Here is a 72,089-nt window from a genome sequence, read left to right on the forward strand (position 1 = left end):
TCCTTCCTCCAAATCAATTCCCATACCTCTATCTACTAACAGTTTAAACCCAAACAAACACCTCTAACCACTTCTTCCAACGAGTTCGCATTTGATTTGCAATATCTTTCCAGCCGGCAATTGACACCAATTGCCCTCGACATCCATTCATTTCCCACTCCCTTTCTTGGAAGAATGCCACATATGATCGGGATTCCTCCCTTGCTCCTAACTAGTTCAATGGCTGTCCTGAATCTAATTTACACAAAACTTAATTGACACAATTATGTTGTGTCCACTAACATCGTCCACCATTATGTTGTTTCCACTACGGTGAAAATGTCAGTGTACTCCTTAATCATGACTCCACATCCTGGCTTTCCGTCCTTTGTTACCGAGCCATCACAACAAACATCGAAAGTTTTAATTTGGGTATTTTTCTACTTATCAATCATACATTACTTTCATCTATCCGGACTACGTATATACTTTCTTCCTTTTACAAGGGGAGCAATGTTCATATCACACGCTAATGAAATACATACTTAAGAATATTAGAACAAAGGAAACTGCAGAAGGTCTTTTGGCCCATACGAGGCAACTGCTATTTATATCCACCCAGTCCTACTCAGATACATGTCCAACCCACGTTTGAAACAATCCAGGGACCCCACTTCCACCACGTTAAGCGGTAATTGGTTCCACAAATCAACAACCCTGTTACCGAACCAGTATTTACCCCAAGTCTTTCCTAAATCTAAACTTATCCAATTTATACCCATTGTTTCGTGATCTGTCTTGTGTTGATACTTTTAATACCTTATTAATATCCTTTGTTATATCTATTCATCCACTTGTAAACCTCTATCATGTCACGTCTAGCTTCGCCTTTACAGTGAATGCAATATCAGCTTCCTTAATCTTTCTTCATATAAAAAATTTCTAATCTGGGGAATTAACTTTGTCATCTTACGCTGGACACGTTCAAGTGAATTTATATCCATTCTATAGCACGGCATAATCTAAATGGGGCCTAACCAGAGCAAGATATAAGAACATTGGAAAGAAGGTATGCAGAAGGCCTATTGGCCCTACGAGGCAGCTCCCATTTATAACCCCGAATCCCACTCATATACATGTCCTACCCACGCTTGAAACAATCGAGGGACCCTACTTCCACCACGTTACGCGGTAATTGATTCCACAAATCAACAACCCTGTTACCGAACTAGTATTTACCCAAGTCTTTCCTATATCTAAACTTATCCGATTTATATCCATTGTTTCGTGTTCTGTCTTGTATTGATACTTTTAATATCCTATTAATATCCCCTATGTTATGTTCATTCATCCACGTCGATTAGTAAATCCCTGTGTCCTATTTGCCTTATTACGAACATTCATGAATTAATCCATTCATGCCAGTGTGATTTGACATCCAATTTAGGGAGATTGACAGCCCTAAATTGTGTGCTTCTTGTCATATATGTTGGATTTCTATAATGAGTTGTATATTATTTCTGTACTGGCTGGATAACAATGCACAATAATTGATAACAATTGATAATAATGGATAACATTAAGGAACCAACGCGTGAAAAAAATATTTTAGACTTAGTGTTACGCAAATTAATAACATCGAAATAGGAAATGAGCTAGGGAACAGTGATCACAATGAAATCAGATTTAACATAGAATGTAATAGAATTGTAGAAGAAAATTCTGTACCAGATTTTTTAAAAACTGATTTTAATGGCGTAAGGAATGTTTTTGAAATAGATTGGAAAGTCCTAGGCGTTGAGGGGGGGGGGGGGACCGGAATTGGAGCGATACATGAACCCAGCAATGGGTGGTGTGAAAAGGGATTTTGATGTGGATTCAACATATAACTTATTATAAAATATTTTAAGCAAATGGCAGGAACGTAGAAATATAAATTAAATAGATCGAATGAGAATGACCGGAAATGTATAACAAAGGATCTGAAGAACCTTACAAGCAAAAAGGGAGCTTCGTACAAAAGGTCTAAGAATAGGGGAAGTCAGTTTAGAACAGGAATTCGTTTAACTCGTAGGCAATGTTAAAAAAAGAGGTAAAGAGTGCAAAAAGAAACTATGAAGTTTTCATGGCAGGGCAAGCAAAGACAAATCCTAAAGTTTTTTTTTCAGCTATATCGAACAAGTATTATGGAAAAATAGGTCCAGTAAAAACTGAGACAGGTCAGATAACTGATAATGGCAAAGTGATGAGTAGAATTTTGAATAAATATTTTATTTTTGTACATACTATAGAGGACATTATGCCTTCAGCTGAATAGGTCTGTGTGGGTAGAGAAAAGGACAGGTTGACTAGTATAGCTTTTACCAGGATGAATGTTATTAAATAAATAGTGAAACTCCTTTTTTAGGGGAAAGGCTTCAGGAGTCAACCTCGAGGAAAAATCCGGAGTTGGAGCCCCTAAGGCAGTTCGTTGTTGACGTCGACCTCGTTCTGGCAGCTCCTGCGACGTTGCTGGAACCATGTGCATTGGCATTTGCCTTTCTATTGGATAATTTCAGGAACGTGGAGAGGGGGGACCTGCTGCATGGGTAACAGCTTCTCCTCCATACCTACCCACCCAGGCTATTGACTCCATAGTCAATAGACTGAAAAATGCCTACTACTAGTGAAACTCAAGCCAAACAAATCCCCAGGGCCTGAAGAAGTGCTTGCCAGAGTGCTTAAGGAATGCAAAGAGGAGCATTGCGAACCATTATCTACCATATTTAATAGATCATTAGAGTCAGGCAGAGTGCCAGAGCCGTAGAAGGTTGCTAATGTATTACCAATTTTTAAGGGAGGAGATAGATCACTTGTGTCAAAGTGTCAATAATCAATAGACTATAATATATAGTCTAACAATATAGAATAACTATACACTATAGACAATAAACAAACTATAAACGATAGTGTGATCCTATCGGCTAATTAGCTTAATGTTTTTTGGGAAAGTTAATTGAATTGCAAATACCATTCATCTTCATCTTGAAAAATATAAATTATTAAATGATCCACAACATGGTTTTGCAAATTGCTTTTAATGATTTTAATGATAGCAAACAAATTGCTATCATTTTATTCCAGCATAGTTGACCAGTTGATTATAGTAAAGTTTGAGATGTTGAGTAACTTGACTTTAGCAAAGCTTTTGTTACAGTGCCACATGAAATACTGATTAAAAAGATAGAGGTTCACGGTATTGGGGGTTCTATTAAGTTGGATCACAGCATGGCTATACCAAAGGAAATAAAGTAATTATAATTGGAGTCATTTTTGTCAGAGTGGGAAATTGTTGTAAGTGGAGTACCTCAAGACTTTGGTCTGGGACCTCTATTATTCATAATATATATAAATGATTTAGATTTAGGTTTGAGCAGCAATATTTGCAAATTTGCTGATGAATAAAAAAATCGGGATTTTTTATTCATCGGCAAAATAAACACGGAAGAAGATTCACTATCACTTCATGACGATCTACACAGCGTTTGAAGTGGTCAAAAGACTGGTAGATTCAGTTTACTGCAGACAAATGTAGTTTTTTAAAGTTAGTTTAGTTAAGTTTTAATGTTAGGTAGTGATGATAGAGTTACAAGATACGAGTTAAATGGTAATAAACTGCAACCAATATATGACGGCTGTAATAAACAGTAATAAACTGCGACCAGTATATAACGGCTATAGTTAAGACAAGATATTATGGAGAATTCATTTAGTTATTAAAGTTTATCCGTTCCAGGTGGCTTGCCATGCGTTCTAACCACTTGACATAATATACTAAATAAAGCCATTTATAATAAATATAGTCTATATTGAGTATATAGCATAATAGTATATAACAGACATAGAACACTTGATGTCCATAATTAACGGAGTCTCTTAGCCTGGAATACCCTTATGTCCCCCTGAACCTCACCAACAAATCCAACATGCTGAAGATCCAACGAGTACAAAACAAAGCACTTCGCTTTGCGGAGGGCCCGATTCTGATGAACAGGGTAAGAACTGACCAAATCCATGAGACGCTCAACATGAAGCCAATGAACATCAGGCTCAGCTACCTGGCCCGAAGACAGCTGTACCGAATGAAGAACATGTATGTCCCAGACCCCGAAGATCCCTACGTAGCAGAAAACACCACCAGCGGCTACGAGATCCACGAACCACCACACAGAACCAGAAGAATCACTCTCCTACAAAAAGTGATCAGACACATCCATGATGAGGCCTTCCCAAGATCTCTAAATAATAAGCGGCCTGCCAGACGACCCAGATGAGTGGCCCATCCCGGACCCGATCTACACCATTCTATAGCATGGCATAATCTAAATGGGGCCTAACCAGAGCAAGATATAAGAACATTGGAAAGAAGGTACGCAGAAGGCCTATTGGCCCTACGAGGCAGCTCCCATTTATCTCGCAGCTCCTCCCCAATCCCACTCATATACATGTCCTACCCACGCTTGAAACAATCGAGGGACCCTACTTCCACCACGTTACGCGGTAATTGGTTCCACAAATCAACAACCCTGTTACCGAACTAGTATTTACCCAAGTCTTTCCTATATCTAAACTTATCCGATTTATATCCATTGTTTCGTGTTCTGTCTTGTATTGATACTTTTAATATCCTATTAATATCCCCTATGTTATGTTCATTCATCCACTTCGATTAGTAAATCCCTGTGTTCTATTTGCCTTATTACGAACATTCATGAATTAATCCATTCATGCCAGTGTGATTTGATATCCAATTTAGGGAGATTGACAGCCCTAAATTGTGTGCTTCTTGTCATATATTGTGGATTTCTATAATGAGTTGTATATTATTTCTGTACTGGCTGGATAAGAATGCAAAATAATTGATAACAATTGATAATAATGGATAACATTAAGGAACCAACGCGTGAAAAAAATATTTTAGACTTAGTGTTACGCAAATTAATAACATCGAAATAGGAAATGAGCTAGGGAACAGTGATCACAATGAAATCAGATTTAACATAGAATGTAATAGAATTGTAGAAGAAAATTCTGTACCAGATTTTTTAAAAACTGATTTTAATGGCGTAAGGAATGTTTTTGAAATAGATTGGAAAGTCCTAGGCGTTGAGGGGGGGGGGGGGGGACCGGAATTGGAGCGATACATGAACCCAGCAATGGGTGGTGTGAAAAGGGATTTTGATGTGGATTCAACATATAACTTATTATAAAATATTTTAAGCAAATGGCAGGAACGTAGAAATATAAATTAAATAGATCGAATGAGAATGACCGGAAATGTATAACAAAGGATCTGAAGAACCTTACAAGCAAAAAGGGAGCTTCGTACAAAAGGTCTAAGAATAGGGGAAGTCAGTTTAGAACAGGAATTCGTTTAACTCGTAGGCAACTGTTAAAAAAAGAGGTAAAGAGTGCAAAAAGAAACAATGAAGTTTTCATGGCAGGGCAAGCAAAGACAAATCCTAAAGTTTTTTTTCAGCTATATCGAACAAGTATTTTGGAAAAATAGGTCCAGTAAAAACTGAGACAGGTCAGATAACTGATAATGGCAAAGAGATGAGTAGAATTTTGAATAAATATTTTATTTCTGTACATACTAAAGAGGACATTATGCCTTCAGCTGAATAGGTCTGTGTGGGTAGAGAAAAGGACAGGTTGACTAGTATAGCTTTTACCAGGATGAATGTTATTAAATAAATAGTGAAACTCCTTTTTTAGGGGAAAGGCTTCAGGAGTCAACCTCGAGGAAAAATCCGGAGTTGGAGCCCCTAAGGCAGTTCGTTGTTGACGTCGACCTCGTTCTGGCAGCTCCTGCGACGTTGCTGGAACCATGTGCATTGGCATTTGCCTTTCTATTGGATAATTTCAGGAACGTGGAGAGGGGGGACCTGCTGCATGGGTAACAGCTTCTCCTCCATACCTACCCACCCAGGCTATTGACTCCATAGTCAATAGACTGAAAAATGCCTACTACTAGTGAAACTCAAGCCAAAGAAATCCCCATTGCCTGAAGAAATGCTTGCCAGAGTGCTTAAGGAATGCAAAGAGGAGCATTGCGAACCATTATCTACCATATTTAATAGATCATTAGAGTCAGGCAGAGTGCCAGAGCCGTAGAAGGTTGCTAATGTATTACCAATTTTTAAGGGAGGAGATAGATCACTTAGTGTCAAAGTGTCAATAATCAATAGACTATAATATATAGTCTAACAATATAGAATAACTATACACTATAGACAATAAACAAACTATAAACGATAGTGTGATCCTATCGGCTAATTAGCTTAATGTTTTTTGGGAAAGTTAATTGAATTGCAAATACCATTCATCTTCATCTTGAAAAATATAAATTATTAAATGATCCACAACATGGTTTTGCAAATTGCTTTTAATGATTTTAATGATAGCAAACAAATTGCTATCATTTTATTCCAGCATAGTTGACCAGTTGATTATAGTAAAGTTTGAGATGTTGAGTAACTTGACTTTAGCAAAGCTTTTGTTACAGTGCCACATGAAATACTGATTAAAAAGATAAAGGTTCACGGTATTGGGGGTTCTATTAAGTTGGATCACAGCATGGCTATACCAAAGGAAATAAAGTAATTATAATTGGAGTCATTTTTGTCAGAGTGGGAAATTGTTGTAAGTGGAGTACCTCAAGACTTTGGTCTGGGACCTCTATTATTCATAATATATATAAATGATTTAGATTTAGGTTTGAGCAGCAATATTTGCAAATTTGCTGATGAATAAAAAAATCGGGATTTTTTATTCATCGGCAAAATAAACACGGAAGAAGATTCACTATCACTTCATTGTAACACGGGTTCGGGTTCTCTCTCTCTTTTCTTCCTTCTTTCTACTCCCTCTACCCGTATTCTTACTTTTATTTCTAAACCAAGGGACTCCAAAACTTTTACCAAAGCCAACTCCACGCCACGTGGTCCTAAGACGATTGACCGACTTAGGATTCTACACCCAGTATGACGTGACCTAAGCTCTGAACAAAACCCTAGAGTCACCTCTGCTGCCACCACCAGACCAGTAGTACAAGAGCAATGATCGAGGTCTGGATCGATCACGCTAATTAATCAACCTAGGGGCTTGATCCCCACTATAAACGATGACCTTGAGTGTGGAATAAATTACACGGTAATGATAATTCCGATTCGATGTTAGAATCGGCGCCCAATGCAACTCTGCCTCGTGTGGACCACGTGACCAGGACAAGTATACACATAAAACACATGGAAACAATAAAATGCAAATTAATAACAAATTTAATTTATTACGTAAAACTAAAACAAAATCTAAATATGTTCACTCCCTATCACTTTAACACTCCCTACTTGACCTGAGTGGCAAATGAGACTATTTCTATACTTAACAATAGCAACTATACCTTGGGCGACCACAGCTCTAGGTGTTGGGGCTGTTCTTGGGGAGAGGTAAGATGTTGACCTCTTATCCCAGCTGCTTCCGTGACCACACTGATTTTTCCCTTGTCTCGTCTCCCCCAGACAGAACATTGTATCCTTGCGCCTAGTCAAAGTTCTACCCAGTTACTAGCAAGGTTTAAGTTATAACAATTAAACTCGGTTGTACTTAATTGATCCAGACTAGTTGAATTATTTTACTGAAATAAATTACACAAGCCTCTAACGGCAGAGCTGTTCCCGATCACAAAAATGGTTATTAAAACTTTGAGAAATATTAGACATGTCAACCCTGCTGACCTATGACCGCCGGTCACTCCGCCTCAAAAGTTAGATCTGATTCGTGACGTCACTGATGGTGACTTAAACTCAATAATTAGAATACTCTTGATATTGTATCCAGTACTATTATACAATACAATTTTAATGCAAAATGAATAAAGGCTAATTTTCTCTAAATTACTGAATACTATAGGATGATTCATTTTACGCAGCTATGAACAAAGCGTTGGTTATTTCCACCGCGAATTCCCCTGGGGGTCAGGTCACCATGCGGCTCAGCTTCCCATTCTCTTTTGTCGATAAACCCCTCTGGATAATTCTTACAACAGCCTAGTCTGTTACAACCCCCCCGCACAAGCACTTAGTAAACCTTGTTAATTTGTTAAAATTCACGAGGTTTAGTATCCAAACCCACAATTCAACTCATGCCACAAACAAAAGCTAACCTAACTAATAAAATTTGACAAATAATAGTCCAACATCATAATGAACATGTTCATATTTCATAAATTTCTCAGCTGTCAACTGACAGCAATCCTCCAATATCAGGAAACATACATCCTATCCTTACTGACATAGCTAAATAACATGTCCCTACTCTACCATAAAAAACTAGCTATTAAACTCTTTTGGCTCTTCACTAGCCAAGTCCATGTGTCCTCTAGAGCCGGCCACACCGTGCTCAAACATAACATTAAAGTTATATCATCAGACTGAACTTTCAGTCATCCGGGAGCGTACTACGGAACTATCAGGTACACATCCGTGTACTAACCACTCCCCATCAAGGAACACACCTAACGTTTATTACATGTATCTAAAAATAAAAATTCCTATACTATATCACAGGTTTCAGCTGACTGTACAGCCAAGTGTTCTCACTCACTAGAAGTGTCAATGTTTATATTGGTCCGCCTCTCCTGTGTTCAAACATTCTGAAAAAAAAATAGCACAACATAATTTTCCATAACCGTTTGTTCTGGGCTGAGACAATTACACAGGGGCTTCGATTTTGATTACTGACCAATTTATAGTTAAATTTTCATATATTATACCAGAATTATTTTAAATCTGTTTTTCAACATTTAAAAAAAAGGATTGTGATTCTAACTCTGTTTTTCAACATTTAAACAAAAGTGTCCAGATGTTCTTTACACAGATGTTCAGAGCCAACTTTGTTGTTTGTATCAATTGTTCATATTGAGTAATCGAGAAAAAAAATCGATGCTGCTGGATGCTGAATGTAGTCGCTGACGATGACGGTGTCGATCTTGCTTCTCCCCATGTGTAGACATCAATACCTGGTCCTCTTGTACTCCCATCCGGTACTCTTGAATGACGACAGAGTGTAGTAGAGCGGAGTGCCAAGTGACAGCTGTAGAATACTGTTACTTCGGCCATTAATCTTGCTCTCGACAGTCCACACGCCTTCGTATCAATCACAGTTCACACGGTAGTCTTGATGTTAAACTTGTCGCAGATGACCACAGCAGAGCAGAACTGGATGTACCAACGGTGTCTCTTAGCAGGAGTGATGTTAGAAGGTCGTAGAGGCGGGTTGCTTGTTTGCAGAACAGGTGAATCTCGTCTTCCATCATTGCTCACGTCATCTCAGGCGTTTCTTGATCTCACCAGGTTACTAGGCCGTAAACACCAACTGTGCATACCCTCGTACCGCCGATTTTAGGCCAAAGGAGACAATTTTGCGACCTTCTATTGGCGAGTCCCGGTACTCTGTAGGGAAACCGTGCCTTCCACCTGTGACCGCCTTACTTCTGCTTTCTTGTTACTTCAGATGACGTAATCATTAATCTTCCGGCGAAATTCTTGAGTACTGCTACGTGCTTTCCATTTCTTGACCTCTCCTCCAACACTGCTGGAATGACTGCAGTCTTGATGACGCAGCAGGTGGGTAGTGGTGATCTCGAGACAGCTACCCCGGCGTTGTATGGCACCTCCGGTGACTGCTATAATGTGGACAGCTCGCTGGCCCTGACAACCTCGTTAGTGACGTGAGGCGTCGGCCGGGTGACTCTTGGACAGTCACTCATCCCCAAAGTAACTGATGTATGGGTTACTGGGTCTGGTGGGGGGAGGGCTTTGTGTAACGTGCCTCCCCCCTCGGTCTTTACAGACAAGGGTTCACGTGTGGCTGGAACAACTGGGTCGGTGTACCAATCAGACCTGGGAACAGACAGACACAACACAGCGGAAGCATAGATATACTCTGGGTTTGGTGGAGGTGGAACCCCAGAGCACGGTAAAAGTTGCTACCTGAGTTAAGTATAGACATAGTACATCTCATTGCCTTTACAGGAAAATCTAATCAATACTAAATTATACTAACTAAGGAAGTTACTTTACTGTACAGCGCGAGATCTCGTCACCATAGGGTGGCGAGACTGCACCTGACTACTGATGAGCGATGACAGAGGGTCATCCTCATCTTCTGACTCGTCGGTGAAGCCATGAGTCAGCACTGCTGAGTCAGGAACTAGACCCGCTGAAGGCAGTTCTAATTCCTCTCTAGCATGATAATGTTTCAATTTATTCACATGAATTGTCCTTTCCACCTGGTCCTCGAACACTCCTTTTATAACAAGATTAACTGGCCCCGCCCTTTTAATTACTCTATATGGTCCTCGCCACCTCGGAGCTAGTTTCCTGCTCTGATTGGCGGGCGCAGCCTCATTCACTCTCAATACGAGGCTTCCTTCCTTCAACTCAAGAGGGCGCACTTTCTTGTCATAAAAATGAGCATACCGAGTCCGTGCCTTCTTGGACGCTTCAGCTGCAATATTCCATGCATTTCTCATTTTTCCAAGGACCTCTGAAGGATAGTCCTCCCCGTATGCAACATTATGTCTGTTAAGCAGACCTGACGGGAAATTGCATGAATTACCAGTAAACAAATGAAGTGGTTGGGTGTTAATTGATTGGTGGATGGCAGTATTCAAGGCGAACTGAACATAGGGTAGGTGTTCATCCCAGGTGTTTGCATCATGTTCAGCAAGGATTGCAAGCATATCCTTGACTGAACGATTAGTCCGTTCCGTCATTCCGTTTGCTTGTGGGTGGTAGGCCGTTGTAAAAGCCGAAGTTGTCTCTAAAATCTTACAAACTTCTCTAAATATATTCCCATTGAATTCTTGACCCCGGTCAGAGACTAAAACTTTAGGAGGTCCGAATACAGTAACGAACCTACGCAAGAATGCATCTGCAACCGTACGAGAATCCTTCTGAGGTAATGCAACTAGTGTAGTGTATCTAGACAGATGGTCAACTAGCACCAACACATATCTATTTCCTGAATGACTGTGGTGTAAATCAATCAGATCGGCCCCCACACGATCTAACGGTTCACGAATTTCAGGAAATTCCTGAAGTGGGGCTTGTACCTTAAGGGTACCTTTCCTCCTCTGGCAACGAGGGCACGACTTCACGAAATTGATTACCTCAGAAAGTAATCCTGGAAAATAAAATAGAGACTTTGCTTTTAAGTGCGTTTTAAAGATCCCCGGATGCCCTGCAATTTTTGAAGCATGCGCAAGCTTTAACGCTGATGACCGCAACGCGTCCGGAATAACTAGCTGAAATACTGCCCTATCATTCTGGCTATTAACATAATACAGGACGCCCTGTTTCATTTCAAAATCATGTATAGGTAAATTCTTTTTCTTTTTGGGGTATTTTCCTCCCTCTAAATACTCAATAATCTCTTTCCATCTAGGCTCGCTCATCTGGTATTCTCTCATTTTATCTGATGGAATGGTTTCAATGTTTTCATTAATTTGAACTGCCGCTATATTTCTACTTAGCGTATCTGGCACAACATGTGCTGGACCAGGCTTGTACAAGATCTGGAATGAGTGGGCCGAAAGTTCGTGAGACCAGCGTGACATTCGTGGGCATTTTGTTCGCTTCTTAAATATGTGTGTTAACGCTCGATGGTCTGTGTAGATTACAAAATGCCGCTGAAATAGGTAAGGCTCGAAATACCTAACTGATTCTACTACTGCCAGTGCCTCCCGATCCGTAGCTGAATAACGAACTTCAGGTCCTTTGACCTTCCTACTGAAATAGGCTACTGGATGGGGTAAATTATCTGCGTCTCGCTGAATTAAGCACCCGCCAATAGCTATACCGCTGGCGTCAGTGTGCACTTCCCACTCTTTATCAAAATCAGGAATAGCCAATACCGGTGTCGTGATTAGTTGGTCTTTCAGTTTGCGATAGGCCTCGTCATGTTCTGATTTCCACACAAACTTCGCATTTTTCTTTGTCAGATCCGTCAGGGGTGCTGAAATGCCAGCGAAACCTTCAATGTGACGACGAAAATATCCGGCCGCCCCCAAAAACCTACGCACGTCCTTTGCTGTCCTTGGAATAGGCATGTCAGCAATGGCGCGGCAAGAATCTGGGTCAGGTCGGATACCGTCTGGGCACACCTGGAACCCCAGAAATTTGAATTTCTGAGCCGCCAAGGTGCACTTCTGAACATTCAGCCTGAAACCTGCCTGATCTAACAATTTCAAAGTCTCAGTCAAGTCCTGTAGGTGTTCCTCAAACGTCCTGGAATATATCACAACATCATCCAGGTACGCTAAAGAATGCCTACCCAGTACCGGACTAAGGATAAAGTTGATGGCCCTCTGAAACGACGAAGGCGCTGTCTTCAAACCAAACGGCATCCTACGGAATTGATAAGTGTGCCTACCATCCGAGAATGCTGTTTTTTCCCTATCCTGTTCTGCCACCGGAATCGCCCAATACGCCGATTTTGCGTCAAGAGTTGAGAAATACTTAGCAGCACCAAATTGATCTATGATCTCCTGTATTCGGGGCAACGGATACACATCACCCTTAGTTAGTTCGTTCACCTTCCGGTAGTCAACACAGAAACGATAACTACCGTCCGGTTTCCGAACTAGCACAACAGGAGAGAGCCACGGTGACGTACTAGGCTCTATCACGCCCTGTCTCAACATTTTCTGGCACTCCTCCCTGATAATGTTCTTTGCCTGTTCCGGCAACCTCCACTGTCTTGTGTACACCGGCAAATGGTCACCAGTTGGAATGGTGTGCTCGATCTTATCAAGGAGACCAATCTGGTCATCCTCTGTCGCAAACAATTTCGGGAATTTTCGTAAAACTCCTCTCAGTGCCTTCCTATCTGCCTGTGCAACATGTTGCAAATCAAGTGCTGAAATTAATTTTTCCACTTCCTCTACATTCTGTGCAACATTTCTCGTCTGGTATTGTACTTTGGATGGTGTTTTAGTGTTCAACATATTCAGTGCACTACATTGTGCAGTGACGGCTGGCGTCTCAGCTGACTCATGGTGAAAGATTTCTGTGTCCTCCACCATGGTTCCCTGAGATACCCTATCACCTGCCCTGAAGCGAAAAGTCTTATGTGAAAGATTGACAACTGGAATGAGTGCCCCTTTATCGAGCACTACAACTAAGTGATGAGGAATTAATAAACTATCACATCTCCCAGCCACCTGAAGGGTGGTACCTGGTTGTATGTGACGTCCCACGGCTACTTTAATAAATTTAACAGAATGTGGTGGGCAACTCTGTTTGGTCAATGCATGCAATGCGCATGACCTCTTAACTGTGTCTGGAAGAGACTTAAAAATCAGTTTTGGAAAGTGCGCATTATATTTCAGCTTCCGTTTAATTGAAGCTACAACTGGGGGATGGTCGATCATCTCCACTGGGTAGGAAGTCTGTCCCAACTGCAACCTGCAGTTCCTAGCCCCTTTTTGAGCAGACAAGGAATAATTAAATCGCGACAGAAAATCAGTTCCCATTAAGATGTGACCAGGAAAATCAAGGTTCTCTACGATCGTACATGTGTGAGGCTGCAATTCCCCATCAATCTCAAAATTAACAGTACCTTGACCTACGATCTCAATCTTTTCCCCATTGACTGCTGTTAATGTCTTTGCGCAACGTTGAAGACGTGCATACTTAAAATTGCTGAAGGCTGACTTTTTAATTACTGTTGCTGGCTTCCTGTATCAACAAAAGCTGTCAATCTCACACCTTCCACTTTCACCTCAAAAGTAGGCCTACCATCACTAGGAGCCTGCTTTCATGCTCTCGTAATAGTGACTTTGCAGTCCCTCTGTATGTGCCCACGCATCCCGCAGGAGTAACACCTACGCGGATCCCTGTTGTTACCCCGCGCAGGGTGGCTCGAACTTGCCGCTGAGGGCTGCCTCCCGCTTGATGAACCCGCGCCACAGTGACTCGGCTTGGCTCCCTCGCCTTTACTTACCGCCTCTACGTATGGCGACAACTGAGTGCCCGGTGTCCCTGCGCGCGTCTGCCTGTCTAGGGCTGTGGCGGCCTGTTGGACTAGGTCTTCATAACTCACACCCGCTCTCCCCGCAAGGAACAATGGCCCCATATCGGAAGGTAACGTTTTGCAGAACAACTCTTTAGCGAATTGCTCTGCCTGACTCGAATCGAACCCCAGTTCCTTAGTGAGGTCGTCAACCCTTCTCTTTAATATTGACCCGAAATCCTTGACAGTGCTTCGGTCATCCCTCTTAAGTGACTCGAGATAAAAGTAAGCCTCATCCTCCGAAACCCTGTCTTTGAATCTGTCCCTAATCGCTTGGACAAACTGAGGCCAAGATGTCAGGTGCTGAAACTCTCTAAATCCCGCCAGTGGACCGGCTACGTGCACGCAAGCCCCCATAGCGAGAGCAATTTTCGATCTATCCCCCGGGACAGCTTCTAGCATCGAACCAATTTCACAAAGCCAGTCTTCCACCTGGCGGTTGCGTTCCACCTTAATAAGCGACAACTCCCTACCTCTGAGTGTCGGCAGAGTCAACTTGGGAATCAGACTCACAAGTCCCTCTGTATGTGACGCGGAGCTACTGGCAGTGGGTGGGTCCTGGGGTTGGGAACTGGGTTGAGGTTGGGGTTTGGGCTGAGGTATGATGTGGGTGGCCTCGGGTTGGGGTGTGGATTGAGGTTGGGGTTGAGGCTGGTGTATGGTGTGGGTGGCCTCGGGTTGGGGTGTGGATTGAGGTTGGGGTGGGTATGGGGTGGCCTGGGGTTGGAATGGGTATGGGGTGGCCTGGGGTAGGAATGGGTATGGGTATGGGTATGGGGTGGCCTGGGGTTGGAATGGGTATGGAGTGGCCTGGGGTTGGGGGAAGGGTTGGTATGGGAACTGAGGATGGGGTTGGTATGGGAATTGAGGATGGGGTAGGTATGGGAGGTGGGGTTGGGGTTGTTGTAGTGACGGATGAGGTGTACCTAGGTGTTGTGGGTGCTGTGGTATTGGTGTTATGTTGGGTAGTTCCCGCTGTTGGTGTGGTTGTTCATGTTCCCGTTGAACGGGTTGCTGTTCTCTACCGAGCGAAGTGGGACGTCCTGCCATACTAACTGAGGCCCCCTGTCTGCCCTGCTGGCATGGCGTCGATGTTCTTTGTGGGGGAACCCAAGACGGCTCTCCCCACTCATGGGACGACTCCTCGCAAGACTCCCCACTCATGTCAATAATAGTATCGCTACCTGAGCGATCCCCAGTGGTGTCGGAAGAGGTTCTATCCTCTACACTCCCATTCCCACTGGACCCTACTGACTGGTCATTATCAGGGTTAAACATTTTCTGTGATTCCTGGTGTGCCACGTCTCTTCTAAACTACCCTTTAGTACACCCTCGACCCGGACTCACTACAACCGTGATCTTACACAAAAAAAAAATCACAACTCTTTTCTAAGAGAAAACTACTAAATTCCCAAAATAGGAAATACAACGATTTATCGAGAGAATCGCTGAAGTGAATCCAATGAATGAGTGTCTGCCCCGCACTCGTGTCTGACCGCGAAATATCCCGCAGGTCTATTGCTGAAACCTAAGTCCTTTACGTTAAAAAAAATTAAAGAATCTAATTTATATAAAACGAATTAAATGATAACGCAACTAACGCGCAGCACTCGTGATGGATTAATAAAGAATATTTACTGTACTTGAATACTAAACGCGCTTGAAGTGAGCAGCGTGGCCACTGATGACTGATGGAGCGGGACCAGCTGCGCTGAAAAAAAAACTAAGTCCCGCGCTTTTTCGCTTAAACGCTGAAAAATCAAAATTTTTGTTCTGAAGGAAAATAACTAGTTTTACGTTAATAAACCGCTCTAGCGATTAATATAGACACCCAGGACCTATAAATGCTTACTAAAAATTGAATTTTTATCAAAAACTGCGTTTTTACTCAATTGCTGGACTCTGCCAATTTTCCTGACTCCGAGGGAAAAATATTCTATCACCCCAAATATCACAAAACTCCTTTAATTCACAAAAATTTGGGTTTCTCGTTCCCAGATATAAATACGTTATTATTTAATACTGACGTTGTATACAGAACAATACTGACACATCGGGCGGTTTCAACACTCACTAATTCGAATTTTCGTCAAAATCCGAGATTTTCACCTCAAATGGACTCTGACAAAATTACAACACGATTTTCTCGAAAAATAACTAAATTCGGCAAAAATGTAATTATCACTGTTTAATGCTTTACGAACAGAATTACGTCCCTTGCGCGCACTAGAGAGTAATACTGACCCTAGGATATACACGAAACCTGAAAATTAGAATTTCCGCCAAAAAGTCAGATTCTAGCCCAGCTGGACTTAGAAAATTTTCCACCTATGTTTCTACTGAAAACAGAATTCTAAGTCTACAAACACAATTCTACCGTCTTACTGGTAAAAACTAGAAAATATCATCCGCATCGACTGGAGAATCCTAATGACGCCCAGATCATACACGTGACCCACGAATACAAATTAATTAGTTAACGAGTTTCCGACATCGACTTAGCCGAAAACTTATCCCAAAATACTTAGAAATATACCACGGACTCTATTAAGCATTTACACGCAACTTATTATCCCTTAAACTCCTTCACTTATCTATCGTGACCGACATATAGCCCTAAGTCCAGAGGATTAACTACACTCTAGCAACAAAGCCTCTGACTTAGACTAATACAACAGGGAATAACAAAACTTAACGTACGCACTTAGCCCAATATGCAAGAAAACGCTAAACACTTGGGAAAAATTTTAACCGGGGATTGAATTTAGGGGAAAAAATTAATCTAGAACAACGCAAATAAACGGAAATTACTTTATAAATTTAAGTATACTTAATTCAAAAATGCACTCGACTTAAACTTATAATTGTTCCTACCGGCTCGCCGTACCACACCTAGCCTAGAGGCCACACCATCTAGGTTCCAACAGAGCGACACGCAGCTTTCAGCAACAATTATGACTAGGGACGACTCAACCTCCACTAAGTGTGCGATCACTTAGTTGTTGAATCGCTGCTAGGTAGTTTACTAGTCCGTCCCTCGGAGGCCGCAACGCCCTTCACGGATTACGTTTTTCCTTAGCGTTTTGGGTCGTCTAATAACGCCCTCGGACTATCTACTGGCGTCCCACAGATATATCCGCCCCCGACAGCCCTCAAGGAACTGCTGTTGAGAGTATGGTGGCTCCCAACACCTCTGAATTAATTGCAATGGGTCGAGTATGGTACCCAGTCCCATCAACTCGGAGCGGTCTCCTTTTCAATAAATCTATATTAACAGCCTAATCTTACTAACTAAACCTTAATCATATCAGCCCGCATGACCCAAGATTCGCCAATCCCCACTCAAACGCACTTGTGGGGCGCACTGCTAATCCTGGCCCGCGGCTGTCTCCTTAGCATCCGCGCACGTGTTCGAACGGCTAGACGCGTGAGCCTTTCAACAATTTCAAACAAAATTGTTGAAACCACCGCTGTGCACCATTGTAACACGGGTTCGGGTTCTCTCTCTCTTTTCTTCCTTCTTTCTACTCCCTCTACCCGTATTCTTACTTTTATTTCTAAACCAAGGGACTCCAAAACTTTTACCAAAGCCAACTCCACGCCACGTGGTCCTAAGACGATTGACCGACTTAGGATTCTACACCCAGTATGACGTGACCTAAGCTCTGAACAAAACCCTAGAGTCACCTCTGCTGCCACCACCAGACCAGTAGTACAAGAGCAATGATCGAGGTCTGGATCGATCACGCTAATTAATCAACCTAGGGGCTTGATCCCCACTATAAACGATGACCTTGAGTGTGGAATAAATTACACGGTAATGATAATTCCGATTCGATGTTAGAATCGGCGCCCAATGCAACTCTGCCTCGTGTGGACCACGTGACCAGGACAAGTATACACATAAAACACATGGAAACAATAAAATGCAAATTAATAACAAATTTAATTTATTAAAAGAAAACTAAAACAAAATCTAAATATGTTCACTCCCTATCACTTTAACACTCCCTACTTGACCTGAGTGGCAAATGAGACTATTTCTATACTTAACAATAGCAACTATACCTTGGGCGACCACAGCTCTAGGTGTTGGGGCTGTTCTTGGGGAGAGGTAAGATGTTGACCTCTTATCCCAGCTGCTTCCGTGACCACACTGATTTTTCCCTTGTCTCGTCTCCCCCAGACAGAACATTGTATCCTTGCGCCTAGTCAAAGTTCTACCCAGTTACTAGCAAGGTTTAAGTTATAACAATTAAACTCGGTTGTACTTAATTGATCCAGACTAGTTGAATTATTTTACTGAAATAAATTACACAAGCCTCTAACGGCAGAGCTGTTCCCGATCACAAAAATGGTTATTAAAACTTTGAGAAATATTAGACATGTCAACCCTGCTGACCTATGACCGCCGGTCACTCCGCCTCAAAAGTTAGATCTGATTCGTGACGTCACTGATGGTGACTTAAACTCAATAATTAGAATACTCTTGATATTGTATCCAGTACTATTATACAATACAATTTTAATGCAAAATGAATAAAGGCTAATTTTCTCTAAATTACTGAATACTATAGGATGATTCATTTTACGCAGCTATGAACAAAGCGTTGGTTATTTCCACCGCGAATTCCCCTGGGGGTCAGGTCACCATGCGGCTCAGCTTCCCATTCTCTTTTGTCGATAAACCCCTCTGGATAATTCTTACAACAGCCTAGTCTGTTACATCATGACGATCTACACAGCGTTTGAAGTGGTCAAAAGACTGGTAGATGCAGTTTACTGCAGACAAATGTACTTTTTTAAAGTTAGTTTAGTTAAGTTTTAATGTTAGGTAGTGATGATAGAGTTACAAGATACGAGTAAAATGGTAATAAACTGCAACCAATATATAACGGCTGAAATAAACAGTAATAAACTGCGACCAGTATATAACGGCTATAGTTAAGACAAGATATTATGGAGAATTCATTTAGTTATAAAAGTTTATCCGTTCCAGGTGGCTTGCCATGCGTTCTAACCACTTGACATAATATACTAAATAAAGCCATTTATAATAAATATAGTCTATATTTGAGTATATAGCATAATAGTATATAACAGACACAGAACACTTGATGTCCATAATTAACGGAGTCTCTTAGCCTGGAATACCCTTATGTCCCCCTGAACCTCACCAACAAATCCAACATGCTGAAGATCCAACGATTACAAAACAAAGCACTTCGCTTTGCGGAGGGCCCGACTCTGATGGACAGGGTAAGAACTGACCAAATCCATGAGACGCTCAACATGAAGCCAATGAACATCAGGCTCAGCTACCTGGCCAGAAGACAGCTGTACCGAATGAAGAACATGTATGTCCCAGACCCCGAAGATCCCTACGTAGCAGAAAACACCACCAGCGGCTACGAGATCCACGAACCACCACACAGAACCAGAAGAATCACTCTCCTACAAAAAGTGATCAGACACATCCATGATGAGGCCTTCCCAAGACCTCAAATACTAAGCGGCCTGCCAGACGACCCAGATGAGTGGCCCATCCCGGACCCGATCTACACCAAATGAAGAATAAAGAAAAAAATAAATAAATAAATAAAAAAAAAAAAAATAAGTAAAAAATAAATAAATAAATAAAAATAAAAACAATATAAATAAATAAAACTCCTAAAAAAAAAATACAAAACCAAAAAACCGTTTGTCGTGGCATCAGAAGTATAACTACCCTGATGTTGCTAAGATTAACCTCCTTCAGCCAGCTCCATCGGCTCTAGTGCTTTAGGACACCAACAAGGTCACAAACACTAGCCCCCCAGCCAATGTACTGACAACCCTACATAACACATACGCAAACAAACATACACAAATGTCAACCCATGGTGGACAGGCCACCGAACTTTCAAACCTCCTCTCTCTCTACACCCGCATCCTCTTCCTGAATTTCAACTCCCCATCCCTCTACCTTCCCCATCCTTTCCAATCCCTATGGACTTCAAAGCTAAAGGAGTCTCTTCTCTTACGCTCCAGGGGATGCGTCGCTAAGAAATGGTTTTGACTGTCTTTTATCAACAATGTGAAGGAGACCTTGGGATTATTTGTGATTTAATTATATTCAGTCCTGGAGAATCATTTTTTATCCATTTTGGTCTCCTGACCATTTTTAAATATATAAATTTTACAGGGATATAAATTTTACAGGGATAGAGAAATTAGGTTACGTAAGAACATTTCAATAGTTAAGACCTCATTTCAGTACTTCGGGAGCCGGTCGGTCGAGCGGACAGCACGCTGGGCTTGTGATCCTGTGGTCCTGGGTTCGATTCCAGGCACCGGCGATAAACAATGGGCAGAGTTTCTTTCACCCTATGCCCCTGTTACCTAGCAGTAAAATAGGTACCTGGGTGTTAGTCAGCTATCACGGGCTGCTTCCTGGGGGGGCTTCCTGCTTCCGCGGGGACACTAAAGCCCCGAAATCATCTCAAGATAATTGTAACCATTTACAATATCCATTTTGTATGGCTAACTATTGCAAATCAATGTTAGTAATTGGTGTCAGAATTTCCGATAATTGATTTAGGAATTGGTTCATAATGATAAAAAAATTTTGGCTTATTTTTATTACGAAAGAATATAAAGTAATACATGACCTCAGAAAATTTCACTTCACCAACTGAGTCCTCTGAGTTAAATTACCTAATTTCCTATATTCATTGAAGACTCCATTATGGCAGAGAACCTAATTATTTTGCCTGCCTTCATGAGGCAAAAGTGATTCAATTTATTACATCTCTCAAATTAATCAGATGAAAAACAACAAAATTAGACAGCAGATAAAATGTCAGTTCTAAGTGGACACGTAATTAATGCTGGAAGTTAGTAGTGAGCAGCAAGACTGGAACACTGGGTCTCCTCCAGTGTTACAAGGAGGCAACAATAGTCATGCTACGCTGGGTCCCCACGATACAAGAGGGAAGGAGGCAGCAGTAACAATGCCACGCTGGTTCCCCCATGAGTTTATACAAGGGGGAAAGAGGCCTCAGTAGCAATGCCACACTGACCTCAGTGTGGCACTGAGGTCAGTGCCACACTGACCTACGGTTCCACACTGACCTACGGTGGCCTACGGTGTAGGCCACACTGACCTACGGTTCCTCATCATCTTGATGTAGCCTTCATCACCCAGAGTTGTGCCCCAAGAGTTCTTCACCAGCCAGTAGTCAGTTCCGTCCTCCGTAGGTCCATAACCCACAACCAGAACACCGTGGCCAAGATTCGTTGAACTACATTCTGGCTCGTCATAAACACCTGTAATATATATATTCATCCTTCAATAATACAATATTTAACAAATTATTTGTTCAGAAACTCATAATTCCTACAAAATAAATGAGATTCCGAATTTAAAGGCATTAAATTAAATGGAAGAATAAATACTGTTACAACGTGGGAATTGTCGACATGGTGAGTGAGACGCGCCACCCCATTGACATGATTGTGTGTATACGTGGACACACACAGTGTGTGTGAACATGACACTTTCTGGTAGAAAACATGATGAATACTTAACGCACTATGAGAAAGAAAGTATGATATATATTCAAAGACTTTAGAAAACACAGCAGATCTAAGAAAGACCTGAGAATCGTTGAACAATAAAGGTCTCATACAATAAAAACAATTTATATACACACATGATGCACATTTCACGTTTATATGAGCATGCAGAAATATACTGATCACCTTCAGTAAAATGTGATCTATGTATACATTTACAATAAAAAAAACTTACCATGATGGTAAAACTGGATTGACCCGTGTGAGGCATCAATGGCAACAGATACTGGTCCAACTGTGGCAACAGCTTTCTTCAGTGCATCTTCACTTCCCTCGCGAATATGAACAAAGCCAGTCACTTTAGCACCAGATTCTTGTTGTTTATATTGACATTTCCCTTCCTAAGAGTAAGGTTACAATATTATTATGTACAAAAATATGAAAAACACATATGTACATTATATATAAATGTGTAATATTTGCTTATGTTATAGGCAAATATGTTATGCAAATGCTTATCATTCTATCTGTTAAAAAGTTTAAAACCAGTTTTAAATATGTAAAATATAATTATCATTAAATGTGTATTTACCTTGATATATGGATAAAAATCTTCAGTGTCAATCACAAAAAAGCAAATATTACGAACTCTGTTGACCAAACCACACACAGACTGCAATATTTGCGGACTCCTCATCAGCTAATATTACAAACTACTCACTGTTTAAAAGTTCAAGACCACATCCCAGGAAAATATAATAATCATGAAACGTGTATTTACCTTCTTCTTGTAAGGATAAGAATCTTCAGTGTCAATCCCACCATTGTCCTCAATGTACTTGAAGGCAGCGGTCATCAGTCCACCGTCACAGCCACCATTGCCGTACTTGGTGGAACAGTCAATCAAGTTCTGCTCAGAAAGGCTCACCAGCTTACCCGTCTGGCGGAAGTGTTGACCTTCCAGTGACCCGGTCTGTGGACCACACAAACATTACTTTGTAAAACATCATCAAAACTTGTAAGTTCTTTATATGATCATTATTAATATATGAGAAAATGTTAATATTTGCTCATATATCAATATTTTTATATAATAATAATAAAACCATTACAAATGAACTTCCAAGATGTCATTAATGTCATCTAACAAAATAAGTTAGATGATAATACTCACAGCTGAGAAGGCCCAGCATGATCCACATTTTCCTTGGTCTTTTACTGGGGTGACTGCTCCCTTCTTTCTCCAGTCAACAGTCTTGGGAAGGATAACATCATCTTCCGGCTCAATGTATGTGGAACCATTGTACATGCTGTTTAATCTGTATCTTTCGGTGTGGTTCGTATGGAAACCTGCCATTGTTGACAAAAACTCCGTCTGAAGCTGCAAGAAATATTACATCACGTAAGTCACTGGGCAATAAGGGTTATTTAACAAATGAGTTTTGTTGTTCTGAGTGGAATCAGGATGCAGACAATACACAATGAGAAATCATTAACGTGATGCATCAACCAAAAAAATCAGTAGGAACCATGAGGAGAGGTTCGAATCCTCTGAAAACCAGATGATTCAGTTTAATCCCAGGTTGCAATGATTTTGACCATGTTCCGGTGCCTAGAGCGTGCCTGTGAGGATCCATCGCATAGGATAGAATCCTCTTCATTGAGGATTCTATCTTCAATCCTACTGATTTTTTCATGCAAATGTTTACTCGTTAGAGGATCATCCTACTTACCATGTCACCAAACTTGTTCATCCTGAGCCTGTATGACTTGTGTCCTTTTGCATACAGCTTATTGTGTGCAGCAATCTTGAGTCTATTTTCCATATAGATGTTCATGCGGAACGAGTCTTCAACATCAGTGGCGTATTTCTTGTAATGTTCAATCTAAAAAAATAATTTTTGATTATTACACTATTTTTTCTCCCAATCTCGGGAGGCAAGATAGTTGATTTTAAGAATATATGAAGTTAAATATATGAAGATGTAATACAGTTGTTACAAGCACAATAATTTTTCAGATAAATACATCAGCAACGGCTTTTAATGACATAAACAATGACAAGAAGTTGGCAAGGAACGCTTTAGTTCACCACTAGTAGCATCCATCACCCCTGACTTTACTGACTGCACTCAATAAATCTCTTCACCGACCTCGACACTGAAGTGACCAGTGATACCAGCGAATTTGAAGTCAAAACAAATATAACTTCTTTATTTGCAAGAATAGTCTTTACATGAAACCTGGTACGCTGTCATATTGTTCGCTCATTAATTTTTAACCTAATGTAAAATGATGGCAACTGTTATACTATTATCCCCTAAAACATGTTAAAGCTTTCTTCTTAAAGAACTCTTAAAAATAATTAATGTTGGTAACGTTCTTACCTTAAATGTCTCCCACTCTTCCTGCACAACAGAAGAGTAAGGTACTGCAGATATTGCGGCAAGAGCGGCCACCAACACTGATGCTGCCAAGTACTTCATCTAGTGGGAAAGAAAAAATAAGTATCATAATAGTAACAATTTCAATAATAATTAACATCACTTTAGTCTCATAACAGACTGATGCGACTGTAACACGTTGGAAATGACAGAACAATTTTCAAAGACTTTCACAAGTGAATAGTAATCTAGAACCAAAAATATTAATAATTTTTTTCAACAGAAGCACGTTTTCTAATTTTCGATTTTGTTTTGAATGCAATTTGATGTTAAACAATTGTAATTATTATTATAATTGCTATGATATAGACCATAAATCAGTATCATAATTTAAATGTGAGAACATAAATCCCATTAATGATAATACTCAATGTATTATTGAGTATTAACATGTTAATACTCAATCCTCCACTTACCTTGCCTGGAATTCTGGCCGACGTTGATTGAATGACTAACACTGCTGCTCGATAATGACAAACATATACACTTAGTGAGGACGCGCAGGCGGGGCAGAGGTGAGATGGATCAGGGTCAGAGGTGAGCAACTGAAAAATGGTGTTTCTCGCTCTTTGAAACCTTCGCAGAATTTATTGCTCTCGTGGCGTTAGTTTTGCTGCTGGACTTTGAATACGTTCTAATTTATCAATATATTTTTTCTCAATATGGAATGTAATATTCTTGTACAGGATGGTACAATATGTAGTGGGTATACTCTTTAGTTGTACGCTGTTAAATGGTTGACTAGTGACTGTAGTAGAGAATGGTTCACTAATGTATGGTACACTAGTGAATGTACAAGAGAATGGTTCACTAATGAATGGTACACTAGTGAATGGTACCCAAGTGAATGGTACCCAATTGTATGGTATACTGTAGAATAGTACAATAGTGAAAGGTATCCAAGTGAATGGTACCCAATTGAATGGTACACTGTAGAAGCGTACACTAGTGAATGATTTTCTCAGTTCCAACCAAGAAACAAAAAATAATAGCGGTACCCAGTAAAGGAAAAAATATTGGTGGTACCCAGTGAAGGAAAAATAAAAGTGACACCCAGATAAAGAAAAATAATATATTAACACTAATATAAGTATATAATAGCGGTTCCCAGTAATAAAAGTGTAACGTCTATTGTGGGAAAGTTACATAAATCGATAATTGCAAATACAACTCAGTCTTCATCTATAAAAACATAAATTAATAAATGATTAGCAACATGGTTTTACTAATTACCGTTCATGTTTAAAAAATTTGCTATCATTTTATTCCAGCACAGTCGAGGCAGTTGATAGTGGTAAGTGGTTGATAGTAGTGATGTTGTGTACCTTAACTTTAGCAAAGTTTTTGATACAGTGCCACATGAAAGACTAATGAAAAAGATAGAGACTCATGGTGTTGGGGTGCTATATTAAGTTGGAATAGGGTATAGCTATACCAAAGGAAACAGAGAGTTAAGTTTCCACTCACCAGAAAGGGAAAATGTTATAAGTGGAGTGCCTCAAGGATCTGTCCTGGGACCTCTGTTGTATATAATAAATATATATATATGATTTAGATTCAGGTTTGAGTAGCAACATTTGCAAATTTGCCGATGATACGAAAATCGGTAGGGAAATTAATTCGGAGGAGGACTCACTATCACTTCAAGTTGATCTAGATAGGGTTTTGAAATGGTCAAAGGATTGGCAAATGCAGTTTAATGCTGATAAATGTAAAGTTCTGAGGCTAGGTAATGATGATAGAGTTACAAGATACGAGCTAGATGGTGTTGAGATTGCGAAGTTGGATTGCGAAAGGGATCTGGGAGTTATGATTAGTAAGAATTTAAAACAAAAGGATCAATGCATGAATGTTCGTAATAAGGCGAATAGGACACTGGGATTTATTAATCGAAGCGTTAGTAACAAGTCACCTGGTGTGGTTCTTAAGCTATATCTTAAGAACATAAGAACATAAGAACAAAGGCAACTGCAGAAGGCATATTGGCCCATACGAGGCAGCTCCTATTTATAACCACCCAATCCTACTCATATACATGTCCAACCCATGCTTGAAACAATCGAGGGACCCCACCTCCACAATAAGAACATAAGAACAAAGGCAACTGCAGAAGGCTTATTGGCCCATACGAGGCAGCTCCTATTTATAACCACCCAATCCCACTCATATACTTGTCCAACCCGCGCTTGAAACAATCGAGGGACCCCACCTCCACAATGTTACGCGGTAATTGGTTCCACAAATCAACAACCTGTTACTGAACCAGTATTTACCCAAGTTTTTCCTAAATCTAAACTTATCCAATTTATACCCATTGTTTCGTGTTCTGTCTTGTGTTGATACTTTTAATACCCTATTAATATCCCCTTTGTTATGTCCATTCACCCACTTGTAAACCTCTATCATGTCACCCCTAACTCTTCGCCTTTCCAGTGAATGCAACTTAAGCTTTGTTAATCTTTCTTCATATAATTAAACAATTAGAAAAACTAAAACCAAACAATTCCCTAGGGCCGGATGAAGTGTTTACCAGAGTGCTTAAAGAATGCAAAGAGGAGCTTTCCGAGCCACTGTCTACCATATTTAATAAATCAATAAAGTCAGGCAGAGTGCCAGAGTCATGGAAGGTAGCTAATGTGGTACCAATTTTTAAGAAAGGAGATAGATCACTTGCGTCACACTATCGGCCAATTAGCCTAACGTCTATTGTGGGAAAGTTACTTGAATCAATAATTGCAAATACAATTCGTCTCCATCTTGAAAAACATAAATTAATAAATGAGTCGCAACATGGTTTTACAAATGGCTATGTTGCGACTCATGGACTAGACTCCATTTATACTAACTCTCTGTTCCCTTTGGTATAGCCATGCCCTAATCCAGCTTAATATAGCACCCCCAATACCATGAGCCTCTATCTTTTTAATCAGTCTTTCATGTGGCACTGTATCAAAAGCTTTGCTAAAAGGTACACAACATCACAATCCTTACCACTATCAACTATGCTAGAATAAAAAGATAACAAATTTGTTAAACATGAACGGCCATTTATAAAACCATGTTGCGACTACTCAATTATTAATTTATGTTTTTCAAGATGAAGACGAATTTTATTTGCTTTTATAGATTCGAGTAACTTTCCCACAATAGACGTAGGCTAATTGGTCGATAGTTAGACGCAAGTGATCTATCTCCTTTCTTAAAAACTGGTATCACATTAGCAACTTTCCAAAACTCTGGCACTCTGCCTGACTCTATTGACTTGATTTATTAAATATGGTTGACAGTGGGTCACAAAGCTCCTCTTTGCATTCTTTAAGCACCCTGGCAAACACTTCATCCTTGATCATTTTGCCAATTCCTTTCTCCCACAAACACATACTTTTATTACCTCCTTCCTCCAAATCAATTCCCATACCTCTATCTACTAACAGTTTAAACCCAAACAAACACTTCTAACCACTTCTTCCAACGAGTTCGCATTTGATTTGCAATATTTTTCCAGCCGGCAATTGACACCAATTGCCCTCGACATCCATTCATTTCCCACTCCCTTTCTTGGAAGAATGCCACATATGATCGGGATTCCTCCCTTGCTCCTAACTAATTCAATGGCTGTCCTGACTCTAATTTACACAAAACTTAATTGACACAATTATGTTGTGTCCACTAACATCGTCCACCATTATGTTGTTTCCACTACGGTGGAAATATCAGTGTACTCCTTAATCATGACTCCACATCCTGGCTTTCCGTCCTTTGTTACCGAGCCATCACAACAAACATCGAAAGTTTTAATTTGGATATTCTTCTACTTATCAATCATACATTACTTTCATCTATCCGGACTCGTATATACTTTCTTCCTTTTACAAGGGGAGCAATGTTCATATCACACGCTAATGAAATACATACTTAAGAATATTAGAACAAAGGAAACTGCAGAAGGTCTATTGGCCCATACGAGGCAGCTGCTATTTATATCCACCAAATCCTACTCAGATACATGTCCAACCCACGTTTGAAACAATTCAGGGACCCCACTTCCACCACGTTAAGCGGTAATTGGTTCCACAAATCAACAACCCTGTTACCGAACCAGTATTTACCCCAAGTCTTTCCTAAATCTAAACTTATCCAATTTATACCCATTGTTTCGTGATCTGTCTTGTGTTGATACTTTTAATACCTTATTAATATCCTTTGTTATACCTATTCATCCACTTGTAAACCTCTATCATGTCACGTCTAGCTTCGCCTTTACAGTGAATGCAATATCAGCTTCCTTAATCTTTCTTCATATAAAAAAAATTCTAATCTGGGGAATTAACTTTGTCATCTTACGCTGGACACGTTCAAGTGAATTTATATCCATTCTATAGCACGGCATAATCTAAATGGGGCCTAACCAGAGCAAGATATAAGAACATGGGAAATAAGGTAAATGCAGAAGGCCTATTGGCCCATACGAGGCAGCTCCCAATTATAACCACCACCCAATCCCACTCATATACATGTCCTACCCACGCTTGAAACAATCGAGGGACCCTACTTCCACCACGTTATGCAGTAATTGGTTCCACAAATCAACAACCCTGTTACCGAACTAGTTATTACCCAAGTCTTTCCTAAATCTAAACTTATCCGATTTATATCCATTGTTTCGTGTTGTCTTGTATTGATACTTTTAATATCCTATTAATATCCCCTATGTTATGTTCATTCATCCACTTCAATTAGTAAATCCCTGTGTCCTATTTGCCTTATTACGAACATTCATCATTAATCCAATCATGCATTCATGCCAGTGTGATTTGGTATCCAATTTAGGGAGATTGACAGCCCTAAATTGTGTGCTTCTTGTCATATATGTTGGATTTCTATAATGAGTTGTATATTATTTCTGTACTGGCTGGATAACAATGCACAATAATTGATAACAATTGATAATAATGGATAACATTAAGGAACCAACGCGTGAAAAAATTATTTTAAACTTAGTGTTACGCAAAGTAATAACATCGAAATAGGAAATGAGCTAGGGAACAGTGATCACAATGAAATCAGATTTAACATAGAATGGAATAGAATTGTAGAAGAAAATTCTGTACCAGATTTGTTAAAAACTGATTTTAATGGCCTAATCTTTTTGAAATAGATTGGAAAGTCCTAGGCGTTGAGGGGGGGGGGGAGGGGAACCGGAATTGGAGTGATACATGAACCCAGCAATGGGTGGTGTGAAAAGGGATTTTGATGTGGATTAAACATATAACTTATTATAAAATATTTTAAGCAAATGGCAGGAACGTAGAAATATAAATGAAATAGATCGAATGATAATGACCAACATAACAAAGGATCTGAAGAACCTTACAAGCAAAAAGGGAGCTTCGTACAAAAGGTTTAGGAATAGGGGAAGTCAGTTTAGAACAGGAATTCGTTTAACTCGTAGGCAATGTTAAAAAAAGAGGTAAAGAGTGCAAAAAGAAACTATGAAGTTTTCATGGCAGGGCAAGCAAAGACAAATCCTAAAGTTTTTTTTTCAGCTATATCGAACAAGTATTATGGAAAAATAGGTCCAGTAAAAACTGAGACAGGTCAGATAACTGATAATGGCAAAGAGATGAGTAGAATTTTGAATCAATATTTTATTTCTGTACATACTAAAGAGGACATTATGCCTTCAGCTGAATAGGTCTGTGTGGGTAGAGAAAAGGACAGGTTGACTAGTATAGCTTTTACCAGGATGAATGTTATTAAATAAATAGTGAAACTCCTTTTTTGGGGAAAGGCTTCAGGAGTCAACCTCGAGGAAAAATCCGGAGTTGGAGCCCCTAAGGCAGTTCGTTGTTGACGTCGACCTCGTTCTGGCAGCTCCTGCGGCGTTGCTGGAACCATGTGTATTGGCATTTGCCTTTCTATTGGATAATTTCAGGAACGTGGAGAGGGAGGACCTGCTGCATGGGTAACAGCTTCTCCTCCATACCTACCCACCCTGGCTATTGACTCCATAGTCAATAGACTGAAAAATGCCTACTACTAGTGAAACTCAAGCCAAACAAATCCCCAGGGCCTGACGAAGTGCTTGCCAGAGTGCTTGAGGAATGCAAAGAGGAGTATTGCGAACCATTATCTACCATATTTAATAGATCATTAGAGTCAGGCAGAGTGCCAGAGCCGTAGAAGGTTGCTAATGTATTACCAATTTTTAAGGGAGGAGATAGATCACTTTTGTCAAAGTGTCAATAATCAATAGAATATAATACATAGTCTAACTATATATAATAACTATAGACTATAGACAATAAACAAACTATAAACGATAGTGTGATCCTATCGGCTAATTAGCTTAATGTCTTTTGGGAAAGTTAATTGAATTGCAAATACCATTCATCTTCATCTTGAAAAATATAAATTATTAAATGATCCACAACATGGTTTTGCAAATTGCAGTTAATGTTTTTAATGATAGCAAACAAATTGCTATCATTTTATTCCAGCATAGTTGACCAGTTGATTATAGTAAAGTTTGAGATGTTGAGTAACTTGACTTTAGCAAAGCTTTTGATACAGTGCCACATGAAATACTGATTAAAAAGATAGAGGTTCACGGTATTGGGGGTTCTATTAAGTTGGATCACAGCATGGCTATACCAAAGGAAATAAAGTAATTATAATTGGAGTCATTTTTGTCAGAGTGGGAAATTGTTGTAAGTGGAGTACCTTAAAACTTTGGTCTGGGACCTGTATTATTCATAATATATATAAATGATTTAGATTTAGGTTTGAGCAGCAATATTTGCATATTTGCTGATGAATAAAAAAATCTGGATTTTTTATTCATCGGCAAAATAAACACGGAAGAAGATTCACTATCACTTCATGACGATCTACACAGCGTTTGAAGTGGTCAAAAGACTGGTAGATGCAGTTTACTGCAGACAAATGTACTTTTTTAAAGTTAGTTTAGTTAAGTTTTAATGTTAGGTAGTGATGATAGAGTTACAAGATACGAGTAAAATGGTAATAAACTGCAACCAATATATAACGGCTGAAATAAACAGTAATAAACTGCGACCAGTATATAACGGCTATAGTTAAGACAAGATATTATGGAGAATTCATTTAGTTATAAAAGTTTATCCGTTCCAGGTGGCTTGCCATGCGTTCTAACCACTTGACATAATATACTAAATAAAGCCATTTATAATAAATATAGTCTATATTTGAGTATATAGCATAATAGTATATAACAGACACAGAACACTTGATGTCCATAATTAACGGAGTCTCTTAGCCTGGAATACCCTTATGTCCCCCTGAACCTCACCAACAAATCCAACATGCTGAAGATCCAACGAGTACAAAACAAAGCACTTCGCTTTGCGGAGGGCCCGACTCTGATGGACAGGGTAAGAACTGACCAAATCCATGAGACGCTCAACATGAAGCCAATGAACATCAGGCTCAGCTACCTGGCCAGAAGACAGCTGTACCGAATGAAGAACATGTATGTCCCAGACCCCGAAGATCCCTACGTAGCAGAAAACACCACCAGCGGCTACGAGATCCACGAACCACCACACAGAACCAGAAGAATCACTCTCCTACAAAAAGTGATCAGACACATCCATGATGAGGCCTTCCCAAGACCTCAAATACTAAGCGGCCTGCCAGACGACCCAGATGAGTGGCCCATCCCGGACCCGATCTACATCAAATGAAGAATAAAGAAAAAAATAAATAAATAAATAAAAATAAATAAATAAATAAAAAATAAATAAATAAAAAAAAAATAAAAACAATATAAATAAATAAAACTCCTAAAAAAAATACAAAACCAAAAAACCGTTTGTCGTGGCATCAGAAGTATAACTACCCTGATGTTGCTAAGATTAACCTCCTTCAGCCAGCTCCATCGGCTCTAGTGCTTTAGGACACCAACAAGGTCACAAACACTAGCCCCCCAGCCAATGTACTGACAACCCTACATAACACATACGCAAACAAACATACACAAATGTCAACCCATGGTGGACAGGCCACCAAACTTTCAAACCTCCTCTCTCTCTACACCCGCATCCTCTTCCTGAATTTCAACTCCCCATCCCTCTACCTTCCCCATCCTTTCCAATCCCTATGGACATCAAAGCTAAAGGAGTCTCTTCTCTCACGCTCCAGGGGATGCGTCGCTAAGAAATGGTTTTGACTGTCTTTTATCAACAATGTGAAGGAGACCTTGGGTTTATTTGTGATTTAATTATATTCAGTCCTGGAGAATCATTTTTTATCCATTTTGGTCTCCTGACCATTTTTAAATATATAAATTTTACAGGGATAGAGAAATTAGGCGACGTAAGAACATTTCAATAGTAAAGACGTCATTTCAGTACTTCGGGAGCCGGTCGGTCGAGCGGACAGCACGCTGGGCTTGTGATCCTGTGGTCCTGGGTTCGATTCCAGGCACCGGCGATAAACAATGGGCAGACTTTCTTTCACCCTATGCCCCTGTTACCTAGCAGTAAAATAGGTACCTGGGTACCTATTTTATCACGGCTATCACGGGCTGCTTCCTGGGGGTGAAGGCCTGGTCGAGGACCAGGCCGCGGGGACACTAAAGCCCCGAAATCATCTCAAGATAATTGTAACCATTTACAATATCCATTTTCTATGGCTAACTATTGCAAATCAATGTTAGTAATTGGTGTCCGAATTTCCGATAATTGATTTAGGAATTGGTTCATAATGATAAAAAATGTTTGGCTTATTTTTATTACGAAAGAATATAAAGTAATACATGACCTCAGAAAATTTCACTTCACCAACTGAGTCCTCTGAGTTAAATTACCTAATTTCCTATATTCATTGAAGACTCCATTATGGCAGAGAACCTAATTATTTTGCCTGCCTTCATGAGGCAAAAGTGATTCAATTTATTACATCTCTCAAATTAATCAGATGAAAAACAACAAAATTAGACAGCAGATAAAATGTCAGTTCTAAGTGGACACGTAATTAATGCTGGAAGTTAGTAGTGAGCAGCAAGACTGGAACACTGGGTCTCCTCGAGTGTTACAAGGAGGCAACAATAGTCATGCTACGCTGGGTCCCCACGATACAAGAGGGAAGGAGGCAGCAGTAACAATGCCACGCTGGTTCCCCCATGAGTTTATACAAGGGGGAAAGAGGCCTCAGTAGCAATGCCACACTGGTTACTACGGTTCCTCATCATCTTGATGTAGCCTTCATCACCCAGAGTTGTGCCCCAAGAGTTCTTCACCAGCCAGTAGTCAGTTCCGTCCTCCGTAGTGCCATAACCCACAACCAGAACACCGTGGCCAAGATTCGTTGAACTACATTCTGGCTCGTCATAAACACCTGTAATATATATATTCATCCTTCAATAATACAATATTTAACAAATTATTTGTTCAGAAACACATAATTCCTACAAAATAAATGAGATTCCGAATTTAAAGGCATTAAATTAAATGGAAGAATAAATACTGTTACAACGTGGGAATTGTCGATATGGTGAGTGAGACGCGCCACCCCATTGACATGATTGTGTGTATACGTGGACACACACAGTGTGTGTGAACATGACACTTTCTGGTAGAAAACATGATGAATACTTAACGCACTATGAGAAAGAAAGTATGATATATATTCAAAGACTTTAGAAAACACAGCAGATCTAAGAAAGACCTGAGAATCGTTGAACAATAAAGGTCTCATGCAATAAAAACAATTTATATACACACATGATGCACATTTCACGTTTATATGAGCATGCAGAAATATACTGATCACCTTCAGTAAAATGTGATCTATGTATACATTTACAATAAAAAAAACTTACCATGATGGTAAAACTGGATTGACCCGTGTGAGGCATCAATGGCAACAGATACTGGTCCAACTGTGGCAACAGCTTTTTTCAGTGCATCTTCACTTCCCTCGCGAATATGAACAAAGCCAGTCACTTTAGCACCAGATTCTTGTTGTTTATATTGACATTTCCCTTCCTAAGAGTAAGGTTACAATATTATTATGTACAAAAATATGAAAAACACATATGTACATTATATATAAATGTGTAATATTTGCTTATGTTATAGGCAAATATGTTATGCAAATGCTTATCATTCTATCTGTTAAAAAGTTTAAAACCAGTTTTAAATATGTAAAATATAATTATCATTAAATGTGTATTTACCTTGATATATGGATAAAAATCTTCAGTGTCAATCACAAAAAAGCAAATATTACGAACTCTGTTGACCAAACCACACACAGACTGCAATATTTGCAGACTCCTCATCAGCTAATATTACAAACTACTCACTGTTTAAAAGTTCAAGACCACATCCCAGGAAAATATAATAATCATGAAACGTGCATTTACCTTCTTCTTGTAAGGATAAGAATCTTCAGTGTCAATCCCACCATTGTCCTCAATGTACTTGAAGGCAGCGGTCATCAGTCCACCGTCACAGCCACCATTGCCGTACTTGGTGGAACAGTCAATCAAGTTCTGCTCAGAAAGGCTCACCAGCTTACCCGTCTGGCGGAAGTGTTGACCTTCCAGTGACCCGGTCTGTGGACCACACAAACATTACTTTGTAAAACATCATCAAAACTTGTAAGTTCTTTATATGATCATTATTAATATATGAGAAAATGTTAATATTTGCTCATATATCAATATTTTTATATAATAATAATAAAACCATTACAAATGAACTTCCAAGATGTCATTAATGTCATCTAACAAAATAAGTTAGATGATAATACTCACAGCTGAGAAGGCCCAGCATGATCCACATTTTCCTTGGTCTTTTACTGGGGTGACTGCTCCCTTCTTTCTCCAGTCAACAGTCTTGGGAAGGATAACATCATCTTCCGGCTCAATGTATGTGGAACCATTGTACATGCTGTTTAATCTGTATCTTTCGGTGTGGTTCGTATGGAAACCTGCCATTGTTGACAAAAACTCCGTCTGAAGCTGCAAGAAATATTACATCACGTAAGTCACTGGGCAATAAGGGTTATTTAACAAATGAGTTTTGTTGTTCTGAGTGGAATCAGGATGCAGACAATACACAATGAGAAATCATTAACGTGATGCATCAACCAAAAAAATCAGTAGGAACCATGAGGAGAGGTTCGAATCCTCTGAAAACCAGATGATTCAGTTTAATCCCAGGTTGCAATGATTTTGACCATGTTCCGGTGCCTAGAGCGTGCCTGTGAGGATCCATCGCATAGGATAGAATCCTCTTCATTGAGGATTCTATCTTCAATCCTACTGATTTTTTCATGCAAATGTTTACTCGTTAGAGGATCATCCTACTTACCATGTCACCAAACTTGTTCATCCTGAGCCTGTATGACTTGTGTCCTTTTGCATACAGCTTATTGTGTGCAGCAATCTTGAGTCTATTTTCCATATAGATGTTCATGCGGAACGAGTCTTCAACATCAGTGGCGTATTTCTTGTAATGTTCAATCTAAAAAAATAATTTTTGATTATTACACTATTTTTTCTCCCAATCTCGGGAGGCAAGATAGTTGATTTTAAGAATATATGAAGTTAAATATATGAAGATGTAATACAGTTGTTACAAGCACAATAATTTTTCAGATAAATACATCAGCAACGGCTTTTAATGACATAAACAATGACAAGAAGTTGGCAAGGAACGCTTTAGTTCACCACTAGTAGCATCCATCACCCCTGACTTTACTGACTGCACTCAATAAATCTCTTCACCGACCTCGACACTGAAGTGACCAGTGATACCAGCGAATTTGAAGTCAAAACAAATATAACTTCTTTATTTGCAAGAATAGTCTTTACATGAAACCTGGTACGCTGTCATATTGTTCGCTCATTAATTTTTAACCTAATGTAAAATGATGGCAACTGTTATACTATTATCCCCTAAAACATGTTAAAGCTTTCTTCTTAAAGAACTCTTAAAAATAATTAATGTTGGTAACGTTCTTACCTTAAATGTCTCCCACTCTTCCTGCACAACAGAAGAGTAAGGTACTGCAGATATTGCGGCAAGAGCGGCCACCAACACTGATGCTGCCAAGTACTTCATCTAGTGGGAAAGAAAAAATAAGTATCATAATAGTAACAATTTCAATAATAATTAACATCACTTTAGTCTCATAACAGACTGATGCGACTGTAACACGTTGGAAATGACAGAACAATTTTCAAAGACTTTCACAAGTGAATAGTAATTTTCACAAGTGAATAGTAATTTTCACAAGTGAATAGTAATCTAGAACCAAAAATATTAATAATTTTTTTCAACAGCAGCACGTTTTCTAATTTTCGATTTTGTTTTGAATGCAATTTGATGTTAAACAATTGTAATTATTATTATAATTGCTATGATATAGAACATAAATCAGTATAATAATTTAAATGTGAGAACATAAATCCCATTAATGATAATACTCAATGTATTATTGAGTATTAACATGTTAATACTCAATCCTCCACTTACCTTGCCTGGAATTCTGGCCGACGTTGATTGAATGACTAACACTGCTGCTCGATAATGACAAACATATACACTTAGTGAGGACGCGCAGGCGGGGCAGAGGTGAGATGGATCAGGGTCAGAGGTGAGCAACTGAAAAGTGGTGTTTCTCGCTCTTTGAAACCTTCGCAGAATTTATTGCTCTCGTGGCGTTAGTTTTGCTGCTGGACTTTGAATACGTTCTAATTTATCAATATATTTTTTCTCAATATGGAATGTAATATTCTTGTACAGGATGGTACAATATGTAGTGGGTATACTCTTTAGTTGTACGCTGTTAAATGGTTTACTAGTGACTGTAGTAGAGAATGGTTCACTAATGTATGGTACACTAGTGAATGTACAAGAGAATAGTTCACTAATGAATGGAACACTAGTGCGAACAAGCCTGAATGGTCCCCAGGACAATTTGCAACTGAACACTAGTGAATGGTACCCAAGTGAATGGTACCCAATTGTATGATATACTGTAGAATAGTACAATAGTGAAAGGTATCCAAGTGAATTGTACCCAATTGAATGGTACACTGTAGAAGCGTACACTCGTGAATGATTTTCTCAGTTCCAACCAAGAAACAAAAAATAATAGCGGTACCCAGTAAAGGAAAAAAATATTGGTGGTACCCAGTGAAGGAAAACTAAAAGTGACACCCAGATAAAGAAAAATAATATATTAACACTAATATAAGTATATAATAGCGGTTCCCACTAATAAAAGTGTAACGTCTATTGTGGGAAAGTTACATAAATCGATAATTGCAAATACAACTCAGTCTTCATCTATAAAAACATAAATTAATAAATGATTAGCAACATGGTTTTACTAATTACCGTTCATGTTTAAAAATTTGCTATCATTTTATTCCAGCACAGTCGAGGCAGTTGATAGTGGTAAGTGGTTGATAGTAGTGATGTTGTGTACCTTAACTTTAGCAAAGTTTTTGATACAGTGCCACATGAAAGGCTGATTAAAAAGATAGAGACTCATGGTGTTGGGGTGCTACATTAAGTTGGAATAGGGTATAGCTATACCAAAGGAAACAGAGAGTTAACTTTCCACTCACCAGAAAGGGAAAATGTTATAAGTGGAGTGCCTCAAGGATCTGTCCTGGGACCTCTGTTGTATATAATGTATATATAAATGATTTATATTCAGGTTTGAGTAGCAACATTTGCAAATTTGCCGATGATACGAAAATCGGTAGGGAAATTAATTCGGAGGAGGACTCACTATCACTTCAAGTTGATCTAGATAGGGTTTTGAAATGGTCAAAGGATTGGCAAATGCAGTTTAATGCTGATAAATGTAAAGTTCTGAGGCTAGGTAATGATGATAGAGTTACAAGATACGAGCTAGATGGTGTTGAGATTGCGAAGTCGGATTGCGAAAGGGATCTGGGAGTTATGATTAGTAAGAATTTAAAACAAAAGGATCAATGCATGAATGTTCGTAATAAGGCGAATAGGACACTGGGATTTATTAATCGAAGCGTTAGTAACAAGTCACCTGGTGTGGTTCTTAAGCTATATCTTAGGAACATAAGAACAAAGGCAACTGCAGAAGGCCTATTGGCCCATACGAGGCAGCTCCTATTTATAACCACCCAATCCTACTCATATACATGTCCAACCCATGCTTGAAACAATCGAGGGACCCCACCTCCACAATAAGAACATAAGAACAAAGGCAACTGCAGAAGGCCTATTGGCCCATACGAGGCAGCTCCTATTTATAACCACCCAATCCCACTCATATACTTGTCCAACCCGCGCTTGAAACATAAGAACATAAGAACATAAGAACAAAGGTAACTGCAGAAGGCCTATTGGCCCATACGAGGCAGCTCCTATTCTATAACCACCCAATCCCACTCATATACTTGTCCAACCCGCGCTTGAAACAATCGAGGGACCCCACCTCCACCACGTTACGCGGTAATTGGTTCCACAAATCTACAACCCTGTTACTGAACCAGTATTTACCCAAGTCTTTCCTAAATCTAAACTTATCCAATTTATACCCATTGTTTCGTGTTCTGTCCTGTGTTGATACTTTTAATACCCTATTAATATCCCCCTTGTTATGTCCATTCACCCACTTGTAAACCTCTATCATGTCGCCCCTAACTCTTCGCCTTTCCAGTGAATGCAACTTAAGCTTTGTTAATCTTTCTTCATATGAAAGATTTCTAATTTGGGGAATTAACTTAGTCATCCTACGCTGGACACGTTCAAGTGAATTTATATCCATTCTATAATATGGCGACCAAAACTGAACTGCATAATCTAAATGGGGCCTAACTAGAGCAAGATATAGCTTGAGAACCACACCAGGTGTCTTGTTACTAACGCTGCGATTAATAAATCCAAGTGTCCGATTTGCCTTATTACGAACATTTATGCATTGATCCTTTTGTTTTAAATTCTTACTAATCATAACTCCCAGATCCCTTTCGCAATCCGAAATTACTATTTGTTTAAGAACATCCTCCCTGGTAACTGCTAAACTCGTCAACCTGTCCTCGTCCCCACCCACATAGACTTGTTCGGCTGAAGGCATATTGTTAAGTTCCTCTTTAGTAAATACAGATACAAAATATTTATTAAAAATACTACTCATCTCTTCATCACTATCTGTTATTTGACCTGTCTCAGTTTTTAATGGACCTATCCTTTCCCTAGTCTTAGTACGATATAACTGAAAAAACCCTTTAGGATTTGTCTTTGCTTGCCCTGCTATGCGAACTTCATAGTTTCTTTTTGCTTTCCTTATCTCTTTTTTAACATTTCTAACCAGTTGTACGAATTCCTGTTCTAAAGTGACCTCCCCATTTTTAATCCTTTTGTACCAAGCTCTCTTTTTACCTATAAGGTTCTTCAAATTCTTTGTTATCCACTTTGGGTCATTAGTATACGATCTATTCAATTTGTATGGTATACTACGTTCCTGTGCTTTGTTTAGAATATTCTTAAATAAGTTATATATTGAATCCACATCGAAATCCCCATTTAAGTCACCTATCGCTGGGTTCATGTCTCGCTCCAAGACCGGCCCACACCCCATACCCAAGCCTTTCCAATCAATTTGACCCAAAAAATTTCTTAGGCTATTAAAATCAGCTTTTCGAAAATCTGGCACTTTAACAGAATTTTCTCCTACTGGTCTATTCCATTCTATGCTAAATCTGATTTCTTTGTGATCACTGCTCCCTAGCTCACTCCCTATTTCGATGTCATTAATTTGCGTTTCCCTGTTAGTTAACACTAAATCTAAAATATTATTTTCCCGTGTTGGTTCCTTAATGTGTTGCGTAAGAAAGCAATCGTCAATTAATTGTAGAAAATCTTCTGCTTCACTATTCCCTGTTTTGTTCAACCAGTTTATTCCGCTAAAATTAAAGTCACCCATGACATAAATACTGTTAGATCTAGATGCTCTAGATATTTCATCCCATAGATGCTTTGCTTCCATTCTGTCTAAATTTGGTGGCCTATATATTACTCCTATTATAATATTATTAGCTTTTCGTTTAATTCAATCCAAATAGTTTTCTGTGTGTGGCTCTGTTTTGATTCCCTCTTTGAGACTACATTTCAAATTGTCCCTAACATATATGGCTACTCCACCTCCTCGTCTAATATATCTATCTGTGTGAAATAGTTTAAATCCATATATTTGATATTCAGCTAATAGTTCTCTATTTTCTACATTCATCCACGTTTTCGGTAAGTGCAATAATATCTATTTTTTCTGTGCAGACAAGAGCATTTAATTCGTTAATTTTATTTCTTAGACTTCTACTGTTAGTGTAATATACCCTAAGTGAATTGTTATTTTGCGGACCTTCTCTTTCCCTGATCGTTTTGCCAATTCCTTTCTCCCACAAACACATACTTTTATTACCTCCTTCCTCCAAATCAATTCCCATACCTCTATCTACTAACAGTTTAAACCCAAACAAACACCTCTAACCACTTCTAGCGAGTTCGCAACAGCAACAACCCCAGCTCTCGATAGATGCACCCCATCACGAGCATACATTTCATTTCTTCCATAGAAGTGTTCCCAGTTGTCTATGAAAGATATTGCATTTGATTTGCAATATCTTTCCAGCCGGCAATTGACACCAAGTGCCCTCGATATCCATTCATTTCCCACTCCCTTTCTTGGAAGAATGGCCACATATGATCGGGATTCCTCCCTTGCTCCTAACTAACTCTATGGCTGTTTTATACCTCTGAATCAGTTCCTCACTCCTGACTCGACCAACATCATTTCCTCCCACGCTAATGCAAATAATGGGATTGTTCCCATTACCAGCCATAATATCATTCATAAGAACATAAGAACATAAGAACAAAGGTAACTGCAGAAGGCCTATTGGCCCATACGAGGCAGCTCCTATTCTATAACCACCCAATCCCACTCATATACTTGTCCAACCCGTGCTTGAAACAATCGAGGGACCCCACCTCCACAATGTTACGCGGCAATTGGTTCCACAAATCACCAACCCTGTTACTGAACCAGTATTTACCCAAGTCTTTCCTAAATCTAAACTTATCCAATTTATACCCATTGTTTCGTGTTCTGTCCTGTGTTGATACTTTTAATACCCTACTAATATCCCCCCGGTTATGTCCATTCATCCACTTGTAAACCTCTATCATGTCACCCCTAACTCTTCGCCTTTCCAGTGAATGCAACTTAAGCTTTGTTAATCTTTCTTCATATGAAAGATTTCTAATTTGGGGAATTAACTTAGTCATCCTACGCTGGACACGTTCAAGTGAATTTATATCCATTCTATAATATGGCGACCAAAACTGAACTGCATAATCTAAATGGGGCCTAACTAGAGCAAGGTATAGCTTTGAGAACCACACCAGGTGTCTGTTACTAACGCTGCGATTAATAAATCCAAGTGTCCGATTTGCCTTATTACGAACATTTATGCATTGATCCTTTTGTTTTAAATTCTTACTAATCATAACTCCCAGATTCCCTTTCGCAATCCGACTTCGCAATCACAACACCATCTAGCTCGTATCTTGTAACTCTATCATCATTACCTAACCTCAGAACTTTACATTTATCAGCATTAAACTGCATCTGCCAATCCTTTGACCATTTCAAAACCCTATCTAGATCAACTTGAAGTGATAGTGAGTCCTCCTCCGAATTAATTTCCCTACCGATTTTCGTATCATCGTCAATTTGCAAATGTTGCTACTCAAACCTGAATCTAAATCATTTATATAAATTATAAACAACAGAGGTCCCAGGACAGAGCCTTGAGGCACTCCACTTACAACATTTTCCCACTCTGACTTGATTCCATTTATACTAACTCTCTGTTTCCTTTGGTATAGCCATGCCCTAATCCGCTTAATATAGCACCCCCAATACCATGAGACTCTATCTTTTTAATCAGTCTTTCATGTGGCACTGTATCAAAAGCTTTGCTAAAGTCAAGGTATACAACATCGCAATCCTTACCACTATCAACTGCCTCAACAATGCTAGAATAAAAAGATAACAATTTGTTAAACATGAACGGCCATTTATAAAACCATGTTGCGACTCAATTATTAATTTATGTTTTCAAGATGAAGACGAATTTTATTTGCTATTATAGATTCGAGTAACTTTCCCACAATAGACGTTAGGCTATTGGTCGATAGTTAGACGCAAGTGATCTATCTCCTTTCTTAAAAAACTGGTATCACATTAGCAACTTTCCAAAACTCTGGCACTCTGCCTGACTCTATTGATTTATTAAATATGATTGACAGTGGGTCACAAAGCTCCTCTTTGCATTCTTTAAGCACCCTGGCAAACACTTCATCCGGCCCTGGGGATTTGTTTGGTTTGAGTTTTACTATTTGTTTAAGAACATCCTCCCTGGTAACTGCTAAACTCGTCAACCTGTCCTCGTCCCCACCCACATAGACTTGTTCGGCTGAAGGCATATTGTTAAGTTCCTCTTTAGTAAATACAGATACAAAATATTTATTAAAAATACTACTCATCTCTTCATCACTATCTGTTATTTGACCTGTCTCAGTTTTTAATGGACCTATCCTTTCCCTAGTCTTGGTACGATATAACTGAAAAAACCCTTTAGGATTTGTCTTTGCTTGCTCTGCTATGCGAACTTCATAGTTTCTTTTTGCTTTCCTTATCTCTTTTTTAACATTTCTAACCAGTTGTACGAATTCCTGTTCTAAAGTGACCTCCCCATTTTTAATCCTTTTGTACCAAGCTCTCTTTTTACCTATAAGGTTCTTCAAATTCTTTGTTATCCACTTTGGGTCATTAGTATTCGATCTATTCAATTTGTATGGTATACTACGTTCCTGTGCTTTGTTTAGAATATTCTTAAATAAGTTATATATTGAATCCACATCGAAATCCCCATTTAAGTCACCTATCGCTGGGTTCATGTCTCGCTCCAAGACCGGCCCACACCCCATACCCAAGAGTTTCCAATCAATTTGACCCAAAAAATTTCTTAGGCTATTAAAATCAGCTTTTCGAAAATCTGGCACTTTAACAGAATTTTCTCCTACTGGTCTATTCCATTCTATGCTAAATCTGATTTCTTTGTGATCACTGCTCCCTAGCTCACTCCCTATTTCGATGTCATTAATTTGCGTTTCCCTGTGAGTTAACACTAAATCTAAAATATTATTTTCCCGTGTTGGATCCTTAATGTGTTGCGTAAGAAAGCAATCGTCAATTAATTCTAGAAAATCTTCTGCTTCACTATTCCCTGTTTTGTTCAACCAGTTTATTCCGCTAAAATTAAAGTCACCCATGACATAAATACTGTTAGATCTAGATGCTCTAGATATTTCATCCCATAGATGCTTTGCTTCCATTCTGTCTAAATTTGGTGGCCTATATATTACTCCTATTATAATATTATTAGCTTTTTCGTTTAATTCTATCCAAATAGTTTCTGTGTGTGGCTCTGTTTTGATTCCCTCTTTGAGACTACATTTCAAATTGTCCCTAACATATATGGCTACTCCACCTCCTCGTCTAATATATCTATCTGTGTGAAATAGTTTAAATCCATATATTTGATATTCAGCTAATAGTTCTCTATTTTCTACATTCATCCACGTTTCGGTAAGTGCAATAATATCTATTTTTTCTGTGCAGACAAGAGCATTTAATTCGTTAATTTTATTTCTTAAACTTCTACTGTTAGTGTAATATACCCTAAGTGAATTGTTATTTTGCGGACCTTCTCTTTCCCTGATCGTTTTGCCAATTCCTTTCTCCCACAAACACATACTTTTATTACCTCCTTCCTCCAAATCAATTCCCATACCTCTATCTACTAACAGTTTAAACCCAAACAAACACCTCTAACCACTTCTTCTAACGAGTTCGCAACAGCAACAACCCCAGCTCTCGATAGATGCACCCCATCACGAGCATACATTTCATTTCTTCCATAGAAGTGTTCCCAGTTGTCTATGAAAGATATTGCATTTGATTTGCAATATCTTTCCAGCCGGCAATTGACACCAAGTGCCCTCGATATCCATTCATTTCCCACTCCCTTTCTTGGAAGAATGCCACATATGATCGGGATTCCTCCCTTGCTCCTAACTAACTCTATGGCTGTTTTATACCTCTGCATCAGTTCCTCACTCCTAACTCGACCAACATCATTTCCTCCCACGCTAATGCAAATAATGGGATTGTTCCCATTACCAGCCATAATATCATTCATGTTGTTTATAATATCACCAATGCCAGCTCCGGGATAGCAAACCCTTAACCTGTTCCCCCTATCTCTAGCACAAAACGTTCTATCCAAATACCTTATCTGGGAATCTCCCACAACTAATGTTTGCTTAGGTACTTCCTTTACTTTCTGAGGGGCCTGCGCTTCCTTTCTCTTCGTTGCTTTCCCTTTTGCGCGATCCGCAGTCTCACCACAGCACTCGTCCTCCAAAACGTCAAATGAATTAGAAGTTGCTATGGCGTTTGAAGGCGGCTTTATCAAAGTCTTCTTAAGGTCCCTGTCTTTCACAACTCTCCAAGACGAGGTCCCTTTACTACTGGTCTCCTCCTTCGTTACTTCTCGTTGTTCTTTAAGCTGACGCACCTCCTCCCGCAGAGAGTCCAACTCTGTCCTCAGGGCTCCCACTAGAGTCACCAGGTCCTTCACTACAACTTCCATATTGCTATGATAATATAACAACACTCAGGTTCATGTTGAATTCATGTTGTTTATAATATCACCAATGCCAGCTCCGGGATAGCAAACCCTTAACCTGTTCCCCCTATCTCTAGCACAAAACGTTCTATCCAAATACCTTATCTGGGAATCTCCCACAACTAATGTTTGCTTAGGTACTTCCTTTACTTTCTGAGGGGCCTGCGCTTCCTTTCTCTTCGTTGCTTTCCCTAAAACAATCGAGGGACCCCACCTCCAGCACGTTACGCGGTAATTGGTTCCACAAATCAACAACCTGTTACTGAACCAGTATTTACCCAAGTTTTTCCTAAATCTAAACTTATCCAATTTATACCCATTGTTTCGTGTTCTGTCTTGTGTTGATACTTTTAATACCCTATTAATATCCCCTTTGTTATGTCCATTCACCCACTTGTAAACCTCTATCATGTCACCCCTAACTCTTCGCCTTTCCAGTGAATGCAACTTCACTGGAAAGCTTTGTTAATCTTTCTTCATATAATTAAACAATTAGAAAAACTAAAACCAAACAATTCCCTAGGGCCGGATGAAGTGTTTACCAGAGTGCTTAAAGAATGCAAAGAGGAGCTTTCCGAGCCACTGTCTACCATATTTAATAAATCAATAAAGTCAGGCAGAGTGCCAGAGTCATGGAAGGTAGCTAATGTGGTACCAATTTTTAAGAAAGGAGATAGATCACTTGCGTCACACTATCGGCCAATTAGCCTAACGTCTATTGTGGGAAAGTTACTTGAATCAATAATTGCAAATACAATTCGTCTCCATCTTGAAAAACATAAATTAATAAATGAGTCGCAACATGGTTTTACAAATGGCTATGTTGCGACTCATGGACTAGACTCCATTTATACTAACTCTCTGTTCCCTTTGGTATAGCCATGCCCTAATCCAGCTTAATATAGCACCCCCAATACCATGAGCCTCTATCTTTTTAATCAGTCTTTCATGTGGCACTGTATCAAAAGCTTTGCTAAAAGGTACACAACATCACAATCCTTACCACTATCAACTATGCTAGAAAAAAAGATAACAAATTTGTTAAACATGAACGGCCATTTATAAAACCATGTTGCGACTACTCAATTATTAATTTATGTTTTTCAAGATGAAGACGAATTTTATTTGCTTTTATAGATTCGAGTAACTTTCCCACAATAGACGTAGGCTAATTGGTCGATAGTTAGACGCAAGTGATCTATCTCCTTTCTTAAAAACTGGTATCACATTAGCAACTTTCCAAAACTCTGGCACTCTGCCTGACTCTATTGACTTGATTTATTAAATATGGTTGACAGTGGGTCACAAAGCTCCTCTTTGCATTCTTTAAGCACCCTGGCAAACACTTCATCCTTGATCATTTTGCCAATTCCTTTCTCCCACAAACACATACTTTTATTACCTCCTTCCTCCAAATCAATTCCCATACCTCTATCTACTAACAGTTTAAACCCAAACAAACACTTCTAACCACTTCTTCCAACGAGTTCGCATTTGATTTGCAATATCTTTCCAGCCGGCAATTGACACCAATTGCCCTCGACATCCATTCATTTCCCACTCCCTTTCTTGGAAGAATGCCACATATGATCGGGATTCCTCCCTTGCTCCTAACTAATTCAATGGCTGTCCTGAATCTAATTTACACAAAACTTAATTGACACAATTATGTTGTGTCCACTAACATCGTCCACCATTATGTTGTTTCCACTACGGTGAAAATATCAGTGTACTCCTTAATCATGACTCCACATCCTGGCTTTCCGTCCTTTGTTACCGAGCCATCACAACAAACATCGAAAGTTTTAATTTGGGTATTCTTCTACTTATCAATCATACATTACTTTCATCTATCCGGACTCGTATATACTTTCTTCCTTTTACAAGGGGAGCAATGTTCATATCACACGCTAATGAAATACATACTTAAGAACATTAGAACAAAGGAAACTGCAGAAGGTCTATTGGCCCATACGAGGCAGCCGCTATTTATATCCACCAAATCCTACTCAGATACATGTCCAACCCACGTTTGAAACAATCCAGGGACCCCACTTCCACCACGTTAAGCGGTAATTGGTTCCACAAATCAACAACCCTGTTACCGAACCAGTATTTACCCCAAGTCTTTCCTAAATCTAAACTTATCCAATTTATACCCATTGTTTCGTGATCTGTCTTGTGTTGATACTTTTAATACCTTATTAATATCCTTTGTTATATCTATTCATCCTCTTGTAAACCTCTATCATGTCACGTCTAGCTTCGCCTTTACAGTGAATGCAATATCAGCTTCCTTAATCTTTCTTCATATAAAAAAATTCTAATCTGGGGAATTAACTTTGTCATCTTACGCTGGACACGTTCAAGTGAATTTATATCCATTCTATAGCACGGCATAATCTAAATGGGGCCTAACCAGAGCAAGATATAAGAATATGGGAAATAAGGTAAATGCAGAAGGCCTATTGGCCCATACGAGGCAGCTCCCATTTATAACCACCCAATCCCACTCATATACATGTCCTACCCACGCTTGAAACAATCGAGGGACCCTACTTCCACCACGTTATGCGGTAATTGGTTCCACAAATCAACAACTCTGTTACCGAACTAGTTATTACCCAAGTCTTTCCTAAATCTAAACTTATCCGATTTATATCCATTGTTTCGTGTTGTCTTGTATTGATACTTTTAATATCCTATTAATATCCCCTATGTTATGTTCATTCATCCACTTCAATTAGTAAATCCCTGTGTCCTATTTGCCTTATTACGAACATTCATGCATTAATCCAATCATGCATTCATGCCAGTGTGATTTGGTATCCAATTTAGGGAGATTGACAGCCCTAAATTGTGTGCTTCTTGTCATATATGTTGGATTTCTATAATGAGTTGTATATTATTTCTGTACTGGATGGATAACAATGCACAATAATTGATAACAATTGATAATAATGGATAACATTAAGGAACCAACGCGTGAAAAAATTATTTTAAACTTAGTGTTACGCAAAGTAATAACATCGAAATAGGAAATGAGCTAGGGAACAGTGATCACAATGAAATCAGATTTAACATAGAATGGAATAGAATTGTAGAAGAAAATTCTGTACCAGATTTTTTAAAAACTGATTTTAATGGCCTAATCTTTTTGAAATAGATTGGAAAGTCCTAGGCGTTGAGGGGGGGGGGAGGGGAACCGGAATTGGAGTGATACATGAACCCAGCAATGGGTGGTGTGAAAAGGGATTTTGATGTGGATTAAACATATAACTTATTATAAAATATTTTAAGCAAATGGCAGGAACGTAGAAATATAAATTAAATAGATCGAATGATAATGACCGGAAATGTATAACAAAGGATCTGAAGAACCTTACAAGAAAAAGGGAGCTTCGTACAAAAGGTTTAGGAATAGGGGAAGTCAGTTTAGAACAGGAATTCGTTTAACTCGTAGGCAATGTTAAAAAAAGAGTTAAAGAGTGCAAAAAGAAACTATGAAGTTTTCATGGCAGGGCAAGCAAAGACAAATCCTAAAGTTTTTTTTCAGCTATATCGAACAAGTATTATGGAAAAATAGGTCCAGTAAAAACTGAGACAGGTCAGATAACTGATAATGGCAAAGAGATGAGTAGAATTTTGAATCAATATTTTATTTCTGTACATACTAAAGAGGACATTATGCCTTCAGCTGAATAGGTCTATGTGGGTAGAGAAAAGGACAGGTTGACTAGTATAGCTTTTACCAGGATGAATGTTATTAAATAAATAGTGAAACTCCTTTTTTGGGGAAAGGCTTCAGGAGTCAACCTCGAGGAAAAATCCGGAGTTGGAGCCCCTAAGGCAGTTCGTTGTTGACGTCGACCTCGTTCTGGCAGCTCCTGCGACGTTGCTGGAACCATGTGTATTGGCATTTGCCTTTCTATTGGATAATTTCAGGAACGTGGAGAGGGAGGACCTGCTGCATGGGTAACAGCTTCCTCCATACCTACCCACCCTGGCTATTGACTCCATAGTCAATAGACTGAAAAATGCCTAATACTAGTGAAACTCAAGCCAAACAAATCCCCAGGGCCTGACGAAGTGCTTGCCAGAGTGCTTGAGGAATGCAAAGAGGAGTATTGCGAACCATTATCTACCATATTTAATAGATCATTAGAGTCAGGCAGAGTGCCAGAGCCGTAGAAGGTTGCTAATGTATTACCAATTTTTAAGGGAGGAGATAGATCACTTGTGTCAAAGTGTCAATAATCAATAGACTATAATACATAGTCTAACTATATAGAATAACTATAGACTATAGACAATAAACAAACTATAAACGATAGTGTGATCCTATCGGCTAATTAGCTTAATGTCTTTTGGGAAAGTTAATTGAATTGCAAATACCATTCATCTTCATCTTGAAAAATATAAATTATTAAATGATCCACAACATGGTTTTGCAAATTGCAGTTAATGTTTTTAATGATAGCAAACAAATTGCTATCATTTTATTCCAGCATAGTTGACCAGTTGATTATAGTAAAGTTTGAGATGTTGAGTAACTTGACTTTAGCAAAGCTTTTGATACAGTGCCACATGAAATACTGATTAAAAAGATAGAGGTTCACGGTATTGGGGGTTCTATTAAGTTGGATCACAGCATGGCTATACCAAAGGAAATAAAGTAATTATAATTGGAGTCATTTTTGTCAGAGTGGGAAATTGTTGTAAGTGGAGTACCTCAAGACTTTCGTCTGGGACCTCTATTATTCATAATATATATAAATGATTTAGATTTAGGTTTGAGCAGCAATATTTGCATATTTGCTGATGAATAAAAAAATCTGGATTTTTTATTCATCGGCAAAATAAACACGGAAGAAGATTCACTATCACTTCATGACGATCTACACAGCGTTTGAAGTGGTCAAAAGACTGGTAGATGCAGTTTACTGCAGACAAATGTACTTTTTTAAAGTTAGTTTAGTTAAGTTTTAATGTTAGGTAGTGATGATAGAGTTACAAGATACGAGTAAAATGGTAATAAACTGCAACCAATATATAACGACTGAAATAAACAGTAATAAACTGCGACCAGTATATAACGGCTATAGTTAAGACAAGATATTATGGAGAATTCATTTAGTTATAAAAGTTTATCCGTTCCAGGTGGCTTGCCATGCGTTCTAACCACTTGACATAATATACTAAATAAAGCCATTTATAATAAATATAGTCTATATTTGAGTATATAGCATAATAGTATATAACAGACACAGAACACTTGATGTCCATAATTAACGGAGTCTCTTAGCCTGGAATACCCTTATGTCCCCCTGAACCTCACCAACAAATCCAACATGCTGAAGATCCAACGAGTACAAAACAAAGCACTTCGCTTTGCGGAGGGCCCGACTCTGATGGACAGGGTAAGAACTGACCAAATCCATGAGACGCTCAACATGAAGCCAATGAACATCAGGCTCAGCTACCTGGCCAGAAGACAGCTGTACCGAATGAAGAACATGTATGTCCCAGACCCCGAAGATCCCTACGTAGCAGAAAACACCACCAGCGGCTACGAGATCCACGAACCACCACACAGAACCAGAAGAATCACTCTCCTACAAAAAGTGATCAGACACATCCATGATGAGGCCTTCCCAAGACCTCAAATACTAAGCGGCCTGCCAGACGACCCAGATGAGTGGCCCATCCCGGACCCGATCTACACCAAATGAAGAATAAAGAAAAAAATAAATAAATAAATAAAATAAATAAATAAAAAAAAAATAAATAAATAAAAAAAATAAATGCAATATAAATAAATAAAACTCCTACAAAAAAAATACAAAACCAAAAAACCGTTTGTCGTGGCATCAGAAGTATAACTACCCTGATGTTGCTAAGATTAACCTCCTTCAGCCAGCTCCATCGGCTCTAGTGCTTTAGGACACCAACAAGGTCACAAACACTAGCCCCCCAGCCAATGTACTGACAACCCTACATAACACATACGCAAACAAACATACACAAATGTCAACCCATGGTGGACAGGCCACCGAACTTTCAAACCTCCTCTCTCTCTACACCCGCATCCTCTTCCTGAATTTCAACTCCCCATCCCTCTACCTTCCCCATCCTTTCCAATCCCTATGGACATCAAAGCTAAAGGAGTCTCTTCTCTCACGCTCCAGGGGATGCGTCGCTAAGAAATGGTTTTGACTGTCTTTTATCAACAATGTGAAGGAGACCTTGGGTTTATTTGTGATTTAATTATATTCAGTCCTGGAGAATCATTTTTTATCCATTTTGGTCTCCTGACCATTTTTAAATATATAAATTTTACAGGGATAGAGAAATTAGGTGACGTAAGAACATTTCAATAGTAAAGACGTCATTTCAGTACTTCGGGAGCCGGTCGGTCGAGCGGACAGCACGCTGGGCTTGTGATCCTGTGGTCCTGGGTTCGATTCCAGGCACCGGCGATAAACAATGGGCAGACTTTCTTTCACCCTATGCCCCTGTTACCTAGCAGTAAAATAGGTACCTGGGTACCTATTTTATCACGGCTATCACGGGCTGCTTCCTGGGGGTGAAGGCCTGGTCGATTACCAGGCCGCGGGGACACTAAAGCCCCGAAATCATCTCAAGATAATTGTAACCATTTACAATATCCATTTTGTATGGCTAACTATTGCAAATCAATGTTAGTAATTGGTGTCAGATTTCCGATAATTGATTTAGGAATTGGTTCATAATGATAAAAAATGTTTGGCTTATTTTTATTACGAAAGAATATAAAGTAATACATGACCTCAGAAAATTTCACTTCACCAACTGAGTCCTCTGAGTTAAATTACCTAATTTCCTATATTCATTGAAGACTCCATTATGGCAGAGAACCTAATTATTTTGCCTGCCTTCATGAGGCAAAAGTGATTCAATTTATTACATCTCTCAAATTAATCAGATGAAAAACAACAAAATTAGACAGCAGATAAAATGTCAGTTCTAAGTGGACACGTAATTAATGCTGGAAGTTAGTAGTGAGCAGCAAGACTGGAACACTGGGTCTCCTCGAGTGTTACAAGGAGGCAACAATAGTCATGCTACGCTGGGTCCCCACGATACAAGAGGGAAGGAGGCAGCAGTAACAATGCCACGCTGGTTCCCCCATGAGTTTATACAAGGGGGAAAGAGGCCTCAGTAGCAATGCCACACTGGTTACTACGGTTCCTCATCATCTTGATGTAGCCTTCATCACCCAGAGTTGTGCCCCAAGAGTTCTTCACCAGCCAGTAGTCAGTTCCGTCCTCCGTAGTGCCATAACCCACAACCAGAACACCGTGGCCAAGATTCGTTGAACTACATTCTGGCTCGTCATAAACACCTGTAATATATATATTCATCCTTCAATAATACAATATTTAACAAATTATTTGTTCAGAAACACATAATTCCTACAAAATAAATGAGATTCCGAATTTAAAGGCATTAAATTAAATGGAAGAATAAATACTGTTACAACGTGGGAATTGTCGATATGGTGAGTGAGACGCGCCACCCCATTGACATGATTGTGTGTATACGTGGACACACACAGTGTGTGTGAACATGACACTTTCTGGTAGAAAACATGATGAATACTTAACGCACTATGAGAAAGAAAGTATGATATATATTCAAAGACTTTAGAAAACACAGCAGATCTAAGAAAGACCTGAGAATCGTTGAACAATAAAGGTCTCATACAATAAAAACAATTTATACACACATGATGCACATTTCACGTTTATATGAGCATGCAGAAATATACTGATCACCTTCAGTAAAATGTGATCTATGTATACATTTACAATAAAAAAAACTTACCATGATGGTAAAACTGGATTGACCCGTGTGAGGCATCAATGGCAACAGATACTGGTCCAACTGTGGCAACAGCTTTTTCAGTGCATCTTCACTTCCCTCGCGAATATGAACAAAGCCAGTCACTTTAGCACCAGATTCTTGTTGTTTATATTGACATTTCCCTTCCTAAGAGTAAGGTTACAATATTATTATGTACAAAAATATGAAAAACACATATGTACATTATATATAAATGTGTAATATTTGCTTATGTTATAGGCAAATATGTTATGCAAATGCTTATCATTCTATCTGTTAAAAAGTTTAAAACCAGTTTTAAATATGTAAAATATAATTATCATTAAATGTGTATTTACCTTGATATATGGATAAAAATCTTCAGTGTCAATCACAAAAAAGCAAATATTACGAACTCTGTTGACCAAACCACACACAGACTGCAATATTTGCGGACTCCTCATCAGCTAATATTACAAACTACTCACTGTTTAAAAGTTCAAGACCACATCCCAGGTAAAATATAATAATCATGAAACGTGTATTTACCTTCTTCTTGTAAGGATAAGAATCTTCAGTGTCAATCCCACCATTGTCCTCAATGTACTTGAAGGCAGCGGTCATCAGTCCACCGTCACAGCCACCATTGCCGTACTTGGTGGAACAGTCAATCAAGTTCTGCTCAGAAAGGCTCACCAGCTTACCCGTCTGGCGGAAGTGTTGACCTTCCAGTGACCCGGTCTGTGGACCACACAAACATTACTTTGTAAAACATCATCAAAACTTGTAAGTTCTTTATATGATCATTATTAATATATGAGAAAATGTTAATATTTGCTCATATATCAATATTTTTATATAATAATAATAAAACCATTACAAATGAACTTCCAAGATGTCATTAATGTCATCTAACAAATATAAGTTAGATGATAATACTCACAGCTGAGAAGGCCCAGCATGATCCACATTTTCCTTGGTCTTTTACTGGGGTGACTGCTCCCTTCTTTCTCCAGTCAACAGTCTTGGGAAGGATAACATCATCTTCCGGCTCAATGTGGAACCAGCTGCAAGATATAAATATACAGTCACTGACTAAGGTGAATATTACATCACGTAAGTCACTGGGCAATAAGGGTTATTTAACAAATGAGTTTTGTTTGTTCTGAGTGGAATCAGGATGCAGACAATACACAATGAGAAATCATTAACGTGATGCATCAACCAAAAAAATCAGTAGGAACCATGAGGAGAGGTTCGAATCCTCTGAAAACCAGATGATTCAGTTTAATCCCAGGTTGCAATGATTTTGACCATGTTCCGGTGCCTAGAGCGTGCCTGTGAGGATCCATCGCATAGGATAGAATCCTCTTCATTGAGGATTCTATCTTCAATCCTACTGATTTTTTCATGCAAATGTTTACTCGTTAGAGGATCATCCTACTTACCATGTCACCAAACTTGTTCATCCTGAGCCTGTATGACTTGTGTCCTTTTGCATACAGCTTATTGTGTGCAGCAATCTTGAGTCTATTTTCCATATAGATGTTCATGCGGAACGAGTCTTCAACATCAGTGGCGTATTTCTTGTAATGTTCAATCTAAAAAAATAATTTTTGATTATTACACTATTTTTTCTCCCAATCTCGGGAGGCAAGATAGTTGATTTTAAGAATATATGAAGTTAAATATATGAAGATGTAATACAGTTGTTACAAGCACAATAATTTTTCAGATAAATACATCAGCAACGGCTTTTAATGACATAAACAATGACAAGAAGTTGGCAAGGAACGCTTTAGTTCACCACTAGTAGCATCCATCACCCTGACTTTACTGACTGCACTCAATAAATCTCTTCACCGACCTCGACACTGAAGTGACCAGTGATACCAGCGAATTTGAAGTCAAAACAAATATAACTTCTTTATTTGCAAGAATAGTCTTTACATGAAACCTGGTACGCTGTCATATTGTTCGCTCATTAATTTTTAACCTAATGTAAAATGATGGCAACTGTTATACTATTATCCCCTAAAACATGTTAAAGCTTTCTTCTTAAAGAACTCTTAAAAATAATTAATGTTGGTAACGTTCTTACCTTAAATGTCTCCCACTCTTCCTGCACAACAGAAGAGTAAGGTACTGCAGATATTGCGGCAAGAGCGGCCACCAACACTGATGCTGCCAAGTACTTCATCTAGTGGGAAAGAAAAAATAAGTATCATAATAGTAACAATTTCAATAATAATTAACATCACTTTAGTCTCATAACAGACTGATGCGACTGTAACACGTTGGAAATGACAGAACAATTTTCAAAGACTTTCACAAGTGAATAGTAATTTTCACAAGTGAATAGTAATTTTCACAAGTGAATAGTAATCTAGAACCAAAAATATTAATAATTTTTTTCAACAGCAGCACGTTTTCTAATTTTCGATTTTGTTTTGAATGCAATTTGATGTTAAACAATTGTAATTATTATTATAATTGCTATGATATAGAACATAAATCAGTATAATAATTTAAATGTGAGAACATAAATCCCATTAATGATAATACTCAATGTATTATTGAGTATTAACATGTTAATACTCAATCCTCCACTTACCTTGCCTGGAATTCTGGCCGACGTTGATTGAATGACTAACACTGCTGCTCGATAATGACAAACATATACACTTAGTGAGGACGCGCAGGCGGGGCAGAGGTGAGATGGATCAGGGTCAGAGGTGAGCAACTGAAAAGTGGTGTTTCTCGCTCTTTGAAACCTTCGCAGAATTTATTGCTCTCGTGGCGTTAGTTTTGCTGCTGGACTTTGAATACGTTCTAATTTATCAATATATTTTTTCTCAATATGGAATGTAATATTCTTGTACAGGATGGTACAATATGTAGTGGGTATACTCTTTAGTTGTACGCTGTTAAATGGTTTACTAGTGACTGTAGTAGAGAATGGTTCACTAATGTATGGTACACTAGTGAATGTACAAGAGAATAGTTCACTAATGAATGGAACACTAGTGCGAACAAGCCTGAATGGTCCCCAGGACAATTTGCAACTGAACACTAGTGAATGGTACCCAAGTGAATGGTACCCAATTGTATGATATACTGTAGAATAGTACAATAGTGAAAGGTATCCAAGTGAATTGTACCCAATTGAATGGTACACTGTAGAAGCGTACACTCGTGAATGATTTTCTCAGTTCCAACCAAGAAACAAAAAATAATAGCGGTACCCAGTAAAGGAAAAAAATATTGGTGGTACCCAGTGAAGGAAAACTAAAAGTGACACCCAGATAAAGAAAAATAATATATTAACACTAATATAAGTATATAATAGCGGTTCCCACTAATAAAAGTGTAACGTCTATTGTGGGAAAGTTACATAAATCGATAATTGCAAATACAACTCAGTCTTCATCTATAAAAACATAAATTAATAAATGATTAGCAACATGGTTTTACTAATTACCGTTCATGTTTAAAAAATTTGCTATCATTTTATTCCAGCACAGTCGAGGCAGTTGATAGTGGTAAGTGGTTGATAGTAGTGATGTTGTGTACCTTAACTTTAGCAAAGTTTTTGATACAGTGCCACATGAAAGGCTGATTAAAAAGATAGAGACTCATGGTGTTGGGGTGCTACATTAAGTTGGAATAGGGTATAGCTATACCAAAGGAAACAGAGAGTTAACTTTCCACTCACCAGAAAGGGAAAATGTTATAAGTGGAGTGCCTCAAGGATCTGTCCTGGGACCTCTGTTGTATATAATGTATATATAAATGATTTATATTCAGGTTTGAGTAGCAACATTTGCAAATTTGCCGATGATACGAAAATCGGTAGGGAAATTAATTCGGAGGAGGACTCACTATCACTTCAAGTTGATCTAGATAGGGTTTTGAAATGGTCAAAGGATTGGCAAATGCAGTTTAATGCTGATAAATGTAAAGTTCTGAGGCTAGGTAATGATGATAGAGTTACAAGATACGAGCTAGATGGTGTTGAGATTGCGAAGTCGGATTGCGAAAGGGATCTGGGAGTTATGATTAGTAAGAATTTAAAACAAAAGGATCAATGCATGAATGTTCGTAATAAGGCGAATAGGACACTGGGATTTATTAATCGAAGCGTTAGTAACAAGTCACCTGGTGTGGTTCTTAAGCTATATCTTAGGAACATAAGAACAAAGGCAACTGCAGAAGGCCTATTGGCCCATACGAGGCAGCTCCTATTTATAACCACCCAATCCTACTCATATACATGTCCAACCCATGCTTGAAACAATCGAGGGACCCCACCTCCACAATAAGAACATAAGAACAAAGGCAACTGCAGAAGGCCTATTGGCCCATACGAGGCAGCTCCTATTTATAACCACCCAATCCCACTCATATACTTGTCCAACCCGCGCTTGAAACATAAGAACATAAGAACATAAGAACAAAGGTAACTGCAGAAGGCCTATTGGCCCATACGAGGCAGCTCCTATTCTATAACCACCCAATCCCACTCATATACTTGTCCAACCCGCGCTTGAAACAATCGAGGGACCCCACCTCCACCACGTTACGCGGTAATTGGTTCCACAAATCTACAACCCTGTTACTGAACCAGTATTTACCCAAGTCTTTCCTAAATCTAAACTTATCCAATTTATACCCATTGTTTCGTGTTCTGTCCTGTGTTGATACTTTTAATACCCTATTAATATCCCCCTTGTTATGTCCATTCACCCACTTGTAAACCTCTATCATGTCGCCCCTAACTCTTCGCCTTTCCAGTGAATGCAACTTAAGCTTTGTTAATCTTTCTTCATATGAAAGATTTCTAATTTGGGGAATTAACTTAGTCATCCTACGCTGGACACGTTCAAGTGAATTTATATCCATTCTATAATATGGCGACCAAAACTGAACTGCATAATCTAAATGGGGCCTAACTAGAGCAAGATATAGCTTGAGAACCACACCAGGTGTCTTGTTACTAACGCTGCGATTAATAAATCCAAGTGTCCGATTTGCCTTATTACGAACATTTATGCATTGATCCTTTTGTTTTAAATTCTTACTAATCATAACTCCCAGATCCCTTTCGCAATCCGAAATTACTATTTGTTTAAGAACATCCTCCCTGGTAACTGCTAAACTCGTCAACCTGTCCTCGTCCCCACCCACATAGACTTGTTCGGCTGAAGGCATATTGTTAAGTTCCTCTTTAGTAAATACAGATACAAAATATTTATTAAAAATACTACTCATCTCTTCATCACTATCTGTTATTTGACCTGTCTCAGTTTTTAATGGACCTATCCTTTCCCTAGTCTTAGTACGATATAACTGAAAAAACCCTTTAGGATTTGTCTTTGCTTGCCCTGCTATGCGAACTTCATAGTTTCTTTTTGCTTTCCTTATCTCTTTTTTAACATTTCTAACCAGTTGTACGAATTCCTGTTCTAAAGTGACCTCCCCATTTTTAATCCTTTTGTACCAAGCTCTCTTTTTACCTATAAGGTTCTTCAAATTCTTTGTTATCCACTTTGGGTCATTAGTATACGATCTATTCAATTTGTATGGTATACTACGTTCCTGTGCTTTGTTTAGAATATTCTTAAATAAGTTATATATTGAATCCACATCGAAATCCCCATTTAAGTCACCTATCGCTGGGTTCATGTCTCGCTCCAAGACCGGCCCACACCCCATACCCAAGCCTTTCCAATCAATTTGACCCAAAAAATTTCTTAGGCTATTAAAATCAGCTTTTCGAAAATCTGGCACTTTAACAGAATTTTCTCCTACTGGTCTATTCCATTCTATGCTAAATCTGATTTCTTTGTGATCACTGCTCCCTAGCTCACTCCCTATTTCGATGTCATTAATTTGCGTTTCCCTGTTAGTTAACACTAAATCTAAAATATTATTTTCCCGTGTTGGTTCCTTAATGTGTTGCGTAAGAAAGCAATCGTCAATTAATTGTAGAAAATCTTCTGCTTCACTATTCCCTGTTTTTTCAACCAGTTTATTCCGCTAAAATTAAAGTCACCCATGACATAAATACTGTTAGATCTAGATGCTCTAGATATTTCATCCCATAGATGCTTTGCTTCCATTCTGTCTAAATTTGGTGGCCTATATATTACTCCTATTATAATATTATTAGCTTTTTCGTTTAATTCAATCCAAATAGTTTCTGTGTGTGGCTCTGTTTTGATTCCCTCTTTGAGACTACATTTCAAATTGTCCCTAACATATATGGCTACTCCACCTCCTCGTCTAATATATCTATCTGTGTGAAATAGTTTAAATCCATATATTTGATATTCAGCTAATAGTTCTCTATTTTCTACATTCATCCACGTTTCGGTAAGTGCAATAATATCTATTTTTTCTGTGCAGACAAGAGCATTTAATTCGTTAATTTTATTTCTTAGACTTCTACTGTTAGTGTAATATACCCTAAGTGAATTGTTATTTTGCGGACCTTCTCTTTCCCTGATCGTTTTGCCAATTCCTTTCTCCCACAAACACATACTTTTATTACCTCCTTCCTCCAAATCAATTCCCATACCTCTATCTACTAACAGTTTAAACCCAAACAAACACCTCTAACCACTTCTAGCGAGTTCGCAACAGCAACAACCCCAGCTCTCGATAGATGCACCCCATCACGAGCATACATTTCATTTCTTCCATAGAAGTGTTCCCAGTTGTCTATGAAAGATATTGCATTTGATTTGCAATATCTTTCCAGCCGGCAATTGACACCAAGTGCCCTCGATATCCATTCATTTCCCACTCCCTTTCTTGGAAGAATGCCACATATGATCGGGATTCCTCCCTTGCTCCTAACTAACTCTATGGCTGTTTTATACCTCTGAATCAGTTCCTCACTCCTGACTCGACCAACATCATTTCCTCCCACGCTAATGCAAATAATGGGATTGTTCCCATTACCAGCCATAATATCATTCATAAGAACATAAGAACATAAGAACAAAGGTAACTGCAGAAGGCCTATTGGCCCATACGAGGCAGCTCCTATTCTATAACCACCCAATCCCACTCATATACTTGTCCAACCCGTGCTTGAAACAATCGAGGGACCCCACCTCCACAATGTTACGCGGCAATTGGTTCCACAAATCAACAACCCTGTTACTGAACCAGTATTTACCCAAGTCTTTCCTAAATCTAAACTTATCCAATTTATACCCATTGTTTCGTGTTCTGTCCTGTGTTGATACTTTTAATACCCTACTAATATCCCCCCGGTTATGTCCATTCATCCACTTGTAAACCTCTATCATGTCACCCCTAACTCTTCGCCTTTCCAGTGAATGCAACTTAAGCTTTGTTAATCTTTCTTCATATGAAAGATTTCTAATTTGGGGAATTAACTTAGTCATCCTACGCTGGACACGTTCAAGTGAATTTATATCCATTCTATAATATGGCGACCAAAACTGAACTGCATAATCTAAATGGGGCCTAACTAGAGCAAGGTATAGCTTGAGAACCACACCAGGTGTCTTGTTACTAACGCTGCGATTAATAAATCCAAGTGTCCGATTTGCCTTATTACGAACATTTATGCATTGATCCTTTTGTTTTAAATTCTTACTAATCATAACTCCCAGATCCCTTTCGCAATCCGACTTCGCAATCACAACACCATCTAGCTCGTATCTTGTAACTCTATCATCATTACCTAACCTCAGAACTTTACATTTATCAGCATTAAACTGCATCTGCCAATCCTTTGACCATTTCAAAACCCTATCTAGATCAACTTGAAGTGATAGTGAGTCCTCCTCCGAATTAATTTCCCTACCGATTTTCGTATCATCGTCAAATTTGCAAATGTTGCTACTCAAACCTGAATCTAAATCATTTATATAAATTATAAACAACAGAGGTCCCAGGACAGAGCCTTGAGGCACTCCACTTACAACATTTTCCCACTCTGACTTGATTCCATTTATACTAACTCTCTGTTTCCTTTGGTATAGCCATGCCCTAATCCAGCTTAATATAGCACCCCCAATACCATGAGACTCTATCTTTTTAATCAGTCTTTCATGTGGCACTGTATCAAAAGCTTTGCTAAAGTCAAGGTATACAACATCGCAATCCTTACCACTATCAACTGCCTCAACAATGCTAGAATAAAAAGATAACAAATTTGTTAAACATGAACGGCCATTTATAAAACCATGTTGCGACTCAATTATTAATTTATGTTTTTCAAGATGAAGACGAATTTTATTTGCTATTATAGATTCGAGTAACTTTCCCACAATAGACGTTAGGCTAATTGGTCGATAGTTAGACGCAAGTGATCTATCTCCTTTCTTAAAAACTGGTATCACATTAGCAACTTTCCAAAACTCTGGCACTCTGCCTGACTCTATTGATTTATTAAATATGATTGACAGTGGGTCACAAAGCTCCTCTTTGCATTCTTTAAGCACCCTGGCAAACACTTCATCCGGCCCTGGGGATTTGTTTGGTTTGAGTTTTACTATTTGTTTAAGAACATCCTCCCTGGTAACTGCTAAACTCGTCAACCTGTCCTCGTCCCCACCCACATAGACTTGTTCGGCTGAAGGCATATTGTTAAGTTCCTCTTTAGTAAATACAGATACAAAATATTTATTAAAAATACTACTCATCTCTTCATCACTATCTGTTATTTGACCTGTCTCAGTTTTTAATGGACCTATCCTTTCCCTAGTCTTGGTACGATATAACTGAAAAAACCCTTTAGGATTTGTCTTTGCTTGCTCTGCTATGCGAACTTCATAGTTTCTTTTTGCTTTCCTTATCTCTTTTTTAACATTTCTAACCAGTTGTACGAATTCCTGTTCTAAAGTGACCTCCCCATTTTTAATCCTTTTGTACCAAGCTCTCTTTTTACCTATAAGGTTCTTCAAATTCTTTGTTATCCACTTTGGGTCATTAGTATTCGATCTATTCAATTTGTATGGTATACTACGTTCCTGTGCTTTGTTTAGAATATTCTTAAATAAGTTATATATTGAATCCACATCGAAATCCCCATTTAAGTCACCTATCGCTGGGTTCATGTCTCGCTCCAAGACCGGCCCACACCCCATACCCAAGAGTTTCCAATCAATTTGACCCAAAAAATTTCTTAGGCTATTAAAATCAGCTTTTCGAAAATCTGGCACTTTAACAGAATTTTCTCCTACTGGTCTATTCCATTCTATGCTAAATCTGATTTCTTTGTGATCACTGCTCCCTAGCTCACTCCCTATTTCGATGTCATTAATTTGCGTTTCCCTGTGAGTTAACACTAAATCTAAAATATTATTTTCCCGTGTTGGATCCTTAATGTGTTGCGTAAGAAAGCAATCGTCAATTAATTCTAGAAAATCTTCTGCTTCACTATTCCCTGTTTTGTTCAACCAGTTTATTCCGCTAAAATTAAAGTCACCCATGACATAAATACTGTTAGATCTAGATGCTCTAGATATTTCATCCCATAGATGCTTTGCTTCCATTCTGTCTAAATTTGGTGGCCTATATATTACTCCTATTATAATATTATTAGCTTTTTCGTTTAATTCTATCCAAATAGTTTCTGTGTGTGGCTCTGTTTTGATTCCCTCTTTGAGACTACATTTCAAATTGTCCCTAACATATATGGCTACTCCACCTCCTCGTCTAATATATCTATCTGTGTGAAATAGTTTAAATCCATATATTTGATATTCAGCTAATAGTTCTCTATTTTCTACATTCATCCACGTTTCGGTAAGTGCAATAATATCTATTTTTTCTGTGCAGACAAGAGCATTTAATTCGTTAATTTTATTTCTTAAACTTCTACTGTTAGTGTAATATACCCTAAGTGAATTGTTATTTTGCGGACCTTCTCTTTCCCTGATCGTTTTGCCAATTCCTTTCTCCCACAAACACATACTTTTATTACCTCCTTCCTCCAAATCAATTCCCATACCTCTATCTACTAACAGTTTAAACCCAAACAAACACCTCTAACCACTTCTTCTAACGAGTTCGCAACAGCAACAACCCCAGCTCTCGATAGATGCACCCCATCACGAGCATACATTTCATTTCTTCCATAGAAGTGTTCCCAGTTGTCTATGAAAGATATTGCATTTGATTTGCAATATCTTTCCAGCCGGCAATTGACACCAAGTGCCCTCGATATCCATTCATTTCCCACTCCCTTTCTTGGAAGAATGCCACATATGATCGGGATTCCTCCCTTGCTCCTAACTAACTCTATGGCTGTTTTATACCTCTGCATCAGTTCCTCACTCCTAACTCGACCAACATCATTTCCTCCCACGCTAATGCAAATAATGGGATTGTTCCCATTACCAGCCATAATATCATTCATGTTGTTTATAATATCACCAATGCCAGCTCCGGGATAGCAAACCCTTAACCTGTTCCCCCTATCTCTAGCACAAAACGTTCTATCCAAATACCTTATCTGGGAATCTCCCACAACTAATGTTTGCTTAGGTACTTCCTTTACTTTCTGAGGGGCCTGCGCTTCCTTTCTCTTCGTTGCTTTCCCTTTTGCGCGATCCGCAGTCTCACCACAGCACTCGTCCTCCAAAACGTCAAATGAATTAGAAGTTGCTATGGCGTTTGAAGGCGGCTTTATCAAAGTCTTCTTAAGGTCCCTGTCTTTCACAACTCTCCAAGACGAGGTCCCTTTACTACTGGTCTCCTCCTTCGTTACTTCTCGTTGTTCTTTAAGCTGACGCACCTCCTCCCGCAGAGAGTCCAACTCTGTCCTCAGGGCTCCCACTAGAGTCACCAGGTCCTTCACTACAACTTCCATATTGCTATGATAATATAACAACACTCAGGTTCATGTTGAATTCATGTTGTTTATAATATCACCAATGCCAGCTCCGGGATAGCAAACCCTTAACCTGTTCCCCCTATCTCTAGCACAAAACGTTCTATCCAAATACCTTATCTGGGAATCTCCCACAACTAATGTTTGCTTAGGTACTTCCTTTACTTTCTGAGGGGCCTGCGCTTCCTTTCTCTTCGTTGCTTTCCCTAAAACAATCGAGGGACCCCACCTCCAGCACGTTACGCGGTAATTGGTTCCACAAATCAACAACCTGTTACTGAACCAGTATTTACCCAAGTTTTTCCTAAATCTAAACTTATCCAATTTATACCCATTGTTTCGTGTTCTGTCTTGTGTTGATACTTTTAATACCCTATTAATATCCCCTTTGTTATGTCCATTCACCCACTTGTAAACCTCTATCATGTCACCCCTAACTCTTCGCCTTTCCAGTGAATGCAACTTCACTGGAAAGCTTTGTTAATCTTTCTTCATATAATTAAACAATTAGAAAAACTAAAACCAAACAATTCCCTAGGGCCGGATGAAGTGTTTACCAGAGTGCTTAAAGAATGCAAAGAGGAGCTTTCCGAGCCACTGTCTACCATATTTAATAAATCAATAAAGTCAGGCAGAGTGCCAGAGTCATGGAAGGTAGCTAATGTGGTACCAATTTTTAAGAAAGGAGATAGATCACTTGCGTCACACTATCGGCCAATTAGCCTAACGTCTATTGTGGGAAAGTTACTTGAATCAATAATTGCAAATACAATTCGTCTCCATCTTGAAAAACATAAATTAATAAATGAGTCGCAACATGGTTTTACAAATGGCTATGTTGCGACTCATGGACTAGACTCCATTTATACTAACTCTCTCTGTTCCCTTTGGTATAGCCATGCCCTAATCCAGCTTAATATAGCACCCCCAATACCATGAGCCTCTATCTTTTTAATCAGTCTTTCATGTGGCACTGTATCAAAAGCTTTGCTAAAAGGTACACAACATCACAATCCTTACCACTATCAACTATGCTAGAATAAAAAGATAACAAATTTGTTAAACATGAACGGCCATTTATAAAACCATGTTGCGACTACTCAATTATTAATTTATGTTTTTCAAGATGAAGACGAATTTTATTTGCTTTTATAGATTCGAGTAACTTTCCCACAATAGACGTAGGCTAATTGGTCGATAGTTAGACGCAAGTGATCTATCTCCTTTCTTAAAAACTGGTATCACATTAGCAACTTTCCAAAACTCTGGCACTCTGCCTGACTCTATTGACTTGATTTATTAAATATGGTTGACAGTGGGTCACAAAGCTCCTCTTTGCATTCTTTAAGCACCCTGGCAAACACTTCATCCTTGATCATTTTGCCAATTCCTTTCTCCCACAAACACATACTTTTATTACCTCCTTCCTCCAAATCAATTCCCATACCTCTATCTACTAACAGTTTAAACCCAAACAAACACTTCTAACCACTTCTTCCAACGAGTTCGCATTTGATTTGCAATATCTTTCCAGCCGGCAATTGACACCAATTGCCCTCGACATCCATTCATTTCCCACTCCCTTTCTTGGAAGAATGCCACATATGATCGGGATTCCTCCCTTGCTCCTAACTAATTCAATGGCTGTCCTGAATCTAATTTACACAAAACTTAATTGACACAATTATGTTGTGTCCACTAACATCGTCCACCATTATGTTGTTTCCACTACGGTGAAAATATCAGTGTACTCCTTAATCATGACTCCACATCCTGGCTTTCCGTCCTTTGTTACCGAGCCATCACAACAAACATCGAAAGTTTTAATTTGGGTATTCTTCTACTTATCAATCATACATTACTTTCATCTATCCGGACTCGTATATACTTTCTTCCTTTTACAAGGGGAGCAATGTTCATATCACACGCTAATGAAATACATACTTAAGAACATTAGAACAAAGGAAACTGCAGAAGGTCTATTGGCCCATACGAGGCAGCCGCTATTTATATCCACCAAATCCTACTCAGATACATGTCCAACCCACGTTTGAAACAATCCAGGGACCCCACTTCCACCACGTTAAGCGGTAATTGGTTCCACAAATCAACAACCCTGTTACCGAACCAGTATTTACCCCAAGTCTTTCCTAAATCTAAACTTATCCAATTTATACCCATTGTTTCGTGATCTGTCTTGTGTTGATACTTTTAATACCTTATTAATATCCTTTGTTATATCTATTCATCCTCTTGTAAACCTCTATCATGTCACGTCTAGCTTCGCCTTTACAGTGAATGCAATATCAGCTTCCTTAATCTTTCTTCATATAAAAAAATTCTAATCTGGGGAATTAACTTTGTCATCTTACGCTGGACACGTTCAAGTGAATTTATATCCATTCTATAGCACGGCATAATCTAAATGGGGCCTAACCAGAGCAAGATATAAGAATATGGGAAATAAGGTAAATGCAGAAGGCCTATTGGCCCATACGAGGCAGCTCCCATTTATAACCACCCAATCCCACTCATATACATGTCCTACCCACGCTTGAAACAATCGAGGGACCCTACTTCCACCACGTTATGCGGTAATTGGTTCCACAAATCAACAACCCTGTTACCGAACTAGTTATTACCCAAGTCTTTCCTAAATCTAAACTTATCCGATTTATATCCATTGTTTCGTGTTGTCTTGTATTGATACTTTTAATATCCTATTAATATCCCCTATGTTATGTTCATTCATCCACTTCAATTAGTAAATCCCTGTGTCCTATTTGCCTTATTACGAACATTCATGCATTAATCCAATCATGCATTCATGCCAGTGTGATTTGGTATCCAATTTAGGGAGATTGACAGCCCTAAATTGTGTGCTTCTTGTCATATATGTTGGATTTCTATAATGAGTTGTATATTATTTCTGTACTGGATGGATAACAATGCACAATAATTGATAACAATTGATAATAATGGATAACATTAAGGAACCAACGCGTGAAAAAATTATTTTAAACTTAGTGTTACGCAAAGTAATAACATCGAAATAGGAAATGAGCTAGGGAACAGTGATCACAATGAAATCAGATTTAACATAGAATGGAATAGAATTGTAGAAGAAAATTCTGTACCAGATTTTTTAAAAACTGATTTTAATGGCCTAATCTTTTTGAAATAGATTGGAAAGTCCTAGGCGTTGAGGGGGGGGGGAGGGGAACCGGAATTGGAGTGATACATGAACCCAGCAATGGGTGGTGTGAAAAGGGATTTTGATGTGGATTAAACATATAACTTATTATAAAATATTTTAAGCAAATGGCAGGAACGTAGAAATATAAATTAAATAGATCGAATGATAATGACCGGAAATGTATAACAAAGGATCTGAAGAACCTTACAAGCAAAAAGGGAGCTTCGTACAAAAGGTTTAGGAATAGGGGAAGTCAGTTTAGAACAGGAATTCGTTTAACTCGTAGGCAATGTTAAAAAAAGAGTTAAAGAGTGCAAAAAGAAACTATGAAGTTTTCATGGCAGGGCAAGCAAAGACAAATCCTAAAGTTTTTTTTCAGCTATATCGAACAAGTATTATGGAAAAATAGGTCCAGTAAAAACTGAGACAGGTCAGATAACTGATAATGGCAAAGAGATGAGTAGAATTTTGAATCAATATTTTATTTCTGTACATACTAAAGAGGACATTATGCCTTCAGCTGAATAGGTCTATGTGGGTAGAGAAAAGGACAGGTTGACTAGTATAGCTTTTACCAGGATGAATGTTATTAAATAAATAGTGAAACTCCTTTTTTGGGGAAAGGCTTCAGGAGTCAACCTCGAGGAAAAATCCGGAGTTGGAGCCCCTAAGGCAGTTCGTTGTTGACGTCGACCTCGTTCTGGCAGCTCCTGCGACGTTGCTGGAACCATGTGTATTGGCATTTGCCTTTCTATTGGATAATTTCAGGAACGTGGAGAGGGAGGACCTGCTGCATGGGTAACAGCTTCTCCTCCATACCTACCCACCCTGGCTATTGACTCCATAGTCAATAGACTGAAAAATGCCTACTACTAGTGAAACTCAAGCCAAACAAATCCCCAGGGCCTGACGAAGTGCTTGCCAGAGTGCTTGAGGAATGCAAAGAGGAGTATTGCGAACCATTATCTACCATATTTAATAGATCATTAGAGTCAGGCAGAGTGCCAGAGCCGTAGAAGGTTGCTAATGTATTACCAATTTTTAAGGGAGGAGATAGATCACTTGTGTCAAAGTGTCAATAATCAATAGACTATAATACATAGTCTAACTATATAGAATAACTATAGACTATAGACAATAAACAAACTATAAACGATAGTGTGATCCTATCGGCTAATTAGCTTAATGTCTTTTGGGAAAGTTAATTGAATTGCAAATACCATTCATCTTCATCTTGAAAAATATAAATTATTAAATGATCCACAACATGGTTTTGCAAATTGCAGTTAATGTTTTTAATGATAGCAAACAAATTGCTATCATTTTATTCCAGCATAGTTGACCAGTTGATTATAGTAAAGTTTGAGATGTTGAGTAACTTGACTTTAGCAAAGCTTTTGATACAGTGCCACATGAAATACTGATTAAAAAGATAGAGGTTCACGGTATTGGGGGTTCTATTAAGTTGGATCACAGCATGGCTATACCAAAGGAAATAAAGTAATTATAATTGGAGTCATTTTTGTCAGAGTGGGAAATTGTTGTAAGTGGAGTACCTTAAGACTTTGGTCTGGGACCTCTATTATTCATAATATATATAAATGATTTAGATTTAGGTTTGAGCAGCAATATTTGCATATTTGCTGATGAATAAAAAAATCTGGATTTTTTATTCATCGGCAAAATAAACACGGAAGAAGATTCACTATCACTTCATGACGATCTACACAGCGTTTGAAGTGGTCAAAAGACTGGTAGATGCAGTTTACTGCAGACAAATGTACTTTTTTAAAGTTAGTTTAGTTAAGTTTTAATGTTAGGTAGTGATGATAGAGTTACAAGATACGAGTAAAATGGTAATAAACTGCAACCAATATATAACGACTGAAATAAACAGTAATAAACTGCGACCAGTATATAACGGCTATAGTTAAGACAAGATATTATGGAGAATTCATTTAGTTATAAAAGTTTATCCGTTCCAGGTGGCTTGCCATGCGTTCTAACCACTTGACATAATATACTAAATAAAGCCATTTATAATAAATATAGTCTATATTTGAGTATATAGCATAATAGTATATAACAGACACAGAACACTTGATGTCCATAATTAACGGAGTCTCTTAGCCTGGAATACCCTTATGTCCCCCTGAACCTCACCAACAAATCCAACATGCTGAAGATCCAACGAGTACAAAACAAAGCACTTCGCTTTGCGGAGGGCCCGACTCTGATGGACAGGGTAAGAACTGACCAAATCCATGAGACGCTCAACATGAAGCCAATGAACATCAGGCTCAGCTACCTGGCCAGAAGACAGCTGTACCGAATGAAGAACATGTATGTCCCAGACCCCGAAGATCCCTACGTAGCAGAAAACACCACCAGCGGCTACGAGATCCACGAACCACCACACAGAACCAGAAGAATCACTCTCCTACAAAAAGTGATCAGACACATCCATGATGAGGCCTTCCCAAGACCTCAAATACTAAGCGGCCTGCCAGACGACCCAGATGAGTGGCCCATCCCGGACCCGATCTACACCAAATGAAGAATAAAGAAAAAAATAAATAAATAAATAAAAATAAATAAATAAATAAAAATAAATAAATAAAAAAAATAAATAATATAAAATAAAAAAACTCCTACAAAAAAAATACAAAACCAAAAAACCGTTTGTCGTGGCATCAGAAGTATAACTACCCTGATGTTGCTAAGATTAACCTCCTTCAGCCAGCTCCATCGGCTCTAGTGCTTTAGGACACCAACAAGGTCACAAACACTAGCCCCCCAGCCAATGTACTGACAACCCTACATAACACATACGCAAACAAACATACACAAATGTCAACCCATGGTGGACAGGCCACCGAACTTTCAAACCTCCTCTCTCTCTACACCCGCATCCTCTTCCTGAATTTCAACTCCCCATCCCTCTACCTTCCCCATCCTTTCCAATCCCTATGGACATCAAAGCTAAAGGAGTCTCTTCTCTCACGCTCCAGGGGATGCGTCGCTAAGAAATGGTTTTGACTGTCTTTTATCAACAATGTGAAGGAGACCTTGGGTTTATTTGTGATTTAATTATATTCAGTCCTGGAGAATCATTTTTTATCCATTTTGGTCTCCTGACCATTTTTAAATATATAAATTTTACAGGGATAGAGAAATTAGGTGACGTAAGAACATTTCAATAGTAAAGACGTCATTTCAGTACTTCGGGAGCCGGTCGGTCGAGCGGACAGCACGCTGGGCTTGTGATCCTGTGGTCCTGGGTTCGATTCCAGGCACCGGCGATAAACAATGGGCAGAGTTTCTTTCACCCTATGCCCCTGTTACCTAGCAGTAAAATAGGTACCTGGGTGTATATCAGCTATCACGGGCTGCTTCCTGGGGGTGAGGCCTGGTCGACCAGGCCGCGGGGACACTAAAGCCCCGAAATCATCTCAAGATAATTGTAACCATTTACAATATCCATTTTGTATGGCTAACTATTGCAAATCAATGTTAGTAATTGGTGTCAGAATTTCCGATAATTGATTTAGGAATTGGTTCATAATGATAAAAAATGTTTGGCTTATTTTTATTACGAAAGAATATAAAGTAATACATGACCTCAGAAAATTTCACTTCACCAACTGAGTCCTCTGAGTTAAATTACCTAATTTCCTATATTCATTGAAGACTCCATTATGGCAGAGAACCTAATTATTTTGCCTGCCTTCATGAGGCAAAAGTGATTCAATTTATTACATCTCTCAAATTAATCAGATGAAAAACAACAAAATTAGACAGCAGATAAAATGTCAGTTCTAAGTGGACACGTAATTAATGCTGGAAGTTAGTAGTGAGCAGCAAGACTGGAACACTGGGTCTCCTCGAGTGTTACAAGGAGGCAACAATAGTCATGCTACGCTGGGTCCCCACGATACAAGAGGGAAGGAGGCAGCAGTAACAATGCCACGCTGGTTCCCCCATGAGTTTATACAAGGGGGAAAGAGGCCTCAGTAGCAATGCCACACTGGTTACTACGGTTCCTCATCATCTTGATGTAGCCTTCATCACCCAGAGTTGTGCCCCAAGAGTTCTTCACCAGCCAGTAGTCAGTTCCGTCCTCCGTAGTGCCATAACCCACAACCAGAACACCGTGGCCAAGATTCGTTGAACTACATTCTGGCTCGTCATAAACACCTGTAATATATATATTCATCCTTCAATAATACAATATTTAACAAATTATTTGTTCAGAAACACATAATTCCTACAAAATAAATGAGATTCCGAATTTAAAGGCATTAAATTAAATGGAAGAATAAATACTGTTACAACGTGGGAATTGTCGATATGGTGAGTGAGACGCGCCACCCCATTGACATGATTGTGTGTATACGTGGACACACACAGTGTGTGTGAACATGACACTTTCTGGTAGAAAACATGATGAATACTTAACGCACTATGAGAAAGAAAGTATGATATATATTCAAAGACTTTAGAAAACACAGCAGATCTAAGAAAGACCTGAGAATCGTTGAACAATAAAGGTCTCATACAATAAAAACAATTTATATACACACATGATGCACATTTCACGTTTATATGAGCATGCAGAAATATACTGATCACCTTCAGTAAAATGTGATCTATGTATACATTTACAATAAAAAAAACTTACCATGATGGTAAAACTGGATTGACCCGTGTGAGGCATCAATGGCAACAGATACTGGTCCAACTGTGGCAACAGCTTTTTTCAGTGCATCTTCACTTCCCTCGCGAATATGAACAAAACCAGTCACTTTAGCACCAGATTCTTGTTGTTTATATTGACATTTCCCTTCCTAAGAGTAAGGTTACAATATTATTATGTACAAAAATATGAAAAACACATATGTACATTATATATAAATGTGTAATATTTGCTTATGTTATAGGCAAATATGTTATGCAAATGCTTATCATTCTATCTGTTAAAAAGTTTAAAACCAGTTTTAAATATGTAAAATATAATTATCATTAAATGTGTATTTACCTTGATATATGGATAAAAATCTTCAGTGTCAATCACAAAAAAGCAAATATTACGAACTCTGTTGACCAAACCACACACAGACTGCAATATTTGCGGACTCCTCATCAGCTAATATTACAAACTACTCACTGTTTAAAAGTTCAAGACCACATCCCAGGAAAATATAATAATCATGAAACGTGTATTTACCTTCTTCTTGTAAGGATAAGAATCTT

The 72,089-nt window shown here is 38.8% G+C and overlaps 2 protein-coding genes and 2 pseudogenes across 2 annotated transcripts; all 4 read right to left on the reverse strand.

Annotated features, from left to right (window-relative positions):
- Positions 1 to 21,159: 21,159 nt before the first annotated feature.
- On the reverse strand, positions 21,160 to 24,140 carry LOC123774095 (procathepsin L-like). Its single transcript, XM_069312788.1, has 7 exons — positions 24,042 to 24,140; positions 23,388 to 23,540; positions 22,829 to 23,035; positions 22,436 to 22,627; positions 21,890 to 22,055; positions 21,247 to 21,405; positions 21,160 to 21,170 (listed from the first exon to the last, which is right to left on the reverse strand). Exons 1-7 carry the CDS (start codon positions 24,138 to 24,140, stop codon positions 21,160 to 21,162), a joined length of 987 nt encoding a protein of 328 aa, XP_069168889.1.
- An 8,767-nt stretch (positions 24,141 to 32,907) lies between these two features.
- LOC123774097 (procathepsin L-like) lies at positions 32,908 to 36,211 on the reverse strand. Its single transcript, XM_069312789.1, has 6 exons — positions 36,113 to 36,211; positions 35,459 to 35,611; positions 34,900 to 35,106; positions 34,507 to 34,698; positions 33,961 to 34,126; positions 32,908 to 33,476 (listed from the first exon to the last, which is right to left on the reverse strand). Exons 1-6 carry the CDS (start codon positions 36,209 to 36,211, stop codon positions 33,268 to 33,270), a joined length of 1,026 nt encoding a protein of 341 aa, XP_069168890.1. The 3' UTR covers positions 32,908 to 33,267.
- Positions 36,212 to 51,716: 15,505 nt separating this feature from the next.
- On the reverse strand, positions 51,717 to 54,964 carry LOC138356602 (procathepsin L-like; annotated as a pseudogene).
- Positions 54,965 to 70,464: 15,500 nt separating this feature from the next.
- LOC138356666 (cathepsin L-like peptidase) overlaps positions 70,465 to 72,089 on the reverse strand; it is a 23,210-nt pseudogene continuing 21,585 nt past the window's right edge.

This window comes from Procambarus clarkii, chromosome 73, assembly GCF_040958095.1.
Source record: "Procambarus clarkii isolate CNS0578487 chromosome 73, FALCON_Pclarkii_2.0, whole genome shotgun sequence".
NCBI lineage: Eukaryota > Metazoa > Arthropoda > Malacostraca > Decapoda > Cambaridae > Procambarus > Procambarus clarkii.

Bases quoted from the DNA above. Each gene is read 5' to 3' on its own strand.
- LOC123774095 (XM_069312788.1), bottom strand. From the start codon at position 24,140: ATGAAGTACTTGGCAGCATCAGTGTTGGTGGCCGCTCTTGCCGCAATA. The intron at 22,628-22,828 runs GTGAGTATTATC...TGTGGTCCACAG, and splicing joins CATGCTGGGCCTTCTCAGCT to ACCGGGTCACTGGAAGGTCA. The intron at 21,406-21,889 runs GTAAGTTTTTTT...TATATATTACAG, and splicing joins AATCCAGTTTTACCATCATG to GTGTTTATGACGAGCCAGAA.
- LOC123774097 (XM_069312789.1), bottom strand. From the start codon at position 36,211: ATGAAGTACTTGGCAGCATCAGTGTTGGTGGCCGCTCTTGCCGCAATA. The intron at 35,612-36,112 runs GTAAGAACGTTA...TTATTTTTTTAG, and splicing joins AAGAGTGGGAGACATTTAAG to ATTGAACATTACAAGAAATA. The intron at 35,107-35,458 runs GTAAGTAGGATG...TATTTCTTGCAG, and splicing joins TGAACAAGTTTGGTGACATG to CTTCAGACGGAGTTTTTGTC.